Consider the following 69,724-nt stretch of genomic DNA (forward strand, 5'->3'; position numbering starts at 1 on the left):
TTGGAAAAGTCTCATAAAGCTACACATGCGGTGACATATGATGATGAAAAATAAAATTAAAAATTAGAAAAACGTACGAATCAGAGTATTTTGTGAGGATTAGGAAATAAAAACCTCACAACATACGTGTCTTTCTTAGAAGAATTCCTGTTAAATTCAAAAGCACACAGTGCCACAAGGGTCTTTGTCCACCTCCAATTAAAAGGACAAAACCAGACAGCTGACTATTCTGTCGCTCACCACCACAGACTGTAGCAGTCTGCTGGCTTTTATCCAAAGACAGAAGTTGCATCGCCACTCATCTTTCTGTGAAAAACAGCAAATGCACAACCAGCCGCGCTGTTGCGCCCCTAGCGTTGTGGCTGTGAAATACTTCGACGCAGAGCGTGTCGGTGGTAGGGACTGCGTTGACGCGACGCACTGCCCTATGCGTAGTTTTTTTAGACGCAGATACCAATAAAACTATTCCGCGTTTGTTAAAAGGAACATAAAGACGTGAGTACACTAACCATGGACCCTGTCTGTTATGGTGTATTAGAAGGACTGATTTAGAAAAGCAAATTCTCCGCGGAGTGACCATTCAGTGGTCTGCCATTAGCCTAGCCTAGCTTAGCTTAGCTCAGTCGGTGAGTTTACTTGTCAGTGCTGACGGGCCAGCGCGGAAAGCTCTATATGTCTGTGATAACCAGGAGAGATCATGCAGACGACGCTTGTGTTATAACTGAATCGCTCTGAGCGACGCATCGTGAGTCAACATTAAGACGAATTCATAGTCGCATCGTCTACGTCGCCGCGACGCACACCCTCCCTCAACGGTTGTACTCTTGCCTCATTTCCGGTTCTCTGCTTTTCCGGTTTGTCCCGCTTCTCGCCATCGCTCAGCAGTTGGAGCTGTTTACTGTTTATAGAAATGGAGCAAATTGAGGAGCGTCTCATCACAGAGGTCAGGAAGTACGAGCACCTCTACAACTCCTCCTGCAGGGATTATAAAGACAGCAAAATGACCTACAACTCGTGGAGGGAGATCGCCCACGGCATCGGTTTGGATGCAGCCGAGTGCATGAAGAGGTGGAAGAACCTGCGGGACAAATACGTTCGGCGCCGCAAGAAGATGGCATGCAGGAGCGAGGATGCGGACGACAGAAGGGCCCCGGCTTTCTATGAATACCTATCCTGGCTGGAACCGCATGTGAAACATCGGGAGGAGTCGAAGTTGAAATCTAAGGTAGATAACTGAGTGAACAAGTTAAGCTAGCAAGCTAACAATGTTTGTAAACATTCGTGGCACATGCAAACCAAAACCCCAGATGGCATATAATATCGATTTTATTTCTGATTTGCGCAAGGAAATTTTCAAATAACTGACTTTTATTGTCATGGTTTCTCTAAAATGGATTGTATTATTTTTTTTTTTTTTGTATGGACAAAAGCCAACTATCTGCTTTTCCTTATTAACAGATGACCCCACACAGGACCTTGGACTCGGATCTAAGGTCTCCGTCCGCTTCAGAGCCCCCTTCTCCTCCGACACCGACTCCATCAACACAGCCCATGTCCCCCTTGTCAACCGCTCCCTCCGTGCCAGCACAATCCCACACGTCGAGAGTCAGAGCGCGCAAACGGAAACGCGTTGACGAGGACGACGTGCTGAGCAGACAGATGACGCAGCTTGAAGAACGTCGGCTGGAACTTCAACAGAAGCTTGGACCGGAGAGCGATGAGTGTTCAAGATTCGGACAGACGGTCGGGGACATGCTGCGGAGAGTGCCAGAAAGCAAGAGGGCTGATGTCATGTATATGGTGTTCACCACGCTGTATGAACACAGACTGAAGCCAACGTGAACTTGCAGACACTTTCTTTTACATTTGATGAAGTTTAATATGTTTAGCTAATATTTGTACATTAATTTATAGTTTCATATATGGTATTGTTACATTTTCTCTCATTAAAGGTAACTCATTTTATAATTTTGCACTTGATTGCTACCTCATTGCACAAGAAATAAAACTGTTGGTTTGGAAACAGTTGGATGTTTATTTATAACAAGTCACCTGCCCCCAGTCAGCACGCCTTTTGTGGTATTCAGCACCTGTCTGCACCGTTGACTTCGTCTGTGTCTGCAAGGTAAGGACCTCACCAGTCTTCACCATATCCACTGGTAGAAACTTGAATGGTCTTCCAAGAATTCTCAACCTTGCTGCCTTGGTGTCAAAGGTGTTCTCGAAGAAACTGGCTGGCCCGGGACTTGGGAGTGAGGTTAATTCATCTACTGATCTCTCTTCAGAGTCTCTCAATGACAAAAAAAAAAATTGGTAAGAACATTGTTATATACCAGTGATGATTATCACAAAATCCATATGTGTTTGATCTGTAGCACACCTGGAATGGCCTTTGTGAGGTTGCAGTGCAGAAGGAAGACAGCATCAACTGTCACATGGGTAACCTTAACTGCATCAGCATCAATCCAACATCCATTACTATGAAGGGATACTGGTCATCGCACGTGGTGTGTGCTTTGGCTGCAGTGACTCCTATTTCAACTAAGATAAAACATTTGGACAGAAAACATTTGTTGTTTCATATCTTTCAGCTCCAACTCCAACCACATCTTCTCTTGTTCATCCTCCACTGTTCATTGTGAACGAAAGGTAAACATTACCACTGATTATGGAGGTGACATTCAAACCTGTCACTGAGCTGCCAGGTGTCTTGCTCACAGAAAAGCATAACTCATCCTTGAGGAAGGTCCAAACTACTTCACTTCAGGCCTGACATGCGTCGGATTGGTAGTATATATTAAAAACTGTCTGCTTTGGGGTTTATTTCTTTTCTTTTTAACTTTCAAGGACCCACATTTTTGTGCTTGAATACATGAAATACATGAAAGTGCACTATTGTGAGATATATTTCATGAATGTCAATTCAGAGTTCAAAAACTGATGGGAAGCTGTTTAATGGCTAAAAATACATCGTAATGTATGTATAATAAGGTCATTGGCTTGGTTGTTTTCTAAGCTAAACACTAAAATAAGGCTAAATAATGAGGCCAAAAGGTGTCTTTGTGTTATTGTTTTGTGTTTTTAGTCACAGTGGAAAGAAAAATAAATGCACTTATTGTTAGAGATAATGCTAAACACAAAGAACTCAGGGTAGCTTTCCCTGATTACCACATAGTAAAGATGATATAAGATAATAGAAAAGATAATAAGCTTGCTCTCAATGGCACTAACAGCAGACCCATTAGTATATTGCCTGTTCTGAGTAAGATTATGGAAAAGCTTATATTTGCACAGATTTCACAATATTTTAGGAATTTTAATCTTGCCTCTGATTCTCAGCATGCTTTTAAAGACTGTCACTCTACTTCCACTGCACTTGTTCATATGACTGATGACTGGCTGTGTAAACTTGATGCAAGAAATTATGTTGGGGCGGTCTTCTTAGATTTTAGTGCAGCCTTTGATATGATCGATCACAACTTGTTGTTGGACAAACTATCCGCATATGGTTTTTCTGGTTGCTCTCTTAAGTGGTTTAAGAGTTATTTATCAAATCGATCTCAGTCAGTATACTTCAATGGTAGCTTTTCTTCTGTACTGGGGCTAGACTGTTGAGTTCCACAGGGTAGCTGCCTTGGTCCTCTGTGTTTCTCGATATTTACAAATGATCTTCCTTTTATCTTAAAGAAATCCTCTGTTGCCATGTATGCTGATGATTCTACAATATATTACGGGTCGGAGAACATGCGGATCCTAAATAATACGCTTCAAAGTGAGCTAGACCAGGTATTTGAATGGGTGGTATCTAACAAGTTAGCATTAAATATAAGTAAAACAAAGTGCATGACTCTAAATTATAGAAGGCAATCAATGAATAGTAATCTTTTGTCCCTCACCTTAAATAATATACACCTGGAGCAGGTGCATAAGGTTGATCTCTTGGGCTTAACCATAGATGAAAATTTGAGCTGGACTAGTCATGTTAATAAAATTGCGACAAAAATGGGAAGAGCTCTTTCGGCTATCAGACGATGCGCCTACTTCATGACAGACTCATCTGTCAAATATGTCACCCAGTCATTAGTTTTATCTCATTTAGATTACTGCTCAGTCTTATGGTCGGGAACCACTAAAAAAGATATTGAAAAGCTACAAGTACTACAGAATAAAGCTGCACGGCTGGTTCTTCGTTGCCCACTCCGAACACACATTGGATATATGCATCGCTGTCTCTCATGGCTACCTGTAGAGCGGAGGTTACAGAAGAATCTCGTCATTTTCCTTCAGAATATACAGATAAAAATGAAACCTTGGCCTCTTTTTGAGAGAATCATGTACATTCATCAACGCCATAACCATTTCACCAGGTGTCATGCAGAGGATTACATTTCTCTCCCTAAGGCTCGGACAGGTGCTATGCAGAGTACAGTGATGTACAGGGCAGCTAATCGGTGGAATAATTTACCTGCAGCAGTAAGGAAAGAGAACAACATAAAAAGGTTTAAATCTGTGATCGCGGAAATGTTTAAATCTTGATTTAATTGTTGGTGCATTTTTAATGTTGGTTATGTTTTAATTGTATTAGGGTCTTGTCTCACTCCATATCATTTGTGAATATACATTCTTTTCACCCTTTTCTATATTATAACGGGTTTCTGCACTGCTTCTTATGATTATTTTATCTTGTGTATTCTGTTCACTATTTCTCTGTTTTAATCTTGTGTACTTTGATATGTGATGTTTGCTTTTGTTATGGACCCCAGGAAGACTAGTTGTCACCTAGGTGACAACTAATGGGGATCTAATCTCTAAATAAATAAATAAATAAATAAATATGAGAAAGATTTCTGACATAACGCAAACTTGAAGAACTTCTTTAGAGAAGAATAAAAATCCTTTATTAATCCCAAGTCTTGGGCAAGTTACTTTTAAGAAGTAATAATAGTTATTAGGTTCTTCAAAAAGTAACTGAGTTAGTAACTATGCCAACAATATTTTAAAGTAATTACTAGGCAAAATAACTATTGTGTTACTTAAAAAAAAACATGTTTAAATATGTCAACGAGTTTGGAACCCCTCTTGATGGAATTTTGAGATGCATGTTATTATATTAATTATTATAAAACTGAATATGTGATTATTGAAGTAAATGGACAATTGGCAGAATAAAGTCCAAACAGGAAACACTACATTAATCTAAATATTCAGAATTATACAAATGTTTCTGTGTAAGACACCAATCAAATTTAATTTGGAACTATAGCATTTCTACATTTGTAAAAATAAATAAAACACTATAGGTGTCTGTACTTCCATGTAAAAGCTGCCTTTGAATGAGTAGGTCTCTGTACGGCTGTATCTCTGTAATGTCATGTGACACACTTTGCGTCAGTACGCTTCCTTCTTTTTAATCTGTACACAAACTTGATGCTCCACTGGCTCTGGAGGAAGAAAAATCAAACTGACTTATATTAACTGGACTGCGCCTTATATTATTGTCAGTGATTGGTAATGGCATTGTAATGCTGGAAAAAAGAAAAAAAAAAGATTACTCATTACTAGAAATGGCAAGGCTGTCATGATATGCTAATGAGCAGCTATGTAAATTAGATGACATCATTTAGAACTTTCCTGACTAATTTGGCAACAATGTATCCGATTTAATGCAACATTGTTTTAAAAAAACACATTAAAGTGCATCATATTTAATTTGATTGCTTTTAATATAATTATTTCACATTATGCACTTTCATTTAAATTAGGACATTGTAATGTGTGTATGTGTGTTGTTGATTTAACTTTCTAATTTAAAAAAAAAAAACTATTTTTTAGTTGTTTTTAACTCTTACCTGTGTCTGCTGCCCTCTCATGAACACAACAGAGACTTTCTGCATCCTTCCTCTTCACAACATTGACATCATTAAATGTCAGAAACCTAAAGCGTTCATAGCAACGTCCATTTTTGATCCTTCGATGTCGGTTCTTCCTCTTACTGTGAAGCAGAATTCACCAAGCACTGGATTGTTCACCCACGAAACGTGAGCTGGTTGTAGACCGAAGTGAGACAGCTTAGTTTTACCCTACTGATGATGTGTTGCAATAGTAATCCTGCAGTAGTAATCCAACAAACCGAGACGTTAAAACAAATTCATACAAACAATCAAATGAAAAAGTGATCAGTGCACTATCACAGTTACAGCTGCATTCCTTTGGGCATAACAGGATCACCATAGACTGTTCACAATTAATGTCACTGTACAACAGGAAAAAGATTCTGCTGTAAAAAAACAAAAAAAAAAAACTAAACAAAACAGCTACTCTGAATTTTTCAAACAAACCAACAAAGGTGTTTCCAACTTTCTGAGGTTGGTACCCCACATTAAATCACTCCAGAAGAAGAATGAACATGAAGACAGAGAGGTGAGACTGGCATTCATTTTTAAATCTCTGTACTTTTTACATTAACTTTGTATTATCAAGGTATTTTTGAACCAGCTAATGTATTGACAGAGGAGAGAGAGAGTCCTTCTGTACTCAAATTGTGGGCACACACACACACACACACACACACACACCATTTTTGCAGTGGGGGCAGCTTTGTGAATGACTGTATAGGCTGCTGGATCCTCTGAGAGGATTAATGCAGCCTAAAGGTGGAGCAAATATTGTGAAGGTTTGTGCCGGACAAGGAGTAATCCTTTGAGCTGTCAGAAGAGAAGCGGTGAAGGATGGCCACGCTGAAGTTCCTGATGTGGGATTTGATGCATTTAATGGGGAATTGTTAAGCCGAACAACTATTTTTATTTAATGAACAGGGGTCCTTAGAAAGCAAGGATGGTGTACAAACTTCTGCTGCTCATCGGTGAGTTTATCACATTGAAGATATTTTAATTTGTATGTTCTTCTATCCTAAATGTAATTTGAGAAAGATTTCTGACAAGTAACAACAGTCTTTAAGATCTTGTTTTTCTTGTGTCCTTTTGCAGCTTGTCTCATCTCACCTCGGCTGTCCTATGCCACAACTTCTAAAACAAAAACTCAAGGTATTGCTTCACATTATTATGACCTGGTATTTGTAATCACTGTCACTTCTTTGCCAGGGCCACATGACAATGAAAAGTGGTATCGAATGTGGATGGATGGAGACATTATTTCCCTTTCTTAATTACTTTATAATGTGGCTTTTTCAATGCGCTAAACTGAGAGTTAATTTCCTGAAATAGACATCAAATTCAGGTAATTTCAAATCTGATGGAGCTGAAAGTTTCATATATCCATCACAGTAAATATCTTATTTATGGAACAGTGAGTTTGAACTTGAAAACTATGAACAGAAAGCATGCTCCACTCATGACCTGTCCATTCTCTCCCACTTGTCTGTCTGTCTGTACACTGTCGGCCAATTCCCAGTGAAGAACAACTCCGGTGTGACACCAGCTGGCCAGTGTGGGACTTGGATAAAGGAACCTGATGGAGGTTACTTCACCTCACCCAACTATCCTGAGAAGTACCCGCCTGACAAGGAATGCATATACATTATCGAAGGTGAGGCTCTCTCTTCATCTACCTTAAAAGCGTTTACATCCCTGAAACCTGTTGTGGAACTGCTGCTCCTGCTGCAGCTTCTCCACGGCAGTGCATCGACCTGTTCTTCGATGACAAGTACTCCATTGAGCCGTCCTGGGAATGTAAATTTGACCACATTGAAGTCCGCGACGGGCCTTTTGGTTTCTCACCCATCATCGGCCGCTACTGTGGGCAGGAAAGCCCCGCGTACGTCCGCTCCAGTGGGAGGTACCTGTACATCAAGTTTGTAGCTGATGGAGAACTGGAGGCCATTGGCTTCTCTGCCCGATACAACTTCACACAAGGTGGGTGATGGAACTGTCTCATGGGTAAATTCTGATGTAATGGCCTGTGACTAAATTTCCATCTCAAAAGATATCAAACTTATTTTTTTTAATTCAGCCACATGCATGTTTTGATTTTATTATCAGTATATTTGATATGTTTTGTATTGTTCAGACGTTGGTTTTCTCCTGCAGGGGGGGAGATGCTGGAACTAATAAGCCTCTGCCTTCATGGCACATGTGAAATCCAGCCAACACCAACCTTTATAGCTTTTATTTCTGACTTCTCCTTGTCACACACTACATTCAAAGCACAAAGTCACAGTAGCCGCTTGTGTTGTGTCACTGACACACACATATACACTCAAGATGCGATGATTTAACAGTAGAGAATCTTAGTTTTTCTCAAACTAGTATCAAAGAATGTGGGAAATGGTCCAAATCATGTTGATTTTTAAGTTGCCTATGCAAATATTACCATTTTCAGTCTTGACTTTATGATGCTGGGAAAACACTTTCATTCCCATTTGTAGTAAACACAACAGCTGCAGCTGACAGGAGGAGCAGAGGAGAGAAAAAACACACACACACAAGGCTCTTCTTTCCTCAGTCTCACACACAAGAGTTAATGAAAACTTGTCTTCAGGGGAAATACAGCTTGTCACTGATGAGCCGCAGCAGCAGCTTAAGGGAGTCCGAGGCAGAGGCTTTATTAACTGCAGATTTTATAGGCCACCTACACAGACGAGGGGCGAAGATTAATCTGCAACCCTCTGTCCATCACCCCCCCCCCCCCCCCCCCCCCCCCCCCCCCCCCACCCCCCCCTACCCCCCCTCTCTCTTTCTTAACATGATTGAGTCTATTTTTTTCCCTCAAGGGATTGCTGCAATTTAAGACTTGGCATTTCTGCACATACAGATTTTTAAAGTGCCGGTAGGCCAACACTGTTTTGACACATAAGCATGTCATAGTGTTTAAAAAAAAATCTTCAATTCTTACCCTATCTCCCAGTGAATTCACACAAGCTTAAGAATTTATATTTTTTATAAAAGCCTTGCTCTTTAAAGAGATTATTGGCAGATAGGAATTGGTTGTGTGTTCGTATTAAGAGTAATGAGCCCTTAATTCCAGATGTTAATCCCTTGTCTTAATTCCCATCAGGAGTTGCAGAGCAGAATATATTTGCCCTCATGCACTCAGTAAGCTGATCAATGCTTAAATTCAAAGCTCATTTGGAATTACATTAAAGAAAGGAAGGCAATAAAGATGTTTACCAGTGACCTTTTTTTTTTTTTTCAAGCCACTCTCAAACACAACCTAAGGTTTTAACTCATCAGATCCTGTTGTGTAGATTTCTTGGTAGCGATATCTGTGTTGGCTCATGTTAAATCTCAAATGATTATTATCATAAAAAATAAAATAAAAATAAAACCCAGCATTGGTGCAAGAGTAAAATAATCTACTATTGGCAGTGCAGGCTGGGACAGGAGACATTTCTGTGTTGGGATTGCATGTTCTACCTGTGTCTGCACAGGTTGTCTGAGGTTACTCAGTTTCCTATCAGTCTAAAAATATGCTTGAGAATAATTGGTGATGCTAATATCAGCTGATTGTGCTCTTTAACCTCGAGGTGATTAAAAGTGTTTTTCTTTGTTGCTCGTGAGCCAAGTGTGACTATAAATCAACATTTAAACTGTTTAAATTGAAAATATTGATTTTTGATATTTTCCAGTAATTGGAGATATTCTCAAGTATGAAAACAATACAGGGGAAACTGAAATAACAACAACAACAAAAAAAAAAAATCAAAAACACAGCTGATCTTATAGCTCGAAAAGTGTTCCAAAAATCTTTACATTATTTGGTAATGTAGTCTCACGATGTCCCAATCCTCATCTAAACCATTAAGACCCATTCAATGTTCCTTCAAGGAGTTCAATCAATCTTTCTATCTGTCTTAGGGATGGCTGCATTCTGTTTATAAAGACCACAAAAACCACAGTTTTTGTCCATACCATACATTTTTAAACAAAACAATCAAAGGATTTACATAAATGACTCCACATCTCAGTTCATCTCGTGTGTATGTATTTTGCTTGTAAAAAGGTGTAAATCTCCTTGGGATGCATTGTAACGTTACATAAACAGAAACATGAACGGATTACAAGGAGTCCTCGTCGATTTGAGCTGTAAGCAAATTTGTCACCTTCACATATTCCGCTACATAAGCTGCATCAAGGTGGCGATGACAATCTTCCTCTTCCTAACAGCTGATCATCCAATCCAAACCTGCATGCCCTCGGTCACTGCACACATGAACCTCCGTCACCTCCAACCATAGTCACTATACCACATGATGCTGCTGATCGCACAGTTCCACTTCAACTTAACACATTTGCTTAATTTATTACATCGTTTGACATGATTGTATTTTATGAGCCATTTAATCTCTGTCTCTAATAAAGAAAGTGATGACTTTAAATTATCTGTCTTGAAGAGGAAGACCGAAGAAAAGATAGTAGGACTAGTATTTCTATCAGCAGGTTGGGGCTGCTGCTGGAATCTAATCTGTCCTCAACTAAGCTGGTACATCAGGGTTTATAATCCACCTATCAAGCAGATTCATCAGCACAAAGGTTTAGAACACAATATTTGTTCCCTTCTGTTTTTCTTTTTCAATGAAGGGCATCGGTATTGCAAGAGGGTAGAACTGGGGCAAGACACAATGAGCGGCTGCACAGATTACAGAAGCTTTGGCCAGCTGTGTTGTTGCATTGCTTTGCAATATGTCTTTAATATTGATATTTCTATTCTGTGTTATTTTGGTATCTTTGTGCTTAACTCAAAAGTCGAGAGAGGTCAGAGATTTAGTTTTTATCTCTTCTGTCTGTTGAGCAATGTGTCAGTGAATATTGCATCCACACAGCACACCACAGAATAACTTGAAATGAACTCATGTCAGTTTTTTTTACTGCTATTTTGCATTAACAGAAAAATGCACAAATGTATAAGATCCACCCATCTGCGAAGTAACTTAAGTCACGAATAAACAATCAGATTTTGCCTTTGAAATGTGACTTATGTGGTTCTGTCCTGCATTTAGATCCTGAATTTAAAGAGCTTGGGGACCTGCCAGCTCTTCCATGTAAGTACACAGATATTATTAAGATAGCATAGCACTATTTCAGCATTCCACACCAGCTAAAAAAAAGATTGAGATTAAAGAACATCATGACTTGAAGTCATCCAACTACTAAGATAGTAAACATGAGTAAAGTTCAGGCATTCTGTCCTCGCTTTTTAGTTGAAGAAGACATTTTGACTGGGCACTTCAAGTATCGAATTGCTTTGCTTCACAGTTTGTGAGTTTGAGCTGAGTGGATCAGAAGGCTTTGTGGAATCACTGCAGATCTCAAGAGAGGGCCGAGCACAGTACACTGAAGCTGTGGACTGCAGGTGGCACATCAGAGCTCCAAAGAAAGCCAAGGTCTGTGCAAATCAAGAAAAACATCATGAAAACAACATATTTTGTCACATTTCTCAAATGAAAAATATCTAAGTTCTGCATGAAGAATGTGATAATAGACATTGATCAGGACATCCATGACCTGTGACTATGTTCGACATCGTACCGATTTAAAATGTAAATAAACAGTTCAGAAAATCACCTGACATAGCATGCTGCTGATTTTTAATTCGTTTGGGTCTTGTGTAGTATAAGAGATGTTTGTTCTGGACAATCAGTGACATTTCATCCTCCCCACACACACAGATCTACATGCGCTTTCTGGAGTACGAGATGCACAACTCCAACGAGTGCAAGCGGAACTTTGTGGCCATCTACGACGGCAGCAGCTCCGTGGAGCACCTGAAGAACAAGTTCTGCTCCACGGTGGCCAACGACGTCATGCTGGTGTCGTCGGTGGGCGTGGTGAGGCTGTGGGCAGACGAGGGGAGCAGGAAGAGCAGATTTAAGATTCTCTTCACAACTTTCCACGAACGTGAGTGAATTCAATCAATAGGCTGTAGTTTAGAAGAAGTGATGCCATTGAGGGGTGGTTAAGTCTGTTTTTCCAACATTTATCAGGGAATTTTTTTAAACATGCGTTTAAAATCATTCACTTGATTATAACCACTTTGAAGGTATTTTCTTTGTACTTCAAACTCACAACATGTTGAATGGGACACTGTAGTTTGAGTTGCTTGCTTCATAAATGGGTCAAATTTGTGTAGAATAGAATCTTCTCATTTCTGATCACATCAATAAAAACACTGGCAGTTCTCAGAGTTAACCTGCAGATCGTTTGATGGAATTTTGGAGGACTAACAAGTTTTTCAAACTAAAACATTTTTTGTGCTGGGTTTCAGTCTTGAACAAATCAACCACTGTTTGAAATCTGACCATTCAATCCTGGAGACAGTGTTGTTTCTCCTGAATTCTCCATGGGATTAATAAAGTATTTCTTTTGTATTGTCCACATTTAAACAGTTTTCAAATATTTTTTGAGGGTATGGCGATACCACTATCTTTAGGATATTAGGTTATATTTTTACTTCTTGCCTCACTCAGTGAGTTAACACACCAAATGCGTAGTTTGGTGGTATCAACTGAAGTACTCCGAGATGATAAGTTGTGTGGACAGCTTTATGCTTTTCAAAATATTAGAAAACACTGTTTTGACGCATAGAATATTGTGCTGCCGCAGTTGGATGTATGCGGCTTACAGTTTAGTCCACTGTGTGTTTTGATTGTTCTAATTGCAGCTCCATGTGAGGGAGACACTTTCTTCTGCCACAGCAACATGTGCATCAACCAGACTCTGGTCTGCAATGGTGTCCAGAACTGTGTTTACCCATGGGATGAGAATCACTGCAAAGGTATTCTAACAGACAGCCTTGAAAAACTCCTGCCAGCAGGCATTCACCTAAATGAGGGATTTTTATTCTTGTCTATTTACCCAGAGAAGAGAAAAGCTAGCATCCTGGATACGCTGGACAACACTAATCTCACCATCATCGGGGTGACGTGCGGTCTGGTTGTCATCCTGCTCATCATCTCTGTCATCATCCAGGTCAAACAGCCTCGCAAGAAATACATCATTCGAAGGTGAGAGATTTTATTCACTGCATGCATCTAGCTGCACTCTGCAGTTCTCCTGAGTCGCTATTCAGTGTTTTGTTTTGCATTTTCGCTTCTTGTATGAGTTTCTGCTGATCAAACTTAACTACTTTATTTATATTTCTTTTTCATGTTTGCTCAATGTGAACTTTAACTTCAGATTAACCTTTCTCAGCACAGCTAGTATTATGATAATAGTTCAATTCTGTAGTAGCACTGTATAATTTTACAATAAGAGAGTGAATTGCAAATATGTGACAGATTGAATGTTATTGAAGTTACATAATGAGTTGAAAGCACTCTGATTAAAAAAAAACATGACTATTTTTCTAAATCAAACAAACTGCCCTTGTACCAGTCTGACTTGGAATACCAATGCTCTGTAGATTCATTGCAATTTGAAGAATTGCAACAGAAATAGTAGATTATTTGTTGAAAATTGATCATTTCTGACATTTTGAGTCAAATGGAAAATCAAGCAAAGTGCACAACACAAACATTGGGTGGATTTCTGTAGACTTATTAAAGTCACACATTTTTGACATCCTGAAACCAAAACACTCTGTGGGTTTTCCTGAATATTTGTGCTTTGACCACAATAGCTTCTCCTCCTCTGTACCCACAGAGACGACTTCGACCCCGCCCTTCTCCACCCGGGCTTCGAGCCTCCTCACTACGAGCTCTGCACTCTCCGCCGCGCCCCGTCTGGAGACCTCACCGATCCCGCGCTGGCTGAAGACTTTGACAAGTTCCACAAGCTCCGACGTGCGGAAAGCAAATGCATCCGCGACCACCACTGTGGGTCTCAGCAGGGGAGCGTGCACGGCAGCGTGCACGGCAGCCGCAGCAACCTGAGCATGCGGGACGCCACCATTGCGCCCGACGGCGCGGCCCTCGCGCCTCCGCTGCCGCCGATGATGGTGAGCCAGCAGTCGCCGCGCCTGTCTCACCACACCACGCCCACAGCTCGACGGAACATCGTGGTGATGAAACACAGCTACTCGCAGGACGCGGCGGAGGGCTACAGGGGGGAGGAGGACGACGACTTGATGCTGGATGACGGCCCCACCACCAGCCACCACCACATGCACCACCATCAGGTGCACCACGGCATGTCAGGGCTGGACCACACTGTCCACCGCACGTTGTCCAATGACTTCTAATTAATCGATACCTACATGGACCCATATTAAAAGTGTTGGAGGATTAAAGCAATAAAGTATTTAACTCCTGATGCTATATCCTGAGTCTTACAACGTGAACAATTATAAAAACTCCTGCTTTGACTTCTACATTTATTGTTTTAATGTTAATTCCCCACAGTCAAAGAGGTTAGGGGGTATTTCTGAATATTACACTACAAACAATGCAGCTTATACAGTAGCAACAAGGACTTACACTGTAATATTTGACAGGGATTAATCAAAAAAGGATTTAAATGATCTGCAACAAAGCCACCCGTACTTTTCAATACCAGGCCCCTTTATTTGTCCTTTTTTTGTTCTTTGTTTTTAAGGTTCACAGTGGAGTAAAATATTTCTGATATATTTTTGGTGAGTAAAAGCCTAAATTGAAAACAATGGACATTATTACAAACCAAAGCAAGAGACTTTACATGGACATTAAAAAAACAGATCGAGTCACCAATTTCTGTCAGGTAAAAACCAGGACACTAATTTCAAGCTTATTGTCATAAATGACGATTCACAATATCACTCAGACTTGCTGAACAACTGTTGAGTCAGGTAAGGGGAGTTAGTCCTGAAGCCAGCGTTGGCTTCATAATCGGAGAGGAAGATCTCTCTTTTGTGTCTTGACCACGATATCACAGTTAAAATATGAAAGAATAACAAAAGATGAATGTGTGTGGACACTCTAAAGCCAGGCCCTCACCACACTTCCAACAATATATGTGGAACATACAGTACTGTGTGTGTTGAGCCTCACATTGGACTTTTATGAACAAATGCAGAGATTACGCTGAGACGCTGCCACAAATTACTTTGCTGTTGCAGGAGTGAGGGACAAAATGGAATTCTATTCATGCCTGATTAACACAGACTGTCAGGGTTCTCTCTGCTCCACCCAACTTCCACATGTCTCCCATCCCTCCTGTGTCCTTGTCTCTCCCCGGTTCCTCACCTCACCCCTTCAATCACCCAGTCATCCTGTTATGTCTCGTCTCCACCTCCCTGCTCTGTGTATTCAGTCTTCGCTGCCAGATGATTGTTCATATCTTCAGATCAGCATTCTGTATTCCCTTGTTTGCTCCTTGATGTACCGACCATCTGCTGATCACTAGATTCTGCTGCTGCCTGATGCCTCCAGATACCTCTGCTCTGAATCTTCTTCTCCAAATAAAGAATTTGTAGACGACACCCCCGCCTGTCTGTGTTTGGGTCTTTGCCATAGAAAACAACTGAAGTCTTAAATCACTTGTTTACTTCTTTTTAATTATATTCCAGCCAATGGCAACTCATTCAGCCTTTGGTTAACCATAGAGCGGTTAAAAGGAGGAGTTAATTATTCCTTTCTGAAGAGCATTTTCAGGCTGCAATGTCCATCCTGAAGCTGTGCTGACTCATCCACAATCTGTAAGAATCCATCTCCTCCCATGACATTCTGGTTTCCGCAGAACTTCTTTCATTGAAGTCATGATTGTAATGGTTGCTCTGCATTTCCTCCAGCTTCCAGACAGAAATCCTATGCTGCCTCTTTTAAAAGTCCTCCTCAGTGTAAAGGACATTGTTGCTGAGGCCTGAAAAAGAAAGAAAAAAAGACAGTTTTTGGACAAAACACTGGCGAGGGAGAATAACAGACACCAACAAAGAAAGGGCGGCAAAAGTGATGCTTCTTTCCTTGACCCCGGTGCAATTTGAGGCACAGCAGGAAAGACTGTTGACCAGGTTGATCACAAGGGGATGCTGTTTCCAAAAACACCACTTAGAGTGCTCCACTTAAACTCCATACAAAGACCACAAGCCAAGGACCCCCACAAGCCAGTCTCCAACCACTGCCCCAGTGTCACCCTTTGCACTAACTCTGGCAGCTGCCACACCTGTGCCACCCTTTGCAGCTGCTGCACCTGTCTCAGCCACCCCAAGTGTCGGCTGTCACACCTGCCCCTGCAGCTCCAGTCCCTGCCGCCATTTCATTAACAGCAGTATCAAACATCATAGAAAAGTGTAACTTACCTACAGCTATCTTACAGTCCTTGAGCAGAGCTTCAATCGGCAGTCCAAGGAGAAGGTCGCAGTCATCAACACCTTTGCTGTAACTGACATCTGGAAGTAAAAACGTTCAAAGCTGAAGGTTTCCAGTTTAATCTAATGCAGGGTTTCTCAACCCTGGTCCTCGAGGCCCAGTGTCCTGCATGTTTTAGCTCTCTCGTTGCTTCAGCGGTCCTCAAGCTGGTGTTTATGTCTTCATCATGCTTGTAAAGATAATAATAATAATGAGTCCTCATTGAAAATCAGGTGTTTTGCAACTATGAGGGACCTAAAACATGAGGACCAGTGTTGAGAAACCTTGATCTAATGCATAGACTAAATTTAAACACAATGTTGGGTGTTTTGTTTCTGATATTGTATGTACTACGTTTTGTGTTTTTATATTGATAATGAAAGTCCATCATAAAAAAGCCTGGAAGTTGTTTTAGTCAGACTCAGGCATTCATACAGAAGCCTGTTTAAAAGTCCATTTCGGGAGACATTAAGCTGGTCCCCAGAATTGGGGTTTGGAAATAATTCCATTTTAGTATTTTCCGGATAATTCGTGGCTGAATTTTGAGTCTCACAAATACCTTGTGGCAGTCTGACGCTTTTAAAACCCTTGAGGGCACTGAAAAAAAAGGGGGAAAAGAGGAACCTTTGTTCAACTGAAGCTGTATCCACTCGGGATGATAACAGCGATGGACAGGTGATGCTTTACAGGGCATGACTGAAAGACAGCAGTCTATCTCTGTAAAGTTTTTATTTTACGACAACTTTCCACAGTAATATGTGGTTTGCTGGACTATTAACGACCTCGGACAGCCGCTAGCTTCAGCGGATTATTAGCCGCCATTCCGACCTGAGAGACGACATAAAGGGCAGCACTCGATATGTCACAGGAGACGCTTTTCCTGGACTCGGGGCAGAATCAAGAGGCTGTCCCCGAACGAAAGAGCCGAAGTCGGCTCGGTCTCGTCATAACAGGGGTGGTGGGAGGCTCCCTGGTCGCCCTGTATGCGGTGACAGCTCCGTTCGTTGCCCCTGCCCTGAGAAAAATCTGCCTCCCGTTCGTCCCAGCCACCACGGCTCAGGTGGAGAATGTGCTCGGCGTGCTGCGGACACGATCCGGGACCTTGGTGGACATTGGAAGTGGAGATGGGAGGATAGTAAGTGCTTTAAATGTTGCTTCACTGACAATACAAGGGTAAATTGAGTTAGCACTTAACCATTTGTGTGTGTGTGTGTGTGTGTGTGTGTGTGTGTGTGTGTGTGTGTGTGCGCATGCATATTTTTCATCCCATCTAGAATGTTGGATTAAAGCCTAATTTCTGCAATGCTGTTTCCACATGCACTTCTCTTATTCCGTCATTAGGTACTCGTATTGCAGGCCATTCCTTGTCAATCAAGAATTGTTTAGTTGTTTATTTTAAATACACATGCATTTTTTCTCTCTTCCCAACAAATAACGTGGAGCAGGTGTATTCCACACTTTGATAAGTGACGACAATCTGAGAAGGAATCTTAGTGTATGGCATCTTTTAAAATTTCTAAAAAAAAAAAAATCAGGAAGCTCAATGAGATAGTCATCCTAAAATGTGTAAAAAAAAATGTATGCACCATGATAAACGTTATTGTTATTATTTCTTCCTTGTAGGTAATTGCAGCAGCCAAACATGGATTTGTGGCATCTGGATTTGAACTGAACCCCTGGTTGGTGTGGTATTCCCGCTACAAGGCATGGAGAGAAGGGGTGCACCGTTCCACCTCTTTCCACATCTCTGACTTATGGAAGGTACCTGAGAGTTGAAAACAAAATAATTTCTTCTGACAAGAAATGTTAACCTCAGTTTGGGTTTTTCATTCAGTCAGTAATGTTTTTTTTTTCTTAATTGTTGTCTAGGTCAGTTTTGCCCAGTACTCCAATGTTGTAATTTTTGGAGTCCCACAAATGGTGAGCGCTGTTGTTTTCAGTTTGTTTTCAGCTGTTTTGTAGCTTTTTTTTCTTCTTCAATTTAGTTTAGCTTCTTGCTTTAGTTTTGATTTGTTTGTGGTATTTTATCCTGCTGCATTAGTCACAATCTAATGATTTGCTGTCTGTATTTGCAGATGGACCAGCTGGAGCTCAAGCTCACCAGTGAGTTGCCGAGCACAGCGAAAGTGGTGGCCTGTCGCTTCCCCTTCCCTACCTGGGTTCCTGAACATACTGCTGGGGAGGGCATAGACACTGTCTGGGTGTATGATGCCAAAACATTCAAATCACACTTGCAGCATGGGACGACAACAAAAACAGCTGAGCAAGAGGACACTCAAGATTCACACACATAGTTACAAACAGTCAAGCCTGGAATGCGTCATGCTTTGACTTTGTCACCCTGAAATGGTGTGAAAGATCTGATGTGTATTTTGAAAGAGCTTTATGAAAAGCAATTAGTACTGTGAACTGTGAGGAACTGAAGGAGTAAGAAACCACAGTGGCTGTGAGGCACAGATATGTTAAAGTGATCTGGCTGTATTCATCTCTGAGTTTGGAACAAACTGTGGAAATTAGACTGAATGACTTGAGATTTTCATATTTACATTGTTTGGATTGTAAACAAGTTCTGAATCACATTCAGATGTAATAATGCATTTCCTTTAACATATGGATGTTTTACATTAGATACTGGCTTTATATGAGGCTATTACTTGATTAAAGACAAATGATGCCACAACAGATTTCAAGAGAGGGAACCGAGTGAGATGAACAGATTGTAACAGATTATCTGAGCAGTTCAGCATTTATCCTGATATTTCCCTTCACAGTTGATGTTGGAAACAGTGATGGTTGCTGACTTTAAAAATAAAACAGTGTGCTCAAGACAAGACTGCCTTCTGACTGATAAATTACATCCTGATTTGAAGGTGTGCTCATGGATCTTTTATTGCAGATTGTGATTGGATTTCTTTACATGAATTGGTAGAGTTTTATATATTGAGATGTAACATTTATGAGAATTTCCCAGAAAGACAAATCTCATGAGCAAACTGGTTGTGTACTTTGTCAAGTTGTGTGTTTGCAGTCCTCAAGACTCACATTGTTACCCTCACAGTACAGTCTGATCTTTGTATAATTCACTTTGTAGCGGAAAGCTTATCCCTAAAATCATCCCTTCAGTGTTGGGACGTTTCCACTCATATTTTATCATTGCTTCTCAGGGTGACAAGAAGGCACTTTGTGACGACAACTGGAAATGAAAACAAGAGCCTATGTAGTCTTTTAAAACCACATAAACTTTATTTCCCTTTGATGAGGCTAGTCTAACCTCAGTAATTTCAAGCTCTGCTCCTTGTTTCAGACTGATTTTGTTAGGATCTTTGTCCAAATTACTTTAAAGCTCGTTTCCTTTCATAATATATCAAGTACAAAAATGCTGCAACAATGTAATAAACGAGTTTCTACATTCTTCATGCCAGATATGTTTGTGTTGTGATGTGGAACAGGGGCCAACACAACTTTGTTTTTAAATAGTATCTGTTGATCTGTTTTTTGTTTTTTTTTTGTAATTAAAGTGTGCAGACTATAGACATATTAAAGATTTCAAATATTAAATATTAAAGATCTTTATTATGTCCGGCGTGTAGCGCGTGTGTACGTTCTTCCGTGCGTGTACGTAAACAGTTGTCACGCTCGCTCGCTGCGCTGTGCTGCCATCTAGCGGTGGAAACGCAGCACAGTCACGTGTCGCCGCTTCTGCATACGCCCTCAACACATGCAGATAAAGTAAGACTTCTGAACGGTTTTTTTCCAGAAAAGAACAAAAAAAACAAAAGCATTTTACAAGTTGAGGAGAAAAACGCACACTTAGGAGAAGTTCAGCCCGTGCTGTTTGCAATGTCTACATGCAGATAGTGGACGGTCGCCGCTTCTGAACCGGTGGGCTCGGCGGACTGCGGGGGAGCCCGTCAAGATGGACACCTCTGATGATGGTAGCTATCGCTGCAATCTCACTTTTACAACGGTCAAACAACACGCGTCAACATCACAGCGTTTATTGCCCGATTTACGAGTCGGTGTAACGGTACGGACAAATTCCGCGTTTTGTTAAACCCTGACAAAGACTGGCCAGATTTTGGGGAATCTTGGGGGTGTTAGCTAGCCCGCTGGCTGGTTAGCCTGAGCCCGTTAGCATGTGGCTATGTAAACAAAGGCACTTTCCGAAGTTGACTGGGGTTTTCTTTCTCAAAAAACAGCAATACGCGCAAAGTTATTAGACTGTGGAATCCCCGAGGATGACTGCTGCTCAGTAAAGTGACATGCAAAGTAGGCAGTCACGTAGTTTCCAAGCGAAAGGGAGGAATGTTAATGAATGCAACATTTCATTATGTTTACAATCAGTGTAATAAACAACGCAATAACTAGGATCGCTCAGAAGCGCCATCTCACAGACAGACGTTGTCAACAACTCACAAGCTGTTTCCTTATCTCAGTTTAGGTATTTTGAAACAACTTCAACTCATTATGTTTGATCCCACAAAACAACTTCAGTTCATGTTTTGCGCGCAATAAATAAGATACAGAAAAGTATAAATAACAGCAATGCCATCTCCGTGTATCAAACTCTTTATCCCATTTTTTCTACCAGCTCCCACGCAATAAAAGTATCTGTCTTTTTCTCTTTCACTCTATACATATACTCATGTTTGCACACCCTCCTTTTACAATCCTGTTATAAACCTGATGAGTTTCTGCAGCAAAAATTGCATGAACTATTCATTTATGATTGTGTTCATTAAAAAAGTGCATCCTTATTTGGAATCCAAATGTGGATTACATCATTTAGCAGTCGCTTAATGTTTCAGACTGATGATCAGAGGATATACTAACTCATTTTGTTGGCTGCTTTTTGTACAGTGGACATTTGTCGGGTGTGTCGGTCAGAGGGGAGCCAGGACAAGCCGCTCTACCACCCCTGTGTTTGCACAGGCACCATCAAGTTTGTCCATCAGGAATGGTATGTCTGTGATCCACTTGGTATGGATATGTCTAAATTTAACTGAAAGCATGAACAAATACTCAGCAAACACAAATAACAGTGAGATTTAAAACGTAAAAAAGAAGAGAATCTGTTGGGTAGTTTTCAAAGACTCATGCAACACTTCGATTATAATGTAGAACAGTTTAGAGATTGTTTTCCATAAGATAAAATAATGAAACTCACAGTTTGTTCTTTTGTTGCCACAGTTTGCTTCTCTGGTTGAAACACAGCAGAAAAGAATACTGTGAAGTATGCAGCCACAGGTTTGCATTCACACCAAGTAAGTTTCCTGTTCTTTAGTAAATCAGCTCAGTTTCTTCACACTGCATTCATTTGTTGTGAAAAGTTGTCTGTCTGACCTCTGTGTTTTGCTCATCTTCAGTCTACTCTCCAGACATGCCGCCTCGCTTGCCTGTGCAAGATATTTTTGTGGGGCTGGTCATCAGTATTGGGACCGCGCTGAAATACTGGCTCCATTACACACTGGTGGCGTTTGCCTGGTTAGGTGTGGTCCCTCTCACAGCATGTAAGTTGTGGCTTAATGTTCAGCTTTGTTTGTTCTGGTTAACCGGTATTTTATTCCTGGTATTAATTGTCAATATTTTTTTTTTCCCCTCAAACAGATCGAATCTACAAGTGTTTATTTACTGGCTCTGTGAGCTCTCTCTTTACTCTGCCATTAGATATGCTTTCAACGTAAGTGTTCTTCGTTTACGACCATCTTTTTCAAACTGTCATACTCCGATATATTGCAGATCTCATGGTACTAATACTAAAACATATTCCATGTCTTCATCACAGGCAGGACCTGCTCATCGACTGCCTCCAGGGCTGTGTTATCGTCATGTGCACGCTGTGCAGCTTCATCAGCCTGGTGTGGCTCAGAGAACAGGTCATCCACGGTGGCGCCCCCCACTGGTTGGAACAGAACCAACCCCCAGCAAATGAGGTGAGCTCAGGTCATGTTGAGGGTCAGCTTTGTCTTCTGTTTAGTTAACCTGCGCACGGAGTTGAACAGTTAATGAGTTAATAAGCCTCCCAGCCTCAACCTTTAATGCCCTCTGTGGTCACTGGCATAGTGACAGGGTCCTATTAAAGAAAGCCAGTGGAGTTTGAGGCAACTCCAGGCCGCTGTTTGATTTATTCTGTTCAGTTTGTTGCATTTAGAACCATGTCTGAATGAAAAAAACAAAATCTAAATATATTAAGAAAAAACAAAACAATGGCCACATTTGTTATCACTTGGGTGGTCAGGACAACATTTTCTCTCAGGACAGACTTTTCTAAGCTGGCAGTGACATTTGTCTGCCTTCATGCATATCCACACGAGCAAAGCAGAGGCTGCCTCTTAATGTCAGCTCTCTGGTGTCGTCACTAGAACAACAATCTGAGTTCTTCATAAATGACAAAGCAGTTGCTGTTGTGGGTTTTAATTTGAAGGCACAGAACAGAAAACTATTTTTGGTAACTGCTAAATCCGATAAAGGCTTTGATGAAAGGCCAAATAAGGAAAGCAGTGTCACTTATTAAACAGTCTCTCTGTTTAACTGTTGATGAAGTTTAATATGCCTTTTTCTATTATTATTTTGTGGCTTTACAGGGCGACAACGCCGCTGTCGATGCCGAAGCTGCTGCTGCTGCTGCTGCAGGTGAGCAGGATCCTGCGAACGCTGCTCCTGACGAACAGCAGGCGCCTGCCGACCAACTCGAAGCTGAACTGAACGACGAGGAAGACGACAATGGAGAGGAGGACGAGGAGGAAAGGGAAGAGGATGCCGTTGACGTTTATCTCAGAATGCATGGTTAGTGAGCTTCAAAACACTCCCTGTTCTCCCTGTGCACGCGTGGCTTTTCTCTGGATGCAAAGCGTACTTGAAGATGGATGGATGCACGTCACACACACATAAACACACTCGGAGAAGAGGTCAAAATGTCAGAGACTGATCGTTGGCCGCTTGTAGGTAAAAACAATTGTATTTGTCAGAGAATGCCATTGAAACTCTTGGGAGAGCAGCATCCCCTTTTCATCAAGTTCCTGGGAATTGCTTATCTCGAATGTAAGTAGTAGTGTCACTAAATCTGATTTTAGGGAGAACCACATTACATTTTACAAGTCAAAGCGGATGCATATGATACAGCATCTTTATTAATTTTCAAATTAAAGTGGTGTATGTGTGGCTGGTCTGTGTGGTTTATAGGCCTGTGCAATGAACGTCGAGAATTAGGTTTGTTTGTACACTGCTAAAAGACTACACTTTTTTTTAATACTTTTCCGTACAGTTCCTCTTACTTTTCTCCTGTGTGTGATTTCTTTTGAGGCAGATCTAATCTGGAATGTGTTTGAGTGGGAGCATGCGGCAGATGAACTGACTTGGGAACGGGTGAGAAGCTTTATTGTGATTTCATTTTTAAACGTGTCGGTCCTGATTCATAAAAGGGTTTAGTACTGTTCTAGTGACTAAAAAAGCAAAGTGTGGGCGACAGCGAGTGGTTGGCAGGTTAAGTTTGAGCCTACATAGGAGGAAAAAAGTCCCCCTGTTTCTAGATGCTGTACTTCTGCAATTAGTAATGAAACATGTTCTTTTTAACACTGACATAAGTTTTGTATTGTGAAATAAATTCTCATATATTTATGATAAGTAATCAATACGTGACATTGAATTATGTGCCGCAGATGCTCGGGCTTGATGGATCTCTAGATTTCTTGGTAAGATTTCAACATTTTCCGACATACTTATAAATGTTCTTCACCTTTATGTTGGAAACTAACTACTCCAATTCAAGTCAGTCCGTACCTGAATTCAGCCGTGCCGCAGAAGCTGTTTGATCTTGACTGATCTCGTCCGTGTTCTCCAGGAGCACGTCTTCTGGGTGGTGTCCTTCAACACGCTCTTCATCCTGGTCTTTGGTAAGTCAACCCTGCAGCGCATTGATTTGCACTTGTGACCTTTGAGAGTCTCTGAAGCTGTGATGAGTAAGCCTTTGTTTTTCTATCACCATCTCTCTCCTAACATGACGTCTTAATCTTCCCCCAGCGTTCTGCCCGTATCACATCGGCCATTTTTCAGTGGTTGGACTCGGCCTCGAAGACTACGTAAGTGCTTGTGAGGGTGAAATCCACGACATTAAAGTTTCCTCCACAAAGTTGACCAAGTGTTTGTTGTGTCAGCAGCCAGAACAGCAATCGTAAGAGTGTAGTTAATTGATTCCCCGCGTCTTCAGCCAATTTCTACCAGTCCTCGTATTTCACTGGATGACGTTGTTTCTGTCTACTTGAAATGTAATTACCTGCTGCATTAGTTGCCATTAACTGACACAATGCATCTAAATCCCGAAAATGTCTTTTCATATTACCATTTTCAGTCGGATATAAAGACATTCAGTGCGCTTGGCAGAGCGATGTATGCTCGGACAGGAAGTCACAAAATTGAGCCAACCAACGATGTAATTTTGATCGATCGTTGACCGATGAATTTTTCCTCCTATTGTCATACAGTGAACTTGTTTTTTCCAAGACCTGCTCACGAGGCTGAAACTTGATTGAAAAGTAGAGGAATGTTTCTTAGAAAGAACTTATATCGACATTGAGATATTATTTTTCCTTACCATGGATAAACCTTGGTCATAGATCTGTACTTGCCACTCATCTCTTATTGTTTGTCACCAGCTGTGCTTCATTGATCAGCAGCTGGAGTCACAACTGTTGGCAACAGATGTCACTGCTGAGCTGTCCGACCATTATATCCGCCTCTCAATGATCAGACCCGCTGCAGGGCTAAAACATAGCTCCGACATTCATCTGAATAATATGCATGATGCATAAGCCAGGCAGGGGGTTAACTAAGGCCTGGCAGGCTGCCCGACCCGCAACACACTGGGGGAAACCCTGAATAATATTAGAGTTTGTTCTGCATTAATGGGACGTCTTTGATGATGATGATGATAATCACGATGATGCTGTGTTTGGCTGCAGCTCAAACCGACGCACTTTGACGGCCTCATCACCACACTGCTTGGATACGTCGTCCTCGCTGGAGCTCTCATTACCTGCCACGTATCCTCGACCTCCTGCTTAATTCATTCATGTAACGGCGAGTTGCACACAGCTGGTGTGTAGTTATTCATGGAAATGAAGTGTAGCCTTAAGCTATTAGCACTGTTAGTTATTAGCATCGATGCTTACACATATGAGAAAAAGGCATATATTATTGTGAAGTTATTTGTATTCCGTGTTGAGTCAAGCGAGAGCGTTCCTGTTTTACATGGGTCCTTAAGTGTGTCTCAATCAGTCGCTGGCTTCTCTGGTGAAGTTTCAGCGTTCCCGCTGGTTCCTGGGCGTCTGCTATATTGTCATCAAGGTGAGTTACAGCAATGCAGCAGCCGAGGTATTCCGAGTCATGTGTGTGTTTATCGAACTGACCAGAGTTTCTCTTAAAAATAACAAAGTTATGATAGCATTAAAAAATAAAAAAGAAGCTTGAGTGTTTAACGAGTGTGTGTTCTTTGTCCAGGTGTCCCTGCTGGTTTTCATGGAGTTAGGCTTGTTCCCTCTGATTTGTGGCTGGTGGCTCGACATTTGTTCGCTGGTAAGGGAGACGCGTACCACAACAATACTCTAAATGGCTTCTCTGAAAGAAAGAAGTCATGATGATAATACTTTGTGGAAAAAGCCCTTCAGTGCTCCTCTGATGGGAATGACTTACGTTTTCTGGTTTGGCCTCTGACATTTATAAGCATCAGGAATCATGTATTGCAGGACATGTTCAATGCCACGCTCAGTAACCGGAAGCTGAGCTTTGATGCTTCTCCTGGAACAAACCTGGGTCTGCACTGGCTGGTCGGCGTCGTCTATGTTTTCTATTTCACCTCTTTCATCCTCCTACTGAGACAGGTAGGCAGAAACTGCCGCCAGCCATGCTTATTATGTAACTATCGGACTGCATTGTCAGAACTGGCGTGTGTTTGTGTGCAGGTACTTCGACCAGGCGTCCTCTGGTTTCTGAGGAACGTCAGTGATCCCGACTTCAACCTGGTCCAGGAGATGATCCACTGCCCGATGCACCGACACCTGTGGAGGTTTACACTCTCTGTTGTGAGTCGCACATTCGCCGGTTCTGTGATACGACAACACCGAGATGTGCATTTACTCAATACAAGTACGGCTTTTCAAATCAACTTCAAGACATCGTGTAGATTTGCAGAATTCATCTTTGTCGATTTGAAGCTTATTTAAGAAGCTTCAGCGGTAAATATTGCAGATATAAACACCCCAATAAAGACCTTCTTCTTTGAAGATTTACCATTATTTTTTTTATTTTTTTTTTTTAAAGGCTTTGACACATTTTTAAGTGACCTGATGATCTTAAAAGAAATGCGGCTTCTCATCACAGGATCTGGTGTCAAAAATCTTAGATTTCTGGGGTTCATAAAGCTGAACCTGTCCTTGGAAGATGGACTTTTTTTTTCATTTTTTTGTACTCGCATATTGTTGATTCTAAATTCAAGTAGTCAAAAATTATTTTGAAAATAGAGATAAGGCTCTTATTTTTTCAGGGGAAAAAAAACCCTTTATTGCAGTCACTGCAAACAAAATGCATGAGAAGAAGATTTTCAGCACCACAAAAATAAATAAAAAAAGAGCAATATGAGCTGCTGAAAGCTGTCCGAGCCAGACGGGAATAGTATTAGCTTTTAATGCCAGCATTACTTGCCGTTGTTGACTTTACTGTCAGGACACTTGTCAACTTATGAAATTATCACAAAGGTTCGTACTGCCGCAGGCGTGTTTTTATGAGGACGCAGCACATTTACAAGGCTGCTAATGTGGTGTAACGCTGACAAGCAGCGTTGAACAAGTTCTCCCAGCGTTTCTGACAGTGCCGTGTTTTACTGTGAAAATGCAGATGTGGAAACACATTAGAGAATTATTAGCAAAGGTTATGAATGCACAGAGGAATACAGATGCAGAGAGGAGAAAACTTCTCTAGAAGCAAGATTGCTACCGAATAAAAGATTGATGTCCGGATTATTGTGGCCTAAGAAAACATTTGCATCGGTTTACATTATTTGTTGCATTTATCCTAACCTTTAACTAACCTCCTCCATTGCTTATCCTACCTAAACCAAAAACCCAGTCTTAATTCAACCCTCTTGGTGCGACTAGAAAAGTTTGATATTTATTTCCTTTGGTGCTCCTGGTGTGAGATTTTTATTCATTTAGGTTGAGAGGATAATGACTCCTCTCGAGAACAATTCTCGCGGTCAAGTTATTCGCATTTCTGACCTTTGAGAAGAAAGCAAATAGACTGGCTGATAGTTGAAAAGACACACACACACACACACACACACACACACACACACACACACACAGGCAGTGTTTATCTTTCGGCGGTGCTGCTCTGCTGAAGTGGCTGCAAATCAGAGGTGTTTAAAATGGAGATTCGGGCCGTGTACTGCAGTTTTCACTGTCCGGGTGATTTTCAGTGACCTTGTAACTCTCAACATGTCATTATATCGTCTGCCTTCAGTTTGATTAAAGCACCTCAGTGTTGTCAGATGATGACTCCATATTGAACAGTGTGTATTGTTTACATTATGATTAAGTGTTTTATTGATATTTTCGTCTCGCAGTTCTGCCGAGTCCTTCAGTTTGCATGTCGTGCTTACATTTCCCCGACATGTAATTCAGTCTGCTTTTTCTTTTAACAAAGAGTGAAGCTCTGTCAATGTCATACTGTGTCCTCAGGAATGATGAGGCCCATTTTGTGTGTGTGTGTGTTTCCAGGTGTTTTTTGGCTCCCAGGTCTTGCTGATGCTTTGGCTTCCCGTTAGAATGGTTAAAACGCTCTTCCCGACCTTCCTCCCCTACAATGTCACCATTTACAGGTACACTAAATTACCTCATTAACATTCATTATTAAGGAAATGAAGATAACTCTGTGTGTTCAGGCATAACTAAATTAGGAAGCATCCAGAAAAAAAAAGCAGGAGTGTTTTTTTAAATGGTGAATTTGCTCGTTTTGCCTTCTCCTCAGCGATTCCCCAGTCACCGAGCTGTCGCTGGAGCTGCTGCTGCTTCAGGTGGTCCTGCCAGCATTACTGGAGCAGGGAAACACTCGCCACTGGGTCAGACACCTCATCCACGCCTGGACGTTCACCGCTGCGTACATGTTGTAAGCTCCGGTCGCGCCGCAGACAGATTCTAACGCGTCAAACCTCACGAGACGCCACAAGACCCCAACACTGCTCCAATCGCACCGACAGCGATCTTCACTCGTACCTGCTGGGCGGCCAGAACATGGAGGACGACGATAATGACGAAGATGAGGACGACACGGACGACGAGGACGAGGACGACGACGACGACGACGATGAAGACGGCCACGTGGCGGTCCTGGGGCTGGACATCATCCGTCAGGCCGTCCTGCAGCTGGATCAGCCCTTCAACTTCCAGCCGTACCAGCGGCCCGCCAACTTCCCCCTCAAGGTGACCGCCCTCCTCGCTGGCTGTTGGTTTTCATCACCTCTTGGTCATTTTGTAAATGCTGTGCCTGCTTATCCTCCTCTTCGTGCAGATCGTTTTGCTGATCATCTTTCTGTGCGCGACTCTCGTCGTCACCAGTTTCATCTGCATCACGATGCCAGGTAACGCCACCCGTCGTCAGTCGGTCACGGCCGCGCTCCTCTCTCCAGCTCGTCACTTAACCGTCGACTTCATCGTTCACAGTGTTCGTGGGTCGCTGGCTCATCTCGCTCTGGATGGGCAGCGCCACAGTTCATGAGATGTACACGGCGGCCAGCGGCCTGTACGTCTGCTGGATCGCCATTCGGTGCACCACCGGGCTGGTCTGCTGGATGCCGCTGGGACGCTCCGGCCTCATGTTCAAATTTCACGAGTGGGAAGTCATGGTAACGTTTACCTCTCGGTGGTCGTCCCAGCCAGCGGCTCCCAACCTTTTTTTTGTTAACTGAGGCGACGCGTCTGGTTTGTTGCTGAGGATAGGTAGTGAAGACCGCGGTCGTCGCTGTGCTGCTGGTGGGAGTGGTTCCTCTGCTGGTGGGCTTGCTGTTGGAGCTGGTCATCTTCGTTCCTCTCAGAGTCCCCCTGAACCAGACGCCACTCTTCTTCCTCTGGCAGGTGCTTACCCATGAAGCCTTTAGGATACTGGATTTTCTCACCTTTACACTAAGAAGGCAACATTTTGTTGCTGCTTCGATATTACTTGACTTGAGTTTTCTTGTGTTGCAGGACTGGGCTCTGGGCGTGCTTCACACCAAGATCTTTGGTGTGATGGTGCTGATGGGACCTCAGTGGTGGTTCAAAACTGCCATTGAACAGGCAAGTGTCACTGCAGAGCTTCATTTAAGGAACGGCAATTTTAAAGTGCACTGCAGAAGGGGTGAAACTTAAAAAAAATAACCCCAGCCTGGTGAAGAATCGTGGTCCGGATAATTCGTTTGGGGGGTTTTTCAGGGACGTTCAGGACCGAAAAGTTTGAACTGACACTAGAAGTAAACCACCGGCGTCACGCTCTCCTGCAGGTGTACGCTAACGGTATTAGAAATATCGACCTCCACTTCATCCTGCGAAGGCTGGCTGCTCCACTGCTCTCTGTCCTGCTGCCCTCGCTCTGCGTTCCCTACGCCATCGCCAAGGGGCTCGTTCCTCTGCTGGGTAAGTCTGAATGATCGCTTCACTGTGGAGTTTATTTTATCATATTGTTCATTTATGAAACAAGGACTAACTTCTGTTCCATTATTTTATTGAAGCTTCGAATCCTCTCTTTGCAGGAGTGGAGCCGGAGATACAGACGCTGGTGGAAAGAAAAATCTATCCCTTCATGATGCTGGTGGTGATACTGTTGGCTGTCATGTACTTCCAGATACGACAGTTCAGACGCTTCTATGAAGACATCAAAAATGACAAGTCAGTAGACTGGCTGTGAATAGGTTGTGCAGTAATGCAAGTCAGTTTTTCTATTATTCATAGATGATTATCGTCTCAACTTGGAGCATTATAATGTCTAGACGGTGTTTCCGGGAGCATATTCCCCCCGTTTTCAGTTATTTCCTTCACAGATGGTACACAGTGAATCTTTTTTTTTTTTTTCTAAACAGTATGAGATTGGAGATGGGGCTATTTCGGTTTGATCGACCACGTGATTCAAGAAGTCTCCATTAAGTAGCTAATGATGAACTAAAAATGGGGTTCCGGTTCCATCCAAACTGCTTCTGCATTCCTCCGGCGGCTCGGCTCTGTTAGCCGTTACCGTCTCAGCGAGATTAGCGTTGGAAGCAGATTTCATTCATCATGATTGATTCGGTGACTCAGACGCCGCGTTATAAGCATCCTCCCTCTTCACAGTGTACACAGTCAGTCTGCCTCCATGCAGAGACATTTACACGGTGTGTAAACAACACACCCGCGCTTTATTTGTTCTGTAACTATCAATCTCTCCTGGATAAGGCGGCCATAAACAAGGTAACTTGTGCCGGAGTATTTCTCATCAAAGGGATCTCAGACATTATTTGTGGCTGTGCGGTTATAAATATGGCTCAGTTCTTGTCAAGCAGATTAAAAAGCAGATTCTTAGGAGGAAGATCTGTGCTCGTTTGTATTCCATGCAGCGAGCTTTGAATATGAGGAGCAGCATAAAGAGCAAAGCAGGCCGCAGTGAACTGAAGAGCGAGGAGCGATCAAACATTTAAGATTTCTTTTTAACCCAGCAACCATGAAATGCTCTGAATTCTCTTGTAAAATGTTCCTCATCTGTGTTTTCTCCTCCTCCCGCAGATACCTGATCGGACAGCAGCTGGTGAACTACGAGCGAACCTCCAGCAGGAGCATCTGTAGCACCTCCTCGTAGACTGAACGCCGCTGCTCGAGCCTTTTTGTTTTCTGCTTGCTTGGCTGTCGACTTCAGACACGAGCTGAAAACTCCTGACCGCTGCTCTCACAGAGACGCCGAAAGGTGAAAACAAAAAACATTTCTGAACAGGGTTGTTCCCAACCTGCAGAAACTGACTGAAACTCAGCAGAGCCACACTGTGCCCAGGTGTTTCCTCTTCAGTGCAGCTGGATGTTTTCCTTTTCATTTACCTTCATTACTTCTTATTATTTTTAGAAAGGTGTTTGGATTGAAAACAGGTCAAGTGAGATTTTACCTTAGAATGTGTTTTCCTTTGAATGTGTGTTTTGGAATGCTGTAAACTGTCAGAGTTGCACTAAGTGTCTTTTTCTTTTTTTTTTTTTAAATCATGTGTGGAAATATTTCCATATCCGTGGGCCTGTTACTGGTTTTACTGGCTTCATCAGATGGAAGCTGTAGGTGACGAAGACGCCTTGAACAAGGGGTGTTAGATTGTATTTAAAGTTCATTTTAAGAACAGAAAACTTTATTCAATCAAAATTAATGTTCATTTTTGCTTTAATTTAGCAGCTTGACCTTTTCTCTATGGACTCCTGTACAAATCGGTCCAGTTCATGGAAGACATTGCAAACCGGAATCTGAGCCTCCTTCTTCTGCTAATGTGGACGTTGGAGGAATAAGATGGAAAGATTTGTATATGCAATACCTCCTTTATATCAGACCGCTGTGAGCTCTGAAACATCCACTCCTCACCTCACTTAACTCCTCCTACCTTCCCTCCATTCTGATGTGAAATAACCCTTTTAAATAAACACCACTAGGCATCGTATGTAGCCATGTGACAGTCCTCTTTTTCCTCAGCTGTGAGATTTTATTGATTTTCATTTCCAGATAATCCCCTGATAATTCCCTTTTACTAAAGAAATATAAAAAAGAGCAGAAGAGCGGCATTGTTTTGGTCAATGTCTACAGAACACTTTTCCGTTTTGTGTCCTGTGAATCTTAACAATAGTCTGGGTTGTATCGTAGCATCCCGGGCTTCTGTGTAGCTTCACACATTTTCACACCTTCAGGAGAGGAGAGGTCTCACAGCAGAGCACTTTCTGCAAATTCAAGTGTTTAAATACTCCTACGCACCAGTGAAGTCTTTCCATTTCTGCTCACACAACAGAAAACTGCAAGTCGAGTATTGAGTCAGCAAAGTTATCTTCCCGCTCGTTTCCATCTGTGTTGATTCAATTCAGGAGAAGTTTGTCGCCACTCGGTTCAGTTCACAGTCTGACACGTGACGATATCAGGATGATGTACACCCAGAGATTCTTGTTTTTGGAAAATGCTCAGTTGTCAAGGGTGAAACACGCCGTTTCATTCTGTCCTAAGATGTGATATTGATTCACAAAACTGAGTTTTAAAAGTGTTTTTTTTTTTTCTTTTTCACACCAGGATCCACAGGCGATAACGAAGAAAAACATTTTCTTAGTGTTAACTTACAGTTTTGTACCAAAGCTTCTTTTATTTGAATTAATCTCCATCACACAAGTAATACATTAAGGTGTGTTTTAGTTAAACCCTCTTTTCATCTGTAAGAAAAGCTTCATGCCTGACAGATATCCCAACGCCGCACTGTGTTCAGTCAGATCCTGACCCTCATTGTCATTTTTACTTGGCAGCTAGACTACATGTGCTGTGTCTTTGTAATATTCAATCGTTTGATTTAATTTTTTTTTTAGTAAAATATATTAATTACTTAGAAATGTGGCATTCCTTTGACCACCTCAATGAGCTCCATTGTTGAGTAAAATTCATCCCGCGTGCCAAAACTGAGGAGATATAAGGACAGATATAAGCACTGATGTCATCTGTGAGGAAAAGAAAGCAAACTTTTCAAAATACCACATTCTAATTATTTCTGTATGTAAAAATCAACATCCTTGTGTTGTTCTCCCAGTATTTCTCTTGTGTAACCACGTTGAAAAATTAAAACATCAGCCAAAGAAAGCACAACCAATTCCTTAGGTTTGAAAGGTTTCTGCCCCCCTTTATTTTATTTTATTATTTTTCTGGACAGTCGTGTGTTTTTATGCAAATGTTTTGCACTTTGTCGTCTGAAGCCATTTCAGAAAAGGGAGTCATCACCGGTGGATTTGTGTTTAAGTGAAAATAGCTGTGTTTTACCATGATGACCTTCATCTTAACGCTAATGTTGCATCAGCCTGCGTTTGTTTTCACTCTGCATTATTTTACATCTTCAAAATAGAAAAAGCGTTTTACCGTTTGATGTGATTGCTGTGAGAGTTCAGATTATATGAACGATGATATAAAAAAATCAACCTTTTAGTATCTTTGAACCGAAATGAACAGTTTTTGGTGTTGGATTTCTAAATGCCTTCTATTTTTATATGTGCCAATAGCGGTAGTGAACACTAACATATTTTATTATGAAAATATATTCAAGGCCCATGCTTCTATCGTCTTAGATTGTTTGCTTAGATATTAAAACTGCGGTGGTGGGAGTTTTTATTTAATCTTGCAAGTGTGATGTTAGTGGGAGTATCGGAAGTTTATTTGTGTTTTTCTGTCGCAAAAGGGAAAAAGTTGGTCATGAAACTGTCGACATGATGCAGCAAACACACCGAGATTGTCACACTCTGCTCTTTTAAAGGTGTAGCCACTGTTTGTTCAAATGAAACAATAAATAGATTCCACAGAAGCGCGGTTTCTTTTTGAAATATACAGCACTCCCACTTCAATGCAAAAGAAATCACACTGTGAGGAACCCTTTTGGTCTGTTTTGATATCATGATTAAAAACAAATATAGGTGTCAACAATCATTTTTCTGTTTAAAAAAAAAAAAAAAGCTGTATTGCTTTTCAAAAACTTTATATATGACCAAACCTTTTGCTGGATAAGGCGTTGCAGTAGATTGATGGATAAATGAATGGACAGTCTGGTTCTGAGCATTTAGGTGGACTGATCAGAATGAACCTTGATATGAAACATTAAATTCGTCAAATATATAAGAGCTAACTGTATTTTAGAAATGTGTTGAATGTATAGTGAAATTCAATTCATCTGGATATTAACTGAATGAATGCAAACAACCTCTGACCCTGCAAACAGAAGAAGCACAGACGGCAAAGCACAAAATGAGTGACTTTTACCACAAAATAATAACGAATTTAAAGTAGGAAAGCAAGTAAAAAGAAGATGAATTCATCTGAAAGGCAGAGTGACCCTGAGAGCAACACACCGCGGGAGCTTTAGAAGAAAACGCCGCAATATGAGGACAAAAGCAGAGGCAGAAATCTGTAAGCAAGTAAAAAAAGCAGTGGCAATGAACTACAAACGCTTCACATAAGTTGTCGCTATTTAAACCCACATCAAATACGTGAATCAGTGTCAAGTCATCACGAACAGGGCCAGCTCTAATTTGGGATCATGTCTGCTGCTGTTGGAAAGTGCAGCTTAAGGAAACAGGATGTAGGGTTATTTCTGCTGAATCCAATTACCTTCCTGCTAATGCACAGACTAAGCAGTTAGTCCAAGTACAGATTAGGAGCGTATGCAGCTGAAGCAAAAGATTTCTCCTGTCAAGCTAAATCTGATTTTTTTTTTTTTCTTTCCCGACCTCCGTGTCATTTTTAACAGATACAATGAGACCAAGTTTTTCATGGCGATTCAATCACGGAGTGTAAGCGCCTGTGGTTATTCCCTCCTTAAGGAGCTCTGCAGAGATTAGTTGTGTGTCAAAAAAAAAAAGTTTCTTTTTCTCCTGACTAAAACCTGACTTCAGGCATGAAAGAAGTGGAGGATCTATATTTTCACTGGCTCAGATTTCTACCTTGCAGAGGAGGAGGGGATCATTATTTCTCCTCCTTCAAAGTATCAGTTAAGATTGTTTGTTCACACAGGATTAATGTTTTTCAGGAGTAGAAGGGTTTAAACAGCTGCAGGTTGTTTCTGTGTCGCCCAAAAACATCTTGGCTTAGTGTGAACTGTGTCCTCATGTTGGCAAACCTGACCCGCCCAAGGCGCTCAGCGAATACTCCAGGAATTAATCCTAAACCGTCTGACATGAAAACACACATCGTAACCGTGTGAACGACGATTACATCCCAGCTCTCTGGTTCCTTCACATGTATGGAAGCAGACTGAGGCCATGCGGTTTCTATACAAATGTCGAATTTTTTTTTTTAGTTTTCCTGTCAAGTAGGAGTTGAATGTTTTTGACACTCGCTAAATGTACTTCAACTGAAGTCACAAAAACTCACATCTCCAGCTAGATCAGAGTGAGTTATTACTGCAAAGGGATTTTGATGGGATTAAACTTCATAAAGGTGACTTTAAAGAAGAGCGCTCGACAAAACGTGGCTTACAAGGGTCAGATTTCTGAACTCTGCCGAGCTTAGGGTGATCTTAGCTCTTCCCCTGCATCCCGTATTCAAATCAAGTCATGTGGCGAACAAATCCAATTTACAGTGGCCACATTAGGTGCAGGAGAAGATGGGGTGGGACCGCTTCACGAGTTGCCTTAACAGCGTCGAATTATGAACGGAAATGGAAATGTTCCAGAAATGTTGCTCACAACAAGGAGAGTAAATAAAATCAGGTCCAAACACTGGAATTGATATTTTCCTGTTTATTGAATGAAGCAATACTTTGGTTCGTCTTTTAGAAAGTACAAATTGGATTTAAAAGACAACATTTTCAAACGTTACACCATCTGCTTTGTCCCTGTTTTCAGTCATTTCACTAGTTGCTTGTATTCCAACGGGAATACAGTCAAACAGTTGGGTGACTGGGGAGGGGAGCGCACCACAAGGCCCTGCGCTCGACAGAGAGTCTAAAAGGATTACCGTGCCGCAGTTCAACAGCCTGCCGCTCATCCCATTGCCGGTCATCATGGGAGTAAGCCCGGTGTTCCTCCACAGGGAAACATGGGATTAGTTTCTCAGTGCTGTCGTTCTCAAATCGAGACAGCCGCCTGTGCCTCGACTTTCCGCAGGACTTTTGGTCACTCCAGGTTTCTTGTTGGGTGTCAGGGGCCATGATCGAACAATGTGACCGACGGGACAGTCGGACACGCTGCGAGGAATCACGCGGAACAAGGAAACTCATGGATATTGCCGAACCTTGCTGGAAACTTCAGACTCATTTCAGAGCAGAACTTTGCTCTCGGAGCCTCTTTCAGGTCACTTTGATCACAAAAACTCAGAGCGATTGAGGAAGATTTCTCATGTGGTCAAATCTTGAATGACATCTTCTGGATTTATGGGGAACCCTCGACGGCATCCCATGCGGATTATTCCGCAGTGACGGAGGACTGACGCCGAGTCTGGATGCCTTCCCTGTGACCCTGTTCTTGGGAAATCCCCCAAAAAGCTGGGAAGTCGGGAGCCTGGCGGACTTGAATCTCCTGGAAAACACAATGTGGCCAGCAGACATAAACTCTAGGTACTCCTAGAGTGGCCCTGGCACCACGCAAGGATTTTTGAAAGTGCGACCGGGCAGGGGAGGATTTAAATGGTGTTAACCGAGCAAAAACCTGAAGGTTCAAAAGTTCAAAAGAATGGAGTTGCAGGAGGAGTTGGACTCAGCGAGATCGAGTTTAGAAACAATACAGCCGCTATGGACACGCCGTCTATGTCCGTCACTAAGGCCGACGGGGACGAGGAGGAGTGTGAGGTATCAGAAGATGACGGTAACGAGGACAGCGAGCTCGACTACACAAGAAACTACTGGGAAGACGAGGATGACATCTACCAGGAGTTCGAGGAGTTGGACTTCGAGTCGCTGCCGGACCGCTCGGACACCCGCAGCATCGCCTCGGACGATTCCTTCTATCCGCTCGACAGTTCGGTCACCTCGGACTTGTACCGCTCTCCGAGCCCCGACAGCCCAGAGCCGATCTCCTTCTTCAAGGCCTGCTGCAACAACAACGCCATCATCGTCAAAATCATGATCAGGCAAGGGGTGACCGAAGAGGAAGTGAAGGAGACGGACAGGAACAGAAGAGTAGGTGTCTCAGTTCACGGTTTTAAAAAAAACAAAACAGTTTCCACTCTCTAACATGAGTGCTCTGGAATAACTGTCAATAGCTCTTTGCTGTCATAATTCACAGCCAGCTGTTTAAAATACATCGTGAACAGGCTGCACTGTATTTCTATGTCATAGCGCTAGAATTCATTTTTCTGACATCAGTATCAAAACTATGTGATGTATGAAAAAAATAATCTAGTACAAAAATTAAATCTTACAGTCCATGGCTTTAAGAGAGAAGGTCCAAAACCGTGAAATACAGTCTTAAGACTGAAAAATTATGAAGGTGACACACTTCAACATATTCAGGGATGCAACACAAAGCCTGAGTGAAGGACTGTACCCTAAATACAGATGTTTTTCACAACTGGAGCCACTTCTGTCTTTCGGATTCAGTTTCTAGTCTGTAGTGTAACCTATTCAACTCCATTCTGCTTCAGTGCTTTTAAATCTATTAGCTTTGCACCTCATGCTTATTTTCTTGTCGTATAATTTGTCTGAAGATTTGCGTCATGAGCGTTGTCTGTTATATGGAAGTATGCTCCGTCAAATGTATTACAACTCTTATACACGTTCAGTCTTTATAAATTCCAAATTAAACCCAGAGTTAATTATGTATCAGTCTAAAATTAATCTACACTGATGTTTTTTAGTTTGGGCTTCAAGAGAGTTCACTAAATGTTGAGATATCCATTGATATATTTAAAAGAATAGCGCTTTCATGTGGAATTAATGAAGCGCTAAGGGGAATTAAAACAGCGTTCAGAATGTGATCAAACGCCACATCAGACCCGGTTCCTGGTTCAGTCACTGAAGGTCAGCCCTTGAAGGCAGGTCCTGGACCGTCAGGTAAAGCCTCCAGCGACAGATGGAGAGAGTGTGAACTGAACGGGGAAGTGTCAGGAAGCAGCTTGTCACTCAGGGCTCAGCTTTTAAACGACTCACTAAGACATTGACCTCAACATTGGGTAAAAGACACCGCCGTCTGCTCACAGGCCTGGAACTGACAGAGCAGGGCTGTTCCAGAGTCCGATGACCGGAGAGACCACTGGTGCAGATATCGCATACAGTGTTGCTCAATTATTCATTCATACTAATTCATTTACGTTAAGATAAAATTTGCTCTCAGATTGCAGCAGTAACCTCTGTCTTGTTCATATCTTGTCTGAGACTTGCTGCCAGTCAACACTTCATAAAATGGAAAATATATTATATATATATATATATATATATATATATATATATATATATATATATATATATGTGCTGATTTGCTGTCCCCTGATGACCCCTTTACGAACCTGTTGCTTGCTTGTTTTTGGGTAAAAAAATATAAAATGACCCTGACTTTAAACAACTTTTGTTTCACAGCAATTCCCCATTTGAAATAAAAGCCAGTCAGGCCATGAGCGAGCAGTAAAGTGCCTGGCAGGGTGACCGCTGGAAATACCTGCTTAGCCTGAGTTAACGCTCCATTAAAGTGTCTGTCTGCGTGTTGCACACAAGAAAATAAAGCTTCCATTTCATTTGTAATTAGGTGGCGAAACACAACGACTCGGTTATTTGGGACAAATTTAAAGAATCTCAATGAATTTTTTAAAATGTAAAGCAAATAACATAAAGATAAACTTTAAGTTAGAGCAATAATTGTAGTGTTATGAACACATGATAAAAACAATTTTCCGTTTGTGTTGCAGTCGGGCCTCATTGTGGCGTGTTACCACGGCTACGTGGACGTGGTCATCGCCCTGTCTCAGTGCCCATACCTGGACGTTAACTGGCAGGACAACGAGGGCAACACGGCTCTCATCACCGCAGCACAAGCAGGTAAACAGACGTCACAATCATCCTGTTTCCATCAGTCCTCTCACAGATAGCCCGTCGTTACAAACAAAACAACGACAGAACGTCTCTGGAGCGTTTGAGTTATTCCACAACGGGCACAGAGGAGTCGAGTGTTTTGGCTCCTGCGGCGACCCCCTCCACACCACCGTTACATTCATTAATCCGTACAGAATTATATGTATTAATAGACCCATTAGTCGATTTCTATTCATTACCAATGCAAATATTCAATCAGTCTCGGCCTTCTTACTGGTTTCATTACATCATTTATAGTGAAAGAAATTTCATTGCGCTGACGTGAGCCACAGACTTTTATAATGGGTCCAAATTAAAGCACATGGCAGACTCTGAGGTCCGGTGCCTCCGACTGCAAGAATCACTGTTATTTGCCGGCATTAGAAAGTATCGTCATAAGTAATTTCATAGCGATGCAGCCACATGCATCAGGCGTGGCGCCCCGGCGTCTCATCTGCTAACGATGATGAATGGCTCACTGAGGTCTGTGATGAATAGCTGCAGACTGCTCTTCATTTTCTGCTTCATTAAAAGAAGTATCGATCCCCCCTTTCACGAGAAAATACTCGGCAACACCTCGGGGGGCGGGGGGGGGGAGAAACAAATGGCCGAGGCTGAGTGTGTGTAGCGCCGCGGCACAAAGCGCAGTCGGACAAGATTTCCCCAAACACCGGCCGCTGAAGGTCGAGGCCATCTAAACACACTTCTGGAAGTCTGAGTTCAAGTTTCGTCGTCGAGCAGCGTCTTCCTGTTTTCAGTCGGCCGCACTTCTGTTTCTCTCTAAATCTCCCCCGTTGGATTCCAGCTGTGAACTTCAAGGAGTTCAAGGAGACCATAAAATCGTGGATTTAATAAATCACTTAACATTTAGGTTGTGAAAGTTCAATAGGCTGTGCTGGAAAAGTAAAGCCACAATGTGGAACTGAGCGCTGCCAGCAGCCGTTTGCGCTATATTATTTAATGCAGTGTGTTATAAAATTCCCAACAGCAGCCCATAATATCTGCAATAAGTGACAGAGCACATTGAATCACAAAATATCAATAAATCTGAGCATGAATGCAGACAACAGCGCTTTGTTCTTAATGCGAAAACAGTTTAATGGCTCAGAAACTGACTGGAGTTCAGTCATATTTCAGACTATGTTAACGCTAAATTGGGGGAATTGTGACTGAGTAGCCATCAGTAAAATGATAAATGAGAGAATAAAAAGGAATTTAAGACTCTCTTATATAAATCAAACAACCAATAGTGAAAGTAAGATGATCTGCAGGCTGAATGAGCAGCACGCTAACCTCAGTTCACCATGAAAGAGGTGGGAATCCAACTTTGACCAGATTCTGTTCTTCGTCCTGCTCTCAGCCCAGGTCACTGTCTCCAGACTGTCCGGGCTCAGTCCCATCACACTGAGCTTTCCTGACAAGCTAATGAGCTTCTTGGCCTCACTCGTCTTAATGCTGCCACACAAAACGCCACAGCAGAGAAGAGCGCTCGGGCCAGCACAGACTGAAGAAGCTCGCTGAACAATCCGAGTCTGATTGGGAAGAACACTCAATAACATTTTTCATTATTACTTAATCACACATTTTTTGTGAATAATTGCACTTTTTTCATATTGTAATTGTTGCATCTGGCTCATAGGAGGACAGGATGTCAGACAGCCTTTATTCCCAACATGAAAAACCCAAAAATCCAAATCATCAAAATAACAAAGTCCTCAAGATCACAGGCAATAATTAATCGAGGCGCTTGAACACAGGACACAAGAGAACGACCCACACAGAAACACAGACAGGCCAACCAGCAGAACACACACACACAAGATGCTCAAATATAAACCACAGCCAACAGGTGAAGACAATCACACACTCGAGAACAGGTGACACACATCAGGACAAGGAGCAGCGATCAGACACGAGGAGGGGCGGAGTCAAGGAGTCTGAAACCAGAGACAGAGTCAAAATATCAAAATAACACAAGAAACCAAACATGAACCACAGCAGTAATGTGGAATTTGGAGATCATGAGTGCGCAGTGTGTTGAAACTACATTTATAGCAAATCAGTCTTTTGCACTAAATATCACACACATGTTGATTTCATGATCAGTCTGTGATCAGTCTGTGCAGCCCAAATTTTCATAAATATTTGTTTTATTACCAGATTTAGTCATTGCTAAATGTCTGCAAGTAAAAAAGATTATGAAGCATTCATGCTTGAGTTGTGTGGCATTCATTCAACAGTCCAAAATAAAAGTGCACGACTATTGATTAGTGACAATAAATTGCTTGTAGGTGAGAGTGTGTTTGCTTGTCTCACTGTGTTCCTCCAGCGCCCTCCAACTGGATAAAGCACAGATTTAAAAAAAAACAAAAACATGGTTTAGTTGGAACAGCAGCCCGTGCCTCATGTTTTCTCTGATCTGCAGGTCACCTGATGATCTCCAACTATCTGCTCAACTACTTCCCCGGTTTGGACATAGAGAGGAGAAACTGTCACGGCTTCACGGCGTTGATGAAGGCGGCCATGCAGGGCCGGGCCGAGTGCGTCAGAGCGCTCATGCTGGCAGGTACGAGCTTTCAAATAAATTCATTCAAAGAATGACATGTCTCAGAAACTGGATATAAAGCGAACAGCGTCACTCTGTTTCCAGGAAGCGACATCCAGGCGCGGGACTACGGCCGCAGGATGACGTCCAGGGAGTGGGCTCTCTTCACCGGTCGATACGAGACGGCCAACCTCATGCACAGGCTGATGTCCAAGCCCTGTGCCGAGCAGTTTTGTGACACCTTCTCCCTGGAGTGGCCCATGCTGGAGGTCAATGCACTCATCCAGGCGTCAGTCCCACTGCTGACATGCTGCATCACGTATATTAAAAAGATTTCATCAATTTATTCAAAAATAACCTCCAGGCATGATTCAGGGTGTTTAAAGTGGCACTATTGAAATGAGCACTATTTCTTTTATGCAAAAAAATCAATTATTTATCCATAGTTTAGGGAAAAGAAACCCTGCAAAAGTACACTATATTTGACTAAAACACAACTTTCAACTGCTGGCTGTAAGAAATCAAATGCTACTTTTGAAATTCTCACTGAATAAATACTTGTGGTTTCCAAATCCGGACTGTGCAAACAGATCATATTGACTTTTTAACTTATGATGTCCATTAATGATCATCCCAGCCTCTGAAGGATTTCAGTTGTGCTTTTGTTATTTAAGCAGAATCGAAAGGTGAAACAGTGTCTCTAGATTCAGGACTACTTGTGAATCTCGGCGTCACTCTTCTTGACCAGGTTTAAAAAGTTCAAATATAAAATCCATACAGTGTATTGATTGTATGAAGTCTTTTGATCGGTTGTGAAGCACTCAAAGGAAAGCAAAGGTTTTCTCCGTGCTGAATCACTGACCTGAGGTCAGTTCCAGTCGTGTTTATCACATTCAAAGTGACGTTATTCAAGGCTCCATTCACAATCACAGCAAAATTACATAGCCTACTGACAAATTGACTGATTTTAAGCCTCACAGCCATAAAATAAGAGTCTTATATTTGATGCACAATACTATGACGATGCTAACCTTTCTGGGTGTTTACCAACTATTGCAAGTTTTGTTAGCTTAGCAGCTAAAGAGTTCGCTTGTGGTTCTTTGTGGGCAGCGAAAATTGAAAATAAAAATATTAGGGGCTAGATATTTCAGCTATATCAAAGGTATACAAAAGTTGCATGTGTCCATTATTAAGGGAGAAGGCTCTGGATACTATGGTGGCCCGGAGTGGTGCATCGTTGTTGTATTTCTGTTTCAGAAAAGTTTTGTGTTCGCACAGCAACATTTAGAAGAAGAAAAAAAATCAATTGACCTCAAAATGGAAGAATTACTGAAAAAATATGCAGATTTCATGTTGGGACACTAGTAGGTGGTGTTGTTTGTTTTTATGATGAGACATGAGCAATGGTGAAAGCAGACGCTCGTATGGACAGACTTCCAAGTTGGACTGCTATTTATGAGCGATTCTCAACTATGAAGCAACAGAGTCCCAGGAGAATATGGACGGGGAGTCATGACAGTCTGGAGGACGCTATTGTTCTTATTGTCCATCTACTCGCAGCATCAACATCTGTTCACTACGTGCGCAGAGGCATCGTTTAAGAAAAGTTCCGTTTCCACTGTGTACATGGAGAATTAGAGTCAGAGCATTTGCAAAAAGCTAAATTTCTAACAAGGTATGGTCTGTTCCAGGAGCTGGTGGCAGAGGCCCAAAAACCAACCAGCTGCTGGAGGCGTCTGATCAACTTCCTGTCCTGCTGCCCCTACAACTTCTACATCAAAAACAAGGTCAACCCTCTGGACGACGGCGTTCTGGAGCACATGGTTCGGATCACCACCAGCATCTCCAGCCCCATCATCGCCACGGCGTGCCGCACGGTGAGCCCCGGCAGCCCGCCCTGCATCGGGAAGCGTCGCCACGCCGTCCAGGAGATCTTGAGGAGGCAGCGGGTGGCTCAGCTGAAGCTCCTGGGCCCGGACAGGCTGAACAACTACAAGAGACTCTTCCAGAACTCGCGGGTTCTCCTCATCCCAAAGACGAGGGACCGGAGGGCCAGTCTGCAGCCCCAGCTGCTCAGCGACATGGCGGCGGCGTCCACGGTGGCGATCCGGCGGGCCAGCCTCCTGCCGCTCAATATGCTGAGGAGGAGCAGCGTGCGGCCGGGGCTCGTGGTGCCAAAAGTGAGGCTCTGCAAGGCTCCCGCTCCGAGCTTCGTCCCGGAGAAACTCAAACGGAGCAGAAACCAGAACCACCTCCAGATCCCCAAGTGGGAATACAAGATGAAAAAAATCGAGAGGAAGCGTGAGGAGGAGGAGAGGAAGAGACTGCTACCTCTGCTGAAGAGGAGGTGAAGACGAAGCAGACAAAAGAGTGTCTTTCCCAGCATGCATCAGACAATCACACACCATTGAGGTGAACACAACCAGTCATTTTCAGGTCCACTCGCTGAGATTGCCAACTTCGTTGGAATTGTTGCCTTGTTTCTACTTGAACTCAGACGTGCTTCCTTTGTGAGGTGCATCGCAGGATTCTGTTCAATTCAGTTGTATTTCTATTGCGCCAAATGCAGAACTGTTATCTCGTGGACGGCAGAATTCATATACTTCAAAAAAAAAAGAAGAGAGAAGTAGGTGACAGGTTAACTCAGGTAAAAGCACGAGGACCATGTCAGAGGTCAGAGGTCGGGATTACTGCAGGAAGGAAAAGCTTTTATGAGGTTAAAGGTAAAGGAGACGCCCAGCTGACCTGGAAAGGAGTAAAGTTATGCTGCAACGTTTCGGTATCTGACAGGGAAATTTGCTGGAGGGGAACGTCAAGAGGGCAGAAACGGGGGAATGAAAAGGCAGCGAGGCGACGGCCGGTCGGAGGGATTTCACCGGACGCCTCCTCACAAACGAATGAAAATCGGCCGTTCGCCGCTGTTGTTGCAGATTGCAACAGGAGAGGTCCGCTGAACCCAAAAAAGTCATTTCACTCTGATACAGAGTACAACAGGTACTTTCATGGAAAGGAAGAGCTTATGAGTGTTATTCGGCAGATGAGCTGAGGAGCCAGCTCACACAAGCTTTGTCGGGGCTTTGTGGGGAATTTGAAAGGCAGAGCCAAAAATAAAACAGCTTAGTGCCCGACTGTGACTTGCTGACTTCCAAAATGATCATGAGAAAGTCGACTGGCAGGTGCCGGGCGTATCTCCAGCTCCGTGAGCGCTGCAGACAGTCCGATGGCCGGAGTTCGCTGTGAAGCCAACAAGAGATGGACGATTCCAAAAAAACTGAGATGGATCAAGATTGTTAATTATAAGGTATTAAAAAAAAATAGAACAAACAGATTGAATACTCAAAAAAGGTTACATTGTACCACTATTGTCTATAGGTGAAAACCACAGCCCCTCTTCCAAGCCCATTCAAAACTGCTGTGAGTGAAAAATAGAAAAAAATAGTGCAGTTTTGTGAAATATGGAGGACCAACATAATATCCTGCAAGTGGTTTCAGAGGTGTGTGTGAAATGTTCACTGTAACGTGCTGCACGGTGTTTTCGTGAGCACAAATCAAATACGACAAAATTCAAATTCAGCAGTGACGCCTTGATATGTCGAGCATTTCGCAACATTTGGCAATCAACGCCTTCAAGAGGAACTCATTTATTTAAGCAGGATTATGTATTTTATATGTAAGACTGGAAATTCCCTAAAATGTATGAAAAAAATCCCCAAATGGCCACATTTTCAGCAAAAATAAAACATGCAATTCTCACATCTCTGACTGATCAACAGACATGTCTCCATGTCTGGTTGATTGAGGTGAACTAATGACCGATTGTGTCTCAGAGCGTGATCTGATCACTGCTGTCGCCTCAATGCCGAGAGGCACCTCTACACATTTTAATGAGGGCGACTATAACAACCAACAGTTCCTCCTTCACTCTGTTCCAGCAGCCATTTTTTTCCTGTCAGTTTACGTGTTTCGTTGTTGGAGGTTTCTAATCAATAAAGTACTTTCTTTACATACCAAATAAAAATAGGCCACACGAAGCAAAATACAACTCGGTGAACCAGTGTGCCAGCAAAGAAATGAGGTCAAAGTTTGATAATAACAATTCTTGATTTTAATCAGTGGCTTTTTGAATTAGTGATGCATGTTATCAATATTTTAGCAGATTATTAGTGGAGTGCTGCCAGTTTTTCACACCGTCCTGAACTCTCATCGGGTGTCCTTTTTAATATCTGAAAAAAAAAAAAAAAATTCAGCCCAATAATGTTAATGAATTCGATTTCAATACATTTTTGTGTTTTTTTTTTTATTGTTTGTGACTTTTTAAAGACAGTAATGAGCAAAAAACAGGCGTGTTTGGCTAAAATCCTTATTTCAGGATTGAAAGCTTCAAAACATGAGAAATTTCTCAGTGAACATCAGACAGCGAGGCGTCACAGTGTGTTGAATGCATCAGACTTTTGTGGTATTTTGTGGAAGCCAGAAATGTGCATTTTTTTTCTCATGTTTATAATCATGCAATCTTACATTTAACTGATTCCCAGAGTTAAGCTGGAAGAACCTTGGAGGCAGAAATTAAAAACACGGTCACTTACTAAACAACGACCGCAGTAAAGGTTTGACTGAATCTATAACATTTCATGTCCGTAATGTTTGACTTTGTTGCCAATAAAGTAAAAATGGGAGAATATATCTGAGTCAGTCAATCAATCAATATTCCGCTAAAGATTTGTCCTAAAGTCTCTATTTCTCATTTAATTTTGCCAAGATTAACAAGAAACCATTTTTGAGAGACTAACTAGACATTCAGTCTCTCTTGGATTGAAACCATTTTTCATCTAGCAGCTGCCTGTGCGCCACACACACTCCATGATCAGTGAACGAGTCGAATTAGTGAGCACTCACCTCCAGGTAGACGTTCAGGGACAGGAAAGTTCCTCTGGGAAAGCTTACTGTGTGTCCTGGTTTTTCTTTTCAGCGTCATTTGTTCTCACATCCATGAAACTGCTGCCTCATGTTGGCAACGATCAAAATGAAATAATTACAGCAGGACTTGGTGGAAAACCTGTAACAGAAAAAACTAAGAGGACTTTCTATTTAAATAAAAGGTATTGTTTTAGAATTAACGATGTGCAGGATTTCAACCTTCCATCTTCCACTTTATCTACTATACTTATCCAGATGCTGTTGCATGATCCTGAGGTTAGTTAGCAGCTGTAGCTTTCAGTTTTACATTGCGGGCTCCAGATCTCCCCATTACACCGACATGCTGCGTGCTGGCTGCTCTCCTCACTCTCAGATTTTCAAAGAAATGCTCCACATTAAGCAGAAGGACATGAAAACAGCCTCTGAACACGAAGCCGATCTGTTCAGTCAAGGTCAAAGCTATACTGTTTCTGTTGCCTGGGACTTTGAATGGCGTCTGTCAATGCCCGATCTTAAAAAACTGAGCAATATTCTTTGGATGTCATTTATAACTAAACAAAAAAGTATTCCAAGCAAGGACCAGACCTCACAGAAATCAAGAGGTAACTCAGATTCCCGTCTGTTGGAGTATACAAGATGTTTTAGACTGTCGAAGCAGCAAAATCTCCCACTTTGGTTTTCATCGCCAAACAGAGGAACTCCTATGTGGCACCAAGCGGGACTCTTGCTGCGGCGACTGTCATAAGACGTGCTGACAGAGGGCAGAAGCAACACTCGAGTGTTAACGAAACACAGGTGCTCAAGCTCGACCCGGCGGAACATTTGAATTTGATCTGAGACTGAACGCTCAAAGAAAACCAGATCTGAATGCCAAACTCATTTATAATCCGCTGTGCACGCACGCCTCGATGTTGCTGGCTCCTGATGGGTTTGTCGCCATTCATGCACGAAAGCTGACCTGTTTTCCTTCTTTCATGAACCTTTGCTTTTATGCCACTGAGTACAACTTTTCTTGGATAAATCTACAAATGCTGCCGTTAATGTCTGACTGGAGTTATGTGAAATATCCATTGTGTGCACGAATGTCTTTCAGGGGAGGAAGTTTTTGCATAAAGTTGTAATGAAGACTCTGATGGTTTAGTGTCTTTCCATGTTGTTTGCCACCTCTCACACACACGCGCACACACACACACACACACACTGACTGTATCGCTGCAGTCTAAACTTGTTTGTGGTGTTCAGACGTTGCTCGGCTGAAAAATCACTTTAATATATCCACACTGATTCACCATACAGCAATACCTCCTGCAAACAATCCCAACGTATTACTTCTGACAATTTTCTGAAGGATGAAAAATACATATCATTACCGATTACTGAGGAGCGGGCCTCGGAGAAATATTGCGAGCTCAAGGTAAAACTTATTAAAGCGCCTCCCCCGGAGTCTGCGGCGCTCTGGGCTTCACCCGAGCTGATGGGGGAGATGCGTCTCCTCTCGGGCGGATGTTCCTACCATGCTTTGTGCGACACTCCTACAGTGCGAGTGTGCTGAACAAATAAAAAACCTAATCCCCGGCTTTCGCCGATACAATCTGTGCCTGTGGTGTGGTGATCCATCTGCAGAGAGTCATGCAGAACAGGCCTCCGAGACTAAAATGGCTGCCACCCTGACCTGCGGTGCAGTTTGTCTCATGGCCACCAGAGAGCGCCCATGACCCTCCACAGGTCAAAATACTACACTTTAGACCCCACATGGGGGGTTTATTTTTCACTGCCAGCATTATTCTGCTCTGAGACCTTTCTGTGCAGAGTTTGCATGTTCTCTCTGTGCATGGATGGGTTTTCCATTGATTCCTCCCACAGCTCAAACATGCTTTAGAGGCTAATTGGCCACTCAGAATTCCCAGTAGACATGCGAGCGAGATGGACTGATCTGTTCAGGATGCACTCCAGCTTCCCATTACTCTAATTTGAGCGGTATTGAGAATGAATGGATGGACTTCAGTGATTATTCCCGCAGCGTCTCGCCTCTATTAAGCTCTCCTGATGCGTCTCAGAAAGTTACCAGCCTAATGCATTCAGAGCTGCACGCTAAAAGTTTTTTTTTTTCAGTTTTATGTGATAGTTTGGCAACCTGTTCAAAGATCAAAGCCGTTAGATTTCTTGAAGTAGAAGTTAAGAGCTCATTCTCCTCCCGAGTTATTTTTCAAATGTCTTTTTCATCCTGGAACTCCTGAACACACCGAACGATTACACGAGTGAGCAGGCTGAGCAAAGAAAAGCTTGTGAGTGTATGTCCTCAAATCTGATTGTATGTGTGTGTGGGTGAGTGTGTGTGTGTGTGTGTTTCCTGGGTTAAGCCCTTTTGATTCCTGCTTCATTTTCCAGGGATTTTTTTTTGTTTGTTTGTTTTACAAAAAGAACAAAACAGGCAAATGTTCTCATCAAAAGGCTTTCTGGTTATTAACAAGACCACCCTGGGTCACGGACACACACACACACACACAAGGCCTCTTAAACACAACAAGATCAACCATGCTTTCTGTGATACAAATGATTAATAAATTCATATTTATATTGCCTGCTGTAGTATCCTGCTGAAAAACACTCAAAGAACAGTTTTTTTTTTTTTTCTGACAGCAGCACAAAGAAACTCTCGAAATCAGCAGTTCTTTGATGTTCCGTTTATATTTTTGGAGCAGTTGCAATCTGTTTGAGGCAATAGAAAGATTCACAATTTTCTTTTTAAAACACGTTTGGTCTAGCAACAAAAAGGTCACCAACGTTTATATCTCCGCACAGGTCTTATAGTCAGGTTTTTTTCTGCCTAAGGATCACAAGGACATACAGAACGTTGTCGGTTTCCAGATGCCTAATAACAAATACAGTACGTCTGTTATCCGTCTAGCTTGTGTGTGTGTGTGTATTAGGGTGTGTGTGTGTGTGTGTGTGTGTGTGTGTGTGTGTGTGTGTGTGTGTGTGTGTGTGTGTGTGTGGTTGTGGGGGGGGGGCAAGACGGGGGGAGAGTTGCATCATGAATCGTTTTTCAAGCAATGGAAGATGACCTCTAAGACTTCTAAAGAGCAGTGGGGAGGGAGAGCCAGGGTCAGTTGTCACATTTGACAATTTCAGCCTTCCTCGCTTTGAAAAAGAAAAGAAAAAAAAGTTAATAAAACATTTCAGATTGACCACACGGTTCTCACGCATTCATGGGCGCAGGTTTTCCCATTTAAGGACAATGAGACCAGTCGATCAGAGGCGAAGTGTGTTGATGTGTGTGTGTGTGTGTGTGTGTCTGGTTCATGCACGGTGAACTCAGGCCTGAAAATCCATTTGTTATTAATGCAGCAATATGTTTTAGAGAGAGGGTGTGTGTGTGTGTGTGAGAGTAAGTGTGTGGAAAGGAAACATTTTGTGCACAGATAAAATACAGACATGTTGGAAATACTTCTAACGGATGTAGCACCTTTTTGAAGCTCTTCAGTGACAACGTGGATCCCTGGGCCCTGGTCTACTCTACTCCACATAGCAACAACATTACTACACAAAGTCGACAATTTAGTGTGTTGACCAGAAAGTAAAATGTGAAACGAAATTCCTACACGTAGCTGTTTTTCTTTTTTTAAACAAGTTTTTTTTTTCTCATAATGTTGCTGCTATAAGTGACATCCACATCTGCACATAAAAAGTATATATTTATATTTATATAATATATATCCGTACTCTATTAACAGTTTTGTCTAGCATGAAGTTAGAACTGCCACCCATCTCTCAGAAAAGTTGTTGTTTTTTTTTTCTCAAACATTGATTATTTTACAACACAGAAATAAACTAATTTTGTACAACTTTGGAGGAAGTGAGGCTCCGCCCCGTCACGGTTCCCTCCGCTCGTTTCTCTTTTTTCTTTTTTTTTTTTTTTGTGGGTTTTTCTCTCCGGTCTCGGCGCAGTGGAGACAGTTTTCGTCGCAGGTAAAACACAGTTTAGAAAAACCAAAGCATTTACAAACTGGCATTGTTAGAACGACGGTGAGGCTGTTCAGCTGAAAACGTTCAGCTCAACTTGGACCCTTTGACACACCTTGACCCCGAAAGTACACCCCTGTTTGGCACGGTTATATACACAATGAGCAACGGTCACTCAAGGAAATGGGAATGAAAACAGGAGATTTGTGACAGTAATGTGGAAATAAAAAGCCATCAAAGCTCGAATTGAAAGAAAAGAGAGAAAAAAAAAACTGTCTTCGGCTAATCTGTAGGGCAGTGAGAGGAGCGCCGTCACCGAGCTTTTCAAATCCAGTGTTTCACATTATCAATACATCCGTGGTTTATGTTTGGAAAAGCGGCTGTCGTGTGTGTGTGTGTGTGTGTATCTGTGTGTAATGGTTTCAGAGGGGTTAGTTAGTGAGCAGGTGAGGCTGACCCAGCGGCGAAAGGCCTGACATGACACAGAAAATAGTGCAATGTACAGTACACAATGCATCTCAGTAAATGTACATCAAATACTATACAACCGGAATTAAAAAAGTAGAAACACAAACGAAAAGAAAAAAAAAACAAACAAACAAACAGACAAAATAAACCTGTTACAAATGACCAAAGTCCAGAAGCATTCTTTGCCCAGAGGAGGATACATCACGCCAAAGTCAGAGAGAAACAGAAGTTTTTGTGACAGACGTCCTACATGTCCTACAGCTCTGCTTCTTGTGCTTCATGTTACTAAAAGCCACGTTGCTATGCCACATATTTACAGGATTCTCACCAGTTTCCCCCACATTGCATAACCTCCCATCTGCAAGTCGGCTGATCTATTTTCCTCTTTCATTGTCCTTCATCGCCTCATTACGTAATTTCCCAACTTTTGACCTCAAGCCTTTCCTCCGTGCTCCGTCTCTCAGTCTGTCCCCACGTCCGTCTCTTTTACATTCCGCATCCGGAGGCCTGCTGAACCTTCGCTACCAGTTGTTGATCACAAACTAAACACAGAAAGGAAATGTGTCCGTCGGTTTGGTTGGTGGTGTGCATGCACATGCGCGGCCGCTCCTCCGTTTGCTCCCGGTCCTCGCTGCTCCCCTCTCGCCTCTCCCCCTCCGGTGTCTTTGGAAGGAGCGTAAACGCCTCGGATCTTCTGTCGCACACACCATCCTCCCCTCCTTTGTCCTGCTATCTAAGATGCTACTCAGGAACTACAGAGGAGGATGGGACGGGAGGGAAACAAGTCTTTTCTTAAACTACACTTTTACCGTTTGTCCCTCTTCATCCATCCTCACCCTCTCCTCCTCCTCCTCCTCCACCCTCATCTCCTCTCAGACCCAGGAGTCCGGCGAGGCTGGATAGTGGCTGGTCTCATAGTTCAGCTCACTGTAGGGCCGTGAGGCTGAGTAGAAGTCTACATAGTTGCCTGTGGACTTGAGGCCCTGCAGGTGCATGTTGAGGTCCCCCTGTGGAGGACGTCCTCCCGGATGGAGCTGGTTCTCGTAAAACGCCTGGTCCTCGTAGTTTCCATTATCGGGCGGAGGGGGGTTTTGGAAAGGGGGATAAGGTTCTGATGGCAAGCCTTGAGAAGAGATCTGGGAAAAAGGACAAATACACGTCACTGAGATGGAGGACCGAAGCTCCTGCTTGCTAACGCATCATTTGAAAAGCTAAATTTCAAAAAGCATCAACAGTGAAAGATTCCATCTTCACCAAACACTGAATCTGAAATGAAATGCTGATCATGCTTGTAGTGTCAACACCATGATCTGATTGGGATCCAACCCTTTAGTCCTCATTATATTTCCACATCAGATTTAAACTGATTGAAAATGTTTGGAATCTGCCAAAAAGAGAGTAAATTAAAATAACGCCGTTGTTGATGCATAGATTTGTTTCTAATACAGGTGAATCTTCAACAAATTTTAGTTTAGGAGAAGTTGGCTGGCTGATATTTGTCAGAACTGTTGATTAAATCAGAGATGCAACCAGCTCTTCACACTGCTGTCAGTGCTGCTGCCTGCCTGCAAACAGAGCAAAGCCAAATGCCAGACCTTCACAGACTGATGGAAATCCATTGCTGCGTTGCTGTGATGTGCAAATGGAGGTCTAAATAGGCTCATGGGTCATCTGTTTATAGTTGACCTATGAGGTTTTCATGGTATATTTATGGTACAATTTAAAAGAGTATGTAGCTAATTCAATTCCACTGTGGCACTTTGTCTACTGTTAGAAATGATCACTGGCTGGAAATGCAATAAATCTCTGAGTTATAAAGAGTTAACGGGAGCTGAAAGCCTGATTTGCAGAGAGAGTGAAGGAAATGACTTCTTGTACCTGATTATACTTCAGGTCATCTGTCGGGGACACGTACGCTCCTCTATGTAGTGTGGAAGACCCACCAGTGATCTGACCTGCAGAGACAGTGGGGAGAAATTAAGGCTTGACGACAGTACAATTAACACAGAGCCAACAGAGAAATTAGAAAATGTCTACAAAGGAGAGGGTTGAAATAAAGCGCGCTTGAAAATCTCTTATGGCTGGTTCATCCGGATTGGGGTCAGACAGAGCCAACGCATTTCGAAATACAGGGCACACCTTGGCCAGGTCTCCAGGGCTAACGGAGGCAGAGAGGCACTTATTCACTTTCACTCCTGTGGGCAAGTGAGAGTCGCCTTTTAATGAAAAAAAGAAAAGAAAAGAAACATGCTGTGGGAAGCAACCTGCCTTTCTGAAGAAAATCCACGCCAGCGCAGGATGAAGTTAGAGTCGCCACACTGACAGCTAAAGAAGGACAACGGCTAAAGGCCAAGACACTGGGAACAGTATGAGCTTCTGTATTGATTGAAATGCCACTTTATAGTAGCATCTGTTCATGTTTAGATACATTCGCAACAGTCTCTACAATTTCTTCATTACTGTTTATTTTTCTGATTGTTTTTCAGACAAAAATTCTGCCAAGCAACTTTCAAATCGGATTAGCCAATGGTGGCAGCAGCCGTTTGCGGTGCCTGCAGTTTATTGGGAGTGGCTTCAGTGCCTTGCTCAAAGACGTCCCCGAAATGGAACCAGCAGAGCTGGCAGTGCTGCCTGCCGTGGAGTTGGTGGGTAAACGGCTCGACCACCAGAGTCACAGCATAACCTGAGTGTGACAGATGGTTGACTGGGGTTGTGTTTGGACTCTTAATCCATCACCGAACATGATTCAGACAGAACATCGAGGAAACAAATCACAGAGATATATTCTGCTCCCCAGACGACAGCAGAGAGGATAGTTACACCTTCGTGCTTTGCTATCAAGATAACAATAAAAAAGTAGTTTTTGCAGGGGATATAAACTACTTACACACAGTAGAAGCGACAGGATATGATCCTAAACACTAAGACGATCCGACGTGCGAACTGTACGACAGTGTCTAAAAACAGCAGTAACCTAACTGATCCGATCTTTCATGTCTGGGAAACGCTATACCCGGTAAGTGATGAAGTTACTCCTTCCACAAAGCAACTCACACACAAACACCCTGCTGCTGCTTGATGCTGCAGCTATCGGATAAACTCAAAATAAAGAGTCGGTAGTCTCAAAGACAGCAGCGGCTCCCGAAGGCAAACTCCTACACTGCTCTATTGGTTTCAGAGCAGGGCTGGAACCGAATGAAGCATCTTCCAGTTACCTTATGGCAGCAACACGCTGCACAACATCTCACTTTGAAGCTACGTGTAAAAAGTGAACTTGCTGGACAGCATCGTCTAAAACCTAAAAATATATCTGTCAGTTGAAACTGCTCGAGTTTTTCGTGACAGTGCCGCACTCGTGCCGTGTCTGAATTTCCTACCCGTCATCGCGTCCTTCCGGGATGTGTGCTCGCCCTTGTTGCCATGGTAACTGGCATTGCCAGTCGACTCGTAGTCTGCTTTCCTCTCCTTCAGCGCCATCATCTCCCGTGGGGACGCGGGAGCACTCGCTGCACAGGAACACACATGCGGAGGGAATATCTTTAACCTTCAATTCATCGACGCGTCACCAATAAATGTCGGGAGGGAGACTGTGACGGGGGGGGGGAGAAGTATTTACATCGCACTGGAGTGCCATCAGAAAAGATTGCAGCTCTTGTATTCACCTGCATGACTCTGAACAAAGGCAGCGCACACTGAGGCTTCAGTGCATTTTATTTTGCCTCAAACCTGCGACGGGTTAAAAAAAAATGGAGGGGCCGCTTTATGAATTGGGAGTCTGTGGGCATTGCACTCGCTCTGGGCTTTTGACCAGGGTGTGATTTTCAAAAGAGGCAAATACTGAGTCATCCCTCCCTCTTGCAAATCTTCTCCTTCTCCCACCATTTGAATGCAGACCTCTCCTGCATATACATATTTCATCTGAAACTCCCACTTGCCCATTAAGCCCTCTTAGTGTTATTCGCCCGGATATCTGCTCATACCCAGCAGGGACACAGACAGAAAGTATCACAGAACATGCACACCCACAGCTGGGGGAGAATAGAAATACTGGCCAAAGTCGGGGGAGGTGGGATCAGTGGGAAAGACAGTGAGTAAGATCTTGTAAACCTTGTTGGATGAAGCCTGATCATTGATTCTGTGCCATACGGTTTCCCCGAATACACAGATCATGATGAGCGGTCTTTCAGCGTGCAAGCTGCCGGCGACGCTGCAGCGCGCCAGCCTGTTTCTCTGCAGCTGCATCTGTCTCTTTGTCTCTCTTTTGCATGAAATAACACAGTTAGCAGTGATCCATACTCTGATTAATGATCTGCTAATATCACCCCGCTATTGCAACGCCATCGCCTAAACAGCCAATCACCATTTATCAAGTGCTGCTGTCGAAATGCACTTATTCCTGCAGCTTATCGCACACAAAGGAACTGTTTCGTTTGTGCCTGGAAAAAAGCAAATCAGTGGAATTAAACCCGTCTGTGGGGCCATCTCCCATCTGTGACTGCCAGCACACTTGTAAACTAAAAAAAAAAAAGAAAAAAAAAAAGAAAAGAAAATTACAAAGGGGGAATACGCTTCAAAATTGCAGTATTTTATCATTTTTCTGGTTTGCTAGATGACAGCTTCATGAATTCCATTTGGGCTGTGTTTTTTAAAACGAGGTGGCTTCATGAGATGTGTTCAAACGCTGCCGGCGAAACAGATTCAGATCACACGTTCGCTGTATCTGCTTAGATTCTGATGGAATTTTAGCATCAGTGCTTAAAGTATTGCTTTTGGAATCAACATAAACCAAAATTTTTCGATTTAAAAAATGTCTCGGCAGTTATTGCTTATCAATGGAACTTGTCAAAAACGTCAGCCATACATAAATAGAAAGATGAGAAATTTCTTCACCATCCAGTTTGCTCAGGAACCTTCAGAAAAAAAAAAAAAAAACTGTGTGTGAATGTGACTCTGATTTTCTGCATTGCTTCTTAGATTTATGGCACCGATATTAAATCACAGAAAAATTAATGGGGGATTTAACTTTCTGCAAAATTTCACTGTTTGAAATGAAGTTGCATGAAGTGCAGACTGAAACACGGGTAGATGAAACGGAAAAAAGTAACTGACAAACGCGTTGATGCAGCTTAATGAGAGAGGCTCACTTCTCTCAACAGCGTCTGTTTTCTTTTGCCGTTTTTATAATAATCTGCAATTTCACTGCTAGAGGACCTCCTACAGTTTTACCTGATCAGTGCTGTCACATGAAGTGTAAAAAAAAAAAATAACTACAGGGGCATCAAATAAAAGAAGCTCAAAGCACATTATTTAGTCACACAACGCACCGAATATTCAATTATCACCTCTTAAGAAACATGTGAATTAACCAGAGTCCTGAGGCCATCTTTCTCACCTCAAAACGTGTCTATAAAAATTAGGAGACACACATTGAGCTGTAAAACACTTTCACACATCACAGTTAACAAAGCATATTGTCATTAAATGTTGTGAAGACGTAAAAAACGATTCTTTTAGTGACAACCACCTGTGACAATTTCAGATTACAAACATGTCCTTTTTGTCCTGCTGCAGCTACCAGTCCCCTCCTTCATGTCACTCGACGTTCTTATCGTCCACAGGATGAACGCAACCTGGAGACTTCTGGACGTCATCGGAAAACAACACTCTGGAAACCTTGAGTGACTCATATTAGTCAAGCTCCAACTTTGAAAAAACACACAAGGGCGAAAAACTTTGGCGGAAGCGGGGGGGGGGGGGGGGGGGGGGGGGGGCCGAGGATTTGACTTGACGGTGGAGTAATTTGTCACTAGTGGCGCAGTGTGAAGGTTAAAACAGACCTGAGCTATATTGGAGCGACGTCTGTTTGACTGGGCTCTACTCGCGGAAGGAGTGATGGATGATGGGAGGGAAGACAAAAGGAGGGGAGAGCTCACCTGATCGATTGTTGGGAGAGGTCCGCACGGGCGAGATGGACGGAGTGCGAGAGGAAGAGTAAGGTCGCTGTCTGTCTCGCTCTATCGTGGAGGAAGAGCCGACGAAATGGTACTGAGAATAGCCGTCCTGGGAGGAGAAGAGCAGGAAGGATCAGAGATACGGCACTATTTATACGATCCACAAGGGCATCGGTGATATTTTTGCCCTTTTTAAAGCAACATCACCGACACTTTCAGTGTTTACACAACAAGCCCACACAGGCTTTACCTTCTTGTAGAGGCTGCGGAGGTCTCTGTACTGCCACATGCTGTTCAGGACTTGAGAGGCTGCTTTCACCACTTTAGGACTATGTCTGGGAATTCAGCAGAGAGGAAAGAAACGCACACAGCGTAAAGCTTGACGCTTTGAAAGCAACACAAGAATAATAAGAATCCTAAAACGTGCAAAGCGCCGACTCATCGCACCCTCAGATATAAACCTCACCCGATATAAACGTACCTGTCATTTCATATGTGCTGTGAGCAAAGCACACAATAGTTTCACTCCTGACTGACTGATTGGATAACCTTACATCCAGGATTTGACTCGGCTGACTAATACTTGTGCCTTTGGAAATTAAACCATTTTCCTTGAAGACATGGAGTAGCATGTTTATGTGTTAGATTCAAAGACTGAGCGATGCACCGCAGGAACACAAGGAAAGTAATGTGAAGCATCTTTCTAAAGAAAATGCATATTTATTTTTATTTTCAAAAATACTTTTAACACCTGACATTTGGACTGTGTCTTATCGTGAATGAAATATTCATCAGTCCTCTATGGTGCTCATTAGAGTTAAGATCACAACGGCTAAAGCTGATCCCACACACCAATACATTAGAAAGTGTTCTTAGATTGCAGAAGGACACCAGAGTGTTCATGGTAAAATCTATGCACAGGAAGAACACGCAAACTCCACGCAGAAAGGCTCCCACACGTATGAACTTGTGAATTGTATCCTACTTTTTTTTCTACCATTTTGGCACACTGTGCCAAATATTCATCGTTTCAAATGAGTTAAAGAATAAACCTGTCAGGCAATAAATGAATGAAGAATGAAAGAAGACCTTCTGTTTCAGTGCATATTAATGCTTAGGAAGCCAACCAAACATCAGCCTGCTCAATGACTGTGAGATACACGATGTGAGTCGTAAGTCCGTCCCTTTGGTTCCTTCACTTTCTCTACACTAAACTGTCCAATGGCACAGAGAAGTGCAGGCGTGCAGGTAAACAGTTCAGACAGTACCTGGAGAGCAGGCCAAACTTCAGGTTGGATCGTACTTTATTTTCCCTCTGTCGACTGCTTTATGACTCAGAGCTCTAAAACAAGAACACGCCGCCTCTCCAAACCTTCACCTCAGCCGCTGCTCTCCGTACCTCCGTCTCCGCCGCATCCATATTTTACCTCTCTCTTTTTACGCCTTTCCACCCGCGTGTGAGCCGGACTGCTTTCCTTCAATCCCGCAGTAAATCATGCTCAACGGCAGCACCAAAACGCTTCAAATAGCTCTTTAATTTCTATAAAGTTTTGACGCTTGCTGACAAAAACTCCGCCGTGTTTTTGACTTCGCCCTGCGTCTGTGACTTCCACCGCCTCCTCCGCCTGGCAGCATCTTTCCTCCCATTCCTCTTACTTGTCTCCCTTGCTCCGGGCGATGCCGATGAGCTTCTCGATGCCGCCGGCGTCCCTCAGGGCCTTGGTGTTCTCCATGTTCTTGGTGATGACCTCGTGCAGGGCGCAGCAGATCGCCGTGATGGTGTCGTCCGACATGGTCTTCCCCACCAGGCCGCCGCCGTTGGCGCCGCCCCCTCCTCCTCCTCCTCCTCCGGTGCTGTTGTTGTTGTTGCTGCCTCCAGGCAAGCGGTGCACCAGGTCCCTCATGGCGTATTTACCTGTGAGGGGAGAGAGTGGCAGGGTGGTTTTGGGAGAGATGCAGAAGAATCATAACGGGGTTACAAACAAGAGGATTACAGTGCTTTTTTTTTGTTTTTTTTTAAGTTTGATCAGCACCCAGTACACCGGATTTAATCTATTCCGAAAACACCAAACTAGTTTGGAAGCTTATCCTCGTCAAATCTCATCTGGAAACTTGAAATGATCGATATTTTCAATAAACCATCAACAGTAAAAGATGCATCGGCCACATCAGACACATTATCTTTAATTACAAACGGTTATAATTTCTATTGTGCTGCTATTATCTACTTATGTGTTATTTTTTTCTGAATCCAAATAACCCATTTCAAATAATTTACAAAGCCAAGTTTCATGTTTACTTTACTTAACTAAAAAAAAAAAAAAAAAAAAAAAAAAAAAAAAAACTCTACAAAATCAAAATCTGCTTGAATAAATATATCCTGGTTGAAATGTTGAAAGACTGCACAGGCCAACTGCATATCCCATGATACCTAGCAAATCTGTGTCCGCCGTGCGCTCTGACATGTCAATCTGTCCAGCTCTTTTTCCTACTCACATGAAATTCCGATAAATTGTCAGATATTACTGAACCATTCAAAGGGTCGAACTCCTGCCACACCGAAGGGCTCGCAATTTGATTATCAACTTTGTAACTTTGAAGCAAAAATCAAATATAATAGATATCTGTTACTGACAGTTCTGACATCTCAGCTACACAACATGATGCATCTCTGAAGCGGTTTCATTGTGTTAACATAACACAACTGTGAGGACGTCGATATGTTCTTTCAAAATATACCTCCAAGCCCCATGGCAGCACAATGAAAACCAATAACATAAAATAAAAATCAGCTGTTCCAGCCTACACACACGCATGCCTGCATCCACGTACTGAGCCGCCACAAAGACACGCAGCTCAACTCAAAGCCTCCGAGCATCAGACGGAGTGAGTGAAAAGAGGCATGTGGTTGTTGCCATGGCGACCAGCAGACAAGCTGAGTTTATTACAGACATCAGTCGTCCTCCGAAGAGAAATCAAGCATCAAGGGATCAGTCGAAGACATGGCGCTCTACCTTTACAGCGACATAAACATGCAAATAATACAGACAGTGATAAATGTTTTAAACTTGTCAATATGCTTTTATGGACTGAATTGTTTCGAGTGTCTTAAAGCAAAGGAGCAAATCTGCAAGTAGGTGAAGATATATGTTTTCAAAGCAAATATCTTCTATGAATTCATATCTAGAAGAAAATAAATGATTCAATGAATGAAGCTTTGCAGGTTGTTGTAAGGTCTTGTAAAGTTACAGTTTCCTTTCCAGAGTGTGTGTGTGTGTGTGTGTGTGTGTGTGTGTGTGTGTGTGTGTGTGTGTGTGTGTGTGTCTCTCAGTGTGATTGAGCTACTCACCAATCAGCTCCTTGTTCCTGATGTCCAGGGCCATATTTCTGAGGGCGGTCGCCACGGCACAGACCACCCGGTCATTGTCTATCCTCAGCAGCTCCACCAGGATGGGGAGGCCCTTCTCTTTACGCACCGCGGCTCGGATGTAAACAGACCACTGGACGGGACACAGGGGCGACAGAGAGACCGTCAGGAACTTATCTCACTAATTTAATGAAAAGATTCCCACAGGAGAATGACAATTGGTCTCAATCAGACATTAAAGTTATTGATACGAAAAATTAAAAGTACAAATCCAGCAGCGTATGAAAGTTTTGTTGTTTTCTTGCAGAGTGCTGAAATTTATTAATACTTTCAGTTTTTTTTTTTTCCCCCATTGACTTGAATCTCCGAAGCGTCTTGCGGATGCCCTTTAGTATCACAGCGCTGCAGCCGCGGCATCCTACCTTCCAGCTGCCAGCAGCCAGGTTCTGCAGGGCCCCAGCTGCTCCCTCCAGGGTGTCTGGGTTGGAGCACTCAGACAGCAGGGTGAGGTAGGGCTTGACGATGGTGGGGTGCCATAACATCTGGATGCCCTTCGGGGGCTCCGCCAAGTCTGGAAACGGGCCGACGCCGTCCCACTGCGGAAGATGAGACATAATTCAGAAAAGAAAAGCATTTAGAATTCTGTGTGAGGCGAGGTTTGACAGCGGCGGCGTGCCAGCATGGTCCCCTCAGGCAAGAGCAGGGAAGGAGAGGGAGACCATTTACTATTCATAAGCAGAGTATAAATAAGGTGGCATTCATCTTTCTGGCCATTTTGTTTTTCTCACTCTTCTGTAATTGAAATCTGACATTTTATCTGAACAGTCAGGGTCCACTTTGAAGCACGCACCCATACCGTACCGCCATAATTACAGTCGACGGGTTGGAAGTCTCTGAACCATATGTTGCATCATTTTCAAATGTACCTCCCTTACTTCTCTGAGAAAAAGCCAATCGCTCCATGAAAAAAAGACTAATGATAAGGTGGAAAGCTGACCGTGGCTTTTTGATATGTTGGCTTTTTGCTAGCTGGAATCAAGAACTCACAGTTTGGGGTTTATCAAGAGCTAATTCTAATTCACACTGAAAAGTAAATACTTAATTTTAATGCACATATACGTGCGATTCTAACTGAGAGAAGTGTTTATTTTCTTTTGCGGAGCTGTTTCTGTCTATGGGTGTGTTGCTGCCTTTCCACTTGTTGTCATCGCACATCCGTTTTCATCCCCCTTTAATGTGCAATCAGAGACGGCATCTGTTAGTGCCGGGAAACAATGCCAACGCACTTCTACTGCTTCCCTGTGTGCTCTGACTTACCGTTTTGCTTTTTTGCTGATATCATTGCATAGCTTTCTTTGTTTGCTCTCTGTCTTTCCTTTAGATGGACCTCCTCTCCTCTCCTCCCCTCTCCTCTCCTCTAATGTCCCCACAGCTGATCGAGTTTTTGCCATCTCCAACAAGCTCCCCGATTGCTACTTCATGGTAATCACCCACAGCTGCACTGGAGTGGAGACGCACAGCGAGAGGAGAGGGGGGAGCGTGGGTTATTGTTTGGAGAGGTTACGATTTGTCCCTTTACAGTCTGATCTCTGGGTTAGCATTCGACACCGCCCGTCTCCCTGCCTCTGCCTGGATACAGAAGGAAGTTAACAGAGGATGAGCTTAACAGAGGTAAAGGGTGGAGCGTCGTGATGATTCCAAGGAGAAGAAGAAGGGGGGGGAAAAAATACTCCTTTGCTAAAATTGACAGGGAGTGAGGAAAAAACATGCAGGGCTGATGAGCGATTCATACACCCTGATCCACCGGAAGTGTTGGGTTTTCAGTCCCTGCAGCTTCAGCAGAAGTGCTAAAAAGACGTCTTCCACTCAACCAGAATGTGATGCTGATTGCTTATTAGCATGACAAGAGGTTAGAGTCTTCTCCAAGGCGCCCGTTTAAGTTCTGCCAATTCTTCAACTAAAAGTGTTCTTGCTTTTTTTTCCCCCCTCTTTTTTTTTGTTTTTTTTTCTTTTTAGGAGGGTAAAACTGCTTGCTGGCAACAGATGGCCACGACTAGAAAATCCAGGGAGAAATGCTAAACCAGCTTGGTAATTTTGGAGCGTGCACACAGGTACCCAGCGAGAAATCAAGGAAGCCGAACACAACTCTGGGTAAAACCGTAACCTCCGGACGCTGCTGTGTTTACAGCCTTCTGGAACGTCCGCATCATGTCGCAGGGAAAAGAAACAACAGAAACATATTTGTCTACTTTTTGAGCTGTCTGTCCTCTCATTCTGCAGACGTGACTCTAAATAATCCAGGTGGTCGGCGAATGTCAGGGGCTGATGAGGAAAACAACTGCGGCTCAAACGTCATGAATATCAAAGGGAGATGTTGCGCAGTCATAAATATTCATCTGTGACTGAAGATCATTTGAACCGATGATGAACCGAGCAAATGTTGCCGAAACCTCGAATCGACGCAACGGCTCTGGCATAGAACGAGATGCTCAGTCCTCAGCTTGTAAGAGGACAGCTGCCGCCTCCAGTTTTAAAGGACAGCTTAATATTGTGGTAATGAGAGAGAGAGAGAGAGAGAAAAAAAAGAAAACCCATAATAATAGGAAGTGATTCGATAACGTAATAAACAAAAGCCTCGGCCACGGCGAAGACCCTCTCTGCGCTCTGTCACTTTCTGGATGTTTGTTTTGAGCAGGCTGTAGACGAGCAACAGATAAAGTCCCCGGTTTAAAATAAACCTTGAAAACCAATCCTCATGCATTATGCACGCGGGACGTAAATGAAGGCCGTTTTATGAGGTCAGTAGGTTTCTATAATATAGGATATTACTGTGAAAAAGAAGAGAGAAATTAAAGGAGGAGAGAAAGAGATAAAGCAGCAGGAAGAGGCAGAGATTGTGAGATAAGTCAACAGTCAAATTGCAAATTAAGAACCTCAAAGATACTCCAGATCCCAGAGATAGAGAGAATCAGCTGGAAATCAGCCTTCATTGGGTTGTTCCTCCCAGCACCATTTATTTCACGTTTTCTATAAATGTCCTCTCGTTCCTTTGTGGTTTATTGTTTCACCTGGTAAACCTTCTGTCACTTGTTCTAATGCTAATCACACCTCAGCAGAAAGTTTACTATTTAAAGGAAAAAAAAAGATAGATTGTTTTCTTTGCCATTGCTTAAATTGTACAGATGTGTGTATGAGATACAGCAGCTTCCAGCTTTTCTTTCCCGGTTGCTTGTTTGTTTTCTTTTCAGTGAAGAAGAGTCATTCAGGCCTTGAAGTGGTAACATTCACCACCTGGGTTTCTGGAGCAGAAATGAACCTGACCAAAACAAACCGGCATCCTGCATGGATTTGCACCTTCAATATCAGAAAACACACTAACATCATACAAATGCTGAGTTTGGGGATGATATTGTTGCTTTTTGAAAATGCTTGTAGGAACTCGAGGGGTATTTATAGATTAATAAATAATCTTGTGAAGACAAACAGAGCGAAGCAGCAACAAACCATAACGAAAACAATAAAAGCTCGTGAGAGTAAACCGCCACGATATTGCTATGCACTCTAGTTATTGATCGCAAAGAAATATCTCAAATAATCTCGAAAACATACCGATAACGCCTCTTTAACTTCCTCACCTGGTCATGACCCTTCTTTTTCTTCTTCTTCTTGCCCCAGCACCCAGAACTCTCCGCGTCCTTTCCGCCCGTGTCACACAACAACCCGTCCAGCTCCTCCGACCCCCCCTGCTGGCTGTGAGACGTCTCTGCAGCCAGGCGGTAGGACAGGTTCCTCAGGATGCACACGCAGTTCTCCACAGTCTGGTGGACGGAGGCCGGAAGGGAGGAACCAGAAAGAGTTGAGAGACGGCGACAGACATGAAGGAGGGGCAGATGGAGAAACATACACAATCCGAACATGTGATTTATGCCACTCGCATACACAAACATACCGTGCACGGCAGTCTGCATAAATACAGACACGCACGCACGGAGATTTGCAGTGTGCATGAAGTCTGCAGACGCACGCTAATCCTATTGTTCTGAGTGGCCGTGCAGTCAACAGTCAGAGGCTCTCTGAGGATTTAAAAAAAAAAAGACTTCACATCTACTTATAAAGAGACAGGCACTCCGACAATGCAGCTGAAAATTCACTCCTTCACACTAACGTATGCACGACAAACCTCCACATGCTTATATGCACACACACACACGCACGCTATGTTTCTGTGTCACTGACCATCTGGGCTGAGAAGTCCACGGTACACTGTAAAAACATGACAAGGCTGTGCGAAGCCAGGAGTTTTTGGGATGTAAGCTGACAATAGCCTCACTGCACTGAGTCAGGGTGAGCGTGGAATCTGTTCACGTCAGAATCTGCAGGTTGATTAGAAAAGTGATCCATCTTTTGTCTGTCTATGTCAGGAAATTTCTCTGGAGGATTGATTAAAAAAAATCTGCACATGGTAATGTCACACATGGCAACGATATATATGTGCGAAAATACCACCTTTGTGTGTGTGTGTGTGTGTCTGTGCATGCGTTTGGGACAGAGCTGGACATTATCATGCAAACCAACAGGCAAACAAGGTATACAAATGAATATGCATGAGTTCCATGCATACAGTCTGTTAGGAAAAAAAAAAAGATTAATATGCATTTGCATATAAATAATGGAAATGTATGTAAATTATAAATTGTAATCATCATGAGATGCGTGTTTGTAAAGCAAAAATAGCCACATGACTCGAGACACGGGAAAATTCAATCACACACAAATCCAGGAAAGCACTAGTAAGCATGTGTATTACACCTTTACTGCTGTGCATTGATTAATACGTAAAGCATGGGTATTGTGTTTATGGCTGTTTTACACCTGTTTATGAGTTATTGCATTTATTACTGTTGTGGGGAAAAAAATCTGTAACATTTTGAAATTGTCACAACTTATCATCCTTTGCAGGGCAAAAAAGGGATATTTTCAATAAATGTAAGTAAAGATATAAGATTAAGATAACACATTTAATGTACTGCTACTTTTATGAGTTTTTTTTCCCCGTAGTTTATTGACTTTTCTGCTGTTTCGGACTCTTATCATGTAAAAATGAGAACAGTGTGGTCGGCATTGCCAAAGTGTGTCTGGCACGGCGCTGAATGACAGCACTGATCTGAAAGAAATAAGGTCAGTGAATAATCCCAGTCTAATACTGGCAGACACACAACACACACTCCGTCAGCTTTGGTCACGGTAGTACATACAAGACAAAATGGATAAAAAAAACTATTCGTCATTGAATTCTTACATGCACCCGTGTGTAAATTCCTGTTTGCACGTTTTTTTTTTTTTAGATACTGATGTTCTGCTGTTATTTTATTTTTGGTTTTTCAAGCTGTGAAGCTAATTTATCTCTGGTGAATAATTAAAGATCCTTGAACTTGAGGGTCAGGTGACAGCAAGGTTCAAGATTTGGCAAATAGCACAACTTTATTTGGAGTAAGAATGCAGAAAATGGCTGTGAGTCAATGCAATGTCCCCAAAAGATACAAAAACACGGCTGGGGACGTCAGACTGTACAAGAACACCTAGACTCACAGCTGAAGTCAAATCTTACAGCTTCTCTGTGAGACTAAGGTTAGGGTTATATTCAGGTTATGGAAAGGGCAAATGCTGAGTTTAGATTCTGTCTGCATTAAGTGAATTTAAAAACAGCAAAGGTGTGTGTGTGTGTGTGTGCGTGTGCGTGTAAAATACCTTGCTGTCAATCTCACTGCTCCCCAGAGCGGTCTGGATGACGTACAGAAGAGCGTCTGTCAAACCTTCACACTCCCTCATTCTCCTCCGGGCTTCCTCACCTGCAGAACTCACGTTCCTGTTCGGAGCAAAGACACAAATGCACCTCATCAATACACACACACACACACACACACACAACGCTGAAGTCCTCACCGCATTTTGTGCGTGTGCTCTGCCGCATCTCGACGCATGCGGACATGTGCTGTGTTGGCATGTTGTGTGTGTGTGACGGAGAACAGAGGAAACAGAAGAAATCATCACGTGTTTCTTCTGTCCCTCAATCCAAGTCATCACAGAAAAGTTCAGGAGCTGCATTGTAACAGATTAGAGAGTGGACTGACCTTAAATGTTCTGCATAAAACACACGGCGAGTGCAGCGGAGTGTCATGTTTAAGTAATGCCTCTGGCTGGTTTCACCGCGAGTCTCTGAGGATGAGCTACATTTGATGAATTGCACGTGCATCATGTTTTAATTATAGAGTCAAATAACTCTTTGCATATTTTAGATTGTTGACAAACTATTGATTCTACTCTGCTTGATCCTCTGCGGGCTTTTGTTTGCCCCGAGCGTCGACGCAAGGTTGCCTGAAAGAGAATACAAACAAAACATACATACCAAACAGGGCGCGGACGGAAAGCTATAGCTTGGCTGGCAGACGCCGAAAATAAAAAGACTTCAATCTGAACCACTTCAGATACTTTTCCTTTCACACATTTCCGTTATTTTGGCGACTACCTGTTAATGGATTCAATTTAATTAACCTCCGTCAATTAGGGATAATTAATCTCTCTGAAGCGTTTCCTTGCAAGGCAACAGGGCTACAGATTATCTCTCATTATGATCTTTCAGTGTGAAGAATCTAAATAATGAGGTGGGGAAAAAAAAAAAAACACTGCAGGAAAAAGGTTGTTAGTCTACAAGGAGGGGTTTTCAAACAAAACACAGTCTGATAGTGCTGCTGCTGCTGCCGGGGGAAAATGTTTGCACACAGAAGTGTCACTCTTGATGAAACAGTGGGGGGTGGGGGGGGGCTGGTCCCCGGTCTGACAGGGTTTCATCAGGAGAAGGACGCTTATGCATGTGGAGAAAATAAAAAAATCTGGCTCTGGTACATTAGTTTGACTAAAACAAAGAACAAAAGTAAGGAGACTCCTTCATGGCATAGTTGGGAAAACGCCACTGTAGGAACCGACGCCACACGTTTCACAGCATTAATTACTCTTAATCCAATATGGCGGCACAGAGATTCTGGCAATCGGGGGCTCTGCACTGGGACCCTCTGCAGCCTTCATTCATACGTGGCGAACCCTGCACAGCTCATCTCCAATCTCTTGGCGAACTCGCTAAACTGTCCTCGGAGGGGAGTGGACCCCTCCGTCAGCGGGGGGGGGGGGGGGGGGGGGGGGGGGGGGTGGGTCTCTGCAGATCTTCTGCTGCCTTGCTGTGCAGGAGGCATCTTTATTTATTTTTGTTTTTTTTTTTAAACAAAAACAAAAGCACATTGCAGGGATTTGGAAGTAAATCCGATTTTGAACTCTCACACACACATTGCACTGACCACTCCTGTCTGATACCAACTGTTAATCAATCCTTGTGAAGGTTTTTTTTTTCTTGTCATCATTATAAAGTTAACATGAGTTGGGGAAGTTTGTAGTTATTAGTGGTCAAAAAGGCAGTATGCATGAAAATATATTCAAATAAGTATTTTATAATATAAATCTGAATTTGAACCCCCCCCCCCCCCCCCCCCCCCCCCGCATGACTGCCGAAGCATTTCAACTGCAGCACGGCCAAAATCTGTCTTCCCCTCACAGTGATTACAACCACTTCGCCAGCACATCAGAGAGAAACAACATCATATAATCACATTTTAAAATCCAATTAAAGCAGAGCTGCCAACTCTCACCATGGAGACCGAAAAGTCTGAGTGTGAACTCCGAGATCACGCGCTGAATCTCAGCGATAGTCTGGTTGATGTCAGACACCGGGAATTTCACATGAAGAGCTTTAAGGCCAATAAAAAGGAAGATATTTGCCACACCATGTCACCGTGGCAGCTTACTTGTTTGTGCCCATCTATATTCCCAAACACACACTTACTGAAGTTAACACAGACTTCGCTGCAGCTTTTCTGTGCTGTCTCACCCACACAGATCTTTCAGCAAGCAACGCATCGATGGATCAGAACAAAAACCCTGCTGCCTCTGTATGAAGGACCGTGAGAGTCGACGCTTCGTTCTGCACGTCGTTTCAGTAAGGCTCGCAGAGGGGTGTGATTTCAACGTCAGTTCAGCTATCATCATGTCAGGGCCGGCATGTGAGGAGGTGTACATGTGTCTTGAAGAGACAGACGGCTGCACACGAAGCAAACATCTGACTAGACTGCATCTCAAAGGCTGCTGTCACACATTTTGATATCAGATAGCTTCATTATAATCCGTCCAAGAAGGACGTAGATGCTGAGTACAGCGAAAACTGGACTTTTGATATTTACAATAAAATTATTATCATTATTGCTCATATTTCATGTTGCAGTGAGTGACAGGGAGCCAGAGAGAGAAGAAGAAGGGGATGAAACAGGGCCGACACAACTGAAAGAGAAGAAATGGGGTAATGGGACGAGGCGAAGGAGGAGAGAGCGGCTAAAGCGGGAAGACAGAAAATGAGAACGTGAGGAAGATAATGGAAGACGGAAAAAAAGGAGAGAGAAGAAGAGAGCACAGGTGGCCAGTGATATACCAAAGCCGCCATGAAATATTCAATCTTTAATCAGACTCCCAGCATTCCCTAACGAGGCGTGAGAAAGATGAATTAGCCCTCCGAGTTTAGGATCCACACACACACACACACACGCACCAGACTCAAAAGTACATCACCACATGTGTCAGGTGTGTGTATTTTCACTCACGCACGGCATTATGACATGAAAGTTTGCGTTTGGTAGACACAAATTTACACCACGAGCGGGTGAAATGCATTGTGGGTAAGATTAATGGGCCCACACACACACACACACACAGTTCCAGACAAACAGAACCATGCAAACACACACTGGCACCAGAGATCCTCGCGCTCATTTCAGCTTCAGCTGCAGCTCAAGAGGTAATATTTACAAAAGTCAGGTGTCAGCTGTCAAAAAACGAATGGATGACCTGAGTCTTTACATTTTTCATTTGCAGTAGCGGTAAAACGTGCCGCCTGTGTGCAGGAATAATGATATATACGCAAGATTTACGCAAATGAGAGGCGGGCGAAAAGACAAATACGTTTCAGGCAAACTTGTCATTATTCTGACGAAAAGATGTGCTTTTCTCTTCTGACGCCGCGGCGTTTGATGGACGGGAACGAATAGCACATCAAAAAGTGTCTGGCACACAGCCGACGTGTCTGCGTGAGAAATATTTATGAGCTGTGAGTCAGCCGCAGAAATTTCATCACGCTGGTCTGGAAATACTGAAAGAATATAGAAAGCATCACAGCAGGAGAGATTTTATGCGGAGGAATACCTAAAGTGGCACTTCATGTGGCATGGCCATTATTACCATTTTCTCCTGATACTTTACAAGGATACTTGGTTCTCAGTTATATGTTAAAAAAAAAAAAATCTGTATATATATAACAATAACCAAGTGTGGTGGCAGAACATGCAAACTCCATGACCTCTCTGTTTCAAAGATCGAAGATATTTGTTTATGCTTTTACGACTAGCATCACGGCAAAATGTCCCCGTTTGGATGGATTCCTCTCTGGTTTTAT

General features: G+C 42.8%; 6 protein-coding genes across 8 annotated transcripts in view; 5 read left to right on the forward strand and 1 right to left on the reverse strand.

Moving 5' to 3' along the window:
* The first annotated feature begins 387 nt into the window (after nt 1–387).
* Nucleotides 388–2,017, forward strand: LOC115405610 (uncharacterized). Of its 2 annotated transcripts, XM_030115234.1 has the most exons (3): nt 397–495; nt 886–1,225; nt 1,459–2,017. In XM_030115234.1, the coding sequence occupies exons 2-3, from the start codon at nt 911–913 to the stop codon at nt 1,840–1,842; spliced, it is 699 nt and encodes a 232-aa protein (XP_029971094.1). In that variant the 5' UTR covers nt 397–495; nt 886–910; the 3' UTR covers nt 1,843–2,017. The 2 variants fall into 2 exon arrangements, with proteins under 2 accessions (XP_029971093.1, XP_029971094.1); XM_030115233.1 differs by having other exon boundaries at nt 388–1,225.
* A 4,817-nt stretch (nt 2,018–6,834) lies between these two features.
* Nucleotides 6,835–14,133, forward strand: LOC115405490 (neuropilin and tolloid-like protein 1). Its single transcript, XM_030115076.1, has 10 exons — nt 6,835–6,862; nt 6,987–7,043; nt 7,411–7,545; nt 7,623–7,871; nt 10,955–10,996; nt 11,211–11,338; nt 11,624–11,852; nt 12,616–12,729; nt 12,814–12,958; nt 13,596–14,133. The coding sequence occupies exons 1-10, from the start codon at nt 6,835–6,837 to the stop codon at nt 14,131–14,133; spliced, it is 1,665 nt and encodes a 554-aa protein (XP_029970936.1).
* Nucleotides 14,134–16,881: 2,748 nt separating this feature from the next.
* On the forward strand, nt 16,882–19,407 carry atpsckmt (fATP synthase c subunit lysine N-methyltransferase). Its single transcript, XM_030115662.1, has 4 exons — nt 16,882–17,348; nt 17,837–17,974; nt 18,083–18,133; nt 18,289–19,407. The coding sequence occupies exons 1-4, from the start codon at nt 17,073–17,075 to the stop codon at nt 18,505–18,507; spliced, it is 684 nt and encodes a 227-aa protein (XP_029971522.1). The 5' UTR covers nt 16,882–17,072; the 3' UTR covers nt 18,508–19,407.
* A 512-nt stretch (nt 19,408–19,919) lies between these two features.
* Nucleotides 19,920–33,768, forward strand: LOC115405896 (E3 ubiquitin-protein ligase MARCH6-like). Its single transcript, XM_030115660.1, has 26 exons — nt 19,920–20,148; nt 21,074–21,173; nt 21,404–21,477; nt 21,580–21,723; nt 21,821–21,893; nt 21,999–22,146; nt 22,798–22,999; nt 23,520–23,578; nt 23,872–23,904; nt 24,054–24,105; nt 24,233–24,291; nt 25,171–25,251; nt 25,487–25,555; nt 25,709–25,783; nt 25,954–26,088; nt 26,170–26,289; nt 27,982–28,082; nt 28,232–28,369; nt 28,461–28,683; nt 28,772–28,841; nt 28,924–29,105; nt 29,200–29,334; nt 29,446–29,535; nt 29,739–29,871; nt 29,988–30,123; nt 30,991–33,768. The coding sequence occupies exons 1-26, from the start codon at nt 20,130–20,132 to the stop codon at nt 31,061–31,063; spliced, it is 2,724 nt and encodes a 907-aa protein (XP_029971520.1). The 5' UTR covers nt 19,920–20,129; the 3' UTR covers nt 31,064–33,768.
* Nucleotides 33,769–36,590: 2,822 nt separating this feature from the next.
* On the forward strand, nt 36,591–43,867 carry ankrd33bb (ankyrin repeat domain 33Bb). Its single transcript, XM_030115661.1, has 5 exons — nt 36,591–37,082; nt 38,804–38,933; nt 41,392–41,532; nt 41,617–41,780; nt 43,203–43,867. The coding sequence occupies exons 1-5, from the start codon at nt 36,591–36,593 to the stop codon at nt 43,860–43,862; spliced, it is 1,587 nt and encodes a 528-aa protein (XP_029971521.1). The 3' UTR covers nt 43,863–43,867.
* A 5,230-nt stretch (nt 43,868–49,097) lies between these two features.
* ctnnd2b (catenin (cadherin-associated protein), delta 2b) overlaps nt 49,098–69,724 on the reverse strand; it is a 110,490-nt gene continuing 89,863 nt past the window's right edge. The window contains exons 15-24 of one of the 2 annotated variants that reach the window (XM_030115659.1): nt 65,926–66,043; nt 63,813–63,995; nt 60,600–60,773; nt 60,160–60,310; nt 58,467–58,725; nt 57,061–57,145; nt 56,793–56,919; nt 54,237–54,365; nt 52,738–52,814; nt 49,098–51,995 (exon numbers count right to left, since the gene is read on the reverse strand). In XM_030115659.1, the coding sequence (XP_029971519.1) occupies nt 51,732–51,995; nt 52,738–52,814; nt 54,237–54,365; nt 56,793–56,919; nt 57,061–57,145; nt 58,467–58,725; nt 60,160–60,310; nt 60,600–60,773; nt 63,813–63,995; nt 65,926–66,043 (1,567 nt within the window). In that variant the 3' untranslated portion in view covers nt 49,098–51,731. Of the gene's footprint in view, nt 51,996–52,737; nt 52,815–54,236; nt 54,366–56,792; nt 56,920–57,060; nt 57,155–58,466; nt 58,726–60,159; nt 60,311–60,599; nt 60,774–63,812; nt 63,996–65,925; nt 66,044–69,724 lie in introns of both variants that reach the window. The other variant, XM_030115658.1, reaches the window with a different exon arrangement.

Source organism: Salarias fasciatus, chromosome 18 (assembly GCF_902148845.1).
Source record: "Salarias fasciatus chromosome 18, fSalaFa1.1, whole genome shotgun sequence".
Classification (NCBI taxonomy): Eukaryota; Metazoa; Chordata; class Actinopteri; order Blenniiformes; family Blenniidae; genus Salarias; species Salarias fasciatus.

What these genes read in the sequence shown, in the direction of transcription:
- atpsckmt (XM_030115662.1), top strand. Translation starts at nt 17,073, where the DNA reads ATGTCACAGGAGACGCTTTTCCTGGACTCGGGGCAGAATCAAGAGGCT. An exon ending in GAAGTGGAGATGGGAGGATA is followed by an intron (nt 17,349 to 17,836) that starts GTAAGTGCTTTA and finishes TCTTCCTTGTAG; the next exon opens with GTAATTGCAGCAGCCAAACA. An exon ending in ACATCTCTGACTTATGGAAG is followed by an intron (nt 17,975 to 18,082) that starts GTACCTGAGAGT and finishes ATTGTTGTCTAG; the next exon opens with GTCAGTTTTGCCCAGTACTC.
- LOC115405490 (XM_030115076.1), top strand. Translation starts at nt 6,835, where the DNA reads ATGGTGTACAAACTTCTGCTGCTCATCG. An exon ending in TTCTAAAACAAAAACTCAAG is followed by an intron (nt 7,044 to 7,410) that starts GTATTGCTTCAC and finishes GCCAATTCCCAG; the next exon opens with TGAAGAACAACTCCGGTGTG. An exon ending in GGATGAGAATCACTGCAAAG is followed by an intron (nt 12,730 to 12,813) that starts GTATTCTAACAG and finishes CTATTTACCCAG; the next exon opens with AGAAGAGAAAAGCTAGCATC.
- LOC115405896 (XM_030115660.1), top strand. An exon ending in TACAATGTCACCATTTACAG is followed by an intron (nt 28,083 to 28,231) that starts GTACACTAAATT and finishes CCTTCTCCTCAG; the next exon opens with CGATTCCCCAGTCACCGAGC. An exon ending in GAAGACATCAAAAATGACAA is followed by an intron (nt 30,124 to 30,990) that starts GTCAGTAGACTG and finishes CTCCTCCCGCAG; the next exon opens with ATACCTGATCGGACAGCAGC.
- ankrd33bb (XM_030115661.1), top strand. Translation starts at nt 36,591, where the DNA reads ATGGTGTTAACCGAGCAAAAACCTGAAGGTTCAAAAGTTCAAAAGAAT. An exon ending in CATCACCGCAGCACAAGCAG is followed by an intron (nt 38,934 to 41,391) that starts GTAAACAGACGT and finishes TCTGATCTGCAG; the next exon opens with GTCACCTGATGATCTCCAAC. An exon ending in CAGAGCGCTCATGCTGGCAG is followed by an intron (nt 41,533 to 41,616) that starts GTACGAGCTTTC and finishes CTCTGTTTCCAG; the next exon opens with GAAGCGACATCCAGGCGCGG.
- LOC115405610 (XM_030115233.1), top strand. Translation starts at nt 911, where the DNA reads ATGGAGCAAATTGAGGAGCGTCTCATCACAGAGGTCAGGAAGTACGAG. An exon ending in AGTCGAAGTTGAAATCTAAG is followed by an intron (nt 1,226 to 1,458) that starts GTAGATAACTGA and finishes CCTTATTAACAG; the next exon opens with ATGACCCCACACAGGACCTT.